Source organism: Lycium ferocissimum, chromosome 9 (assembly GCF_029784015.1).
Source record: "Lycium ferocissimum isolate CSIRO_LF1 chromosome 9, AGI_CSIRO_Lferr_CH_V1, whole genome shotgun sequence".
In the NCBI taxonomy this organism is placed as follows: Eukaryota; Viridiplantae; Streptophyta; class Magnoliopsida; order Solanales; family Solanaceae; genus Lycium; species Lycium ferocissimum.
Genome location: NC_081350.1, coordinates 11,761,217 through 11,833,305, shown reverse-complemented (window position 1 = coordinate 11,833,305; position 72,089 = coordinate 11,761,217). Strand labels below are relative to the sequence as shown.

Below are 72,089 nucleotides of genomic sequence, written 5' to 3'. Positions count from 1 at the left end.
GATAAAATAGGTTAGAGAACATGTTATATCTTAGACAGTGCAGAGACTCAGAGGCAGATGAACCAGGTGGATGAAATAGGTTCGTGAACATGTCCCAGGGCAAGTCCTACAACAGCTAGGATTTGCAGAAATATGGAAAGAACTTGGCAGTCAAGTATGAAAGATCCCTTTCAATATTTGTAGGTATTAGTAAGCCTTCTACACATATTAGAAGTGGACTCAACAAGGCAAGAATCCAAATACTACACAAATCCTACGTCCGTGTCATTGATTGACTAGGAAAGGATTTTGTGTTCACCGACCTGCGGAGCTTTAATATTATAAATACCAAGATCTTTCTAAGATGAATCTTGTGCACCCACAAAGAGAGAATTCATAATATTGATCTATCAAGAGATTTATCAAGAATATTTAAGAATCTAGGGTTGCGCCCTTAGTACAAGAAAAAGGATTGAAGGAACTGTTCTACTGTATAATGTTCTCTAGTTCACAAGTCTAGATATGTTGTATTAGGTTGGTTTATCAAGTTGTATCTTTATCATCGTATTGTAGAAGCATTAAAGTAGATACAAGCAATTGTAACTCCAAATGGGAAGTTTACTACTTGGAGATAGCTTGCTAGTCAAAGGTTGGGTAGCAAGGCTGAGGTAAGGGTTAGATTACTGATACACCCAAATTACACCTTTAAAATGGGAGTAAGTAGTCGTTGTCAAAAATAGAACCCAACAAGGTTGGGGTCGAATCCCACAGAAAATACAATGAAGAAATAAACTTATTAAGTGTAACGCTTGACTAATAGTCTATATTTCTAGAGACGGGAATGTACAAAAAGTTTGGTTTTAATATTTGTCATGATCATTTGTAAGAGAATGCTTGATTTGTGATTAACAATTTCTAAAGGCACTAAGGTTGTGGTTCCAATAGAAAGTAATGCAATTGAGTATTAATCCAACTCCTTCGTATGTGTATGTGTGATTAAATATGGGATACATAAGTTTATCAAGAGTTTCTCAACCAAGGTGATAAATGTTATCACTAAGCTTTCTCAAGCCTTAGGATGTGGAATATGAATGAACACCCATTTCATTTCAAGTAACTTTCCTATCTCTAGCTTAAGTCATCAGATGAGGTTTAGAAGCCTCAAATTCTTGCTATTTACTCTTTTCCTAACTTCCCCTTTCTTTCTTATGCAAAGAAAAAGTAAATAGGCACAAATAATGCTATTACACTATTAAAATGGAATTAAAGAACAAAGAGTAAATAGAAAAGCATCATAACACATAAATGGAGTTGAATGCAAAAACCCAATCACATAACTAACACATTTTGTCCCATAACCTACAAATGATTTAGCTACCATACTCATTAAATAAAGTATTAGCAAGAGAATATTCATGGAAGCTTACCATAATTTTAAAGAAGAAGATGACAAAAGGTGAAGAATCTTCTCTAAAAGCTTCACACAACAATAGTATCCAATGCTCTCTTTAGTGCTCAAAGACAATTAAAACTGAAAAGTCAGAAATATTCAATAATGTGCACAAAGCACTAGGTACAAGTATTTATAGAGGGAGGACAAAAAGTCAAATTTCGGACAAATATACGACTTGCGATCCAAGTTTGCGGTCTCAACTTGAGTTTGCGACCACATAATGCTCAACAACTCTTCCCAATCCTTCTAAAGATGCGTCCACAACTTGAGTTTGCGTTGCCACGTACGCCGTCAGTAACTTTAGGCAAGTAAAGATGGTCACCTGGGTGTTCAACCTACCACGCGACCACTCACGAGTTGCGGTGCCGCATTCTCGTCACAAATTGATGATCTTTTCTCAGCTTACTGTCATTTCTCTAGGCAAAAGATGCGGCCGTAAATCCACTTTGCGGTGCCGCATATTCGCCGCAACTTTATGCTCTTTTTGTTCCATTTTGTCCCTCTTTTGTCCTTGACTCACAAACCTGAAAACTCATGAAAATACACGAACCAACACTTGAAAAACCACTCAAAAAGTATAAGTAGTAGATGTAAAAAGCCCTAAAATCCATGACTTATAAGCACCCCCAACTTAACCTTTTGCTTGTCCTCAAGCAAGCGACTCGATACTCACGACTCACGACTTGCCAACTGGCCTATATGGGATGCACATGACTATCGGTTGATATCAATAATTAGAAAACACACATAATCCTTCTACCATATCCGCCCTTTCCTATTATTTCAAAAATGCACTAACAATGACCTTATGACACTCCAAAGCTTCACATGGTTTCTCGAGATTACTCAATTCGCATTCACATTCTATTGACTAGCTTGCATGGTCTCATTGCTCATCTAATATTACAATACATGCACCCTCACAAGAAAGAAAGTTCCTTTCACAAATATTAATCAATATAGAGGGACATAAGGAGAACACTCGCACTAAAAAAGAATCTAACGTGTCACAAGTATCAAACCATATGCTTTCCCTTACTTTCTTTCCATACTAATTCCAAAAACAATCGATTGTAGATCCAAAGGTCTTTAGGGTTATAATGATGGCTTTGGGTTGGGTAGGATACAAATTTCGGTACAAAAGTGACTATCCCTTCCTTGAGCACTACATTTGACTTGGTTGAGGCCTTTTCTTTGATTCACCACGATTTCATTTTATTTTCACCTTTTCTCTCGTTAGTTACATCTTTCTATTGCCTTCTTATTAACTGCCCCTTTTGCACTTATTAGAATCCTTTCTAGCAAACACAACAATGAACAAAATTTCTTTCTTTTTCTTTTATTTTCTTTCGTGCAAGGGCAACCTCTTCATTTCTAACAACCGCCATTCCACTTTCTATTTTTCGTCAACCTTACTCTTTAGCGGCCTTTCACCCACCAATTTAGGCTAACAACCTATGTTGGGATTTTAGAGTTCAAGGAAGGATGGGTTCAAAAAGAGATACATGAAGTGGTACGGCTTATAATATGGCAACAAGAAAAAGGCTAAAGGCTCAAAAGGGTTGACTAGTGATACATATATGTACAAGGTGCTTCATATGGAAATTCAGATTGCCTAAGATCCTTTCTTCAGCCGATCATTCAAGTTTGGCTTAGAAAGACAAGCGGGCAAGTTCCATTGACACGAACAATCACGAAGTCGATACAAAACGTCACCCCTCCTGGCACATGCATTGTTTAGAATGAGTCAATATCTATCAAAACAAGATCAATTAATGGTTTACCCAATTAAATAGTCAAGAGTAACAAAGTGAAGCCTAAGTTGTCATGAACCTCATTTCTCACTAAAGTTCAAAATTTTTGGAGGGGTATGCCATATTATGTAACATTCTAACTGTATTGATACCAAACAAGTCATGCTCACGTCCCGACCCTACAAGGCTTAGTTCCCTTAAGAAAGCACTTAAATATCTATCATTGAGACCAGCCGACTCAAAACTTTCTACAAATACCTGGTTCAAAAGACTATTAGCATCCTTAGGAAAAGAACCACGGCTAAGAAAATCCAAGGATATAGCTAATACCACAAAATGACACAAACAACATACGAGCAACAACACAACAACAACTATGCAATAATAAAAATAATACAATGTTTAAAACAACAATCAAAAGTACTATCCATCAAAACACAGGTCATACATATAATATTCCTGGTACATCATGCTAAAAAGACTCAAAAACTCCATCAAACGACACTAGGAGTACCAACCCCCCCCACTAAAAACATTGCATTGTCCCCAATGCAATAAACAAGTAGCAAATAAAAAAGAAGTAAGCACTCCCTGTGACGGCTCATGTGGCCTCTCGAACTGCCTCAGTGTTGTGCTCAGCGGTGGGCTCAGTAGCAGCAATAGTGGATGATGTGGGATCAGATAGTCTTTGAAGTGCTGCCAGCAGGTGGAATTCTGGAGGTGGCACTGGTACTCTTCCCCGCAGGGGGCATCATATCCATAAGGGAGTGTTCTCGTTCAAGCTCGGCATCTGTACAAGCGACACGGTGGCCATGCGGGGCGACTGCTGATACCGCCTGAAGCTGCTCCTCTGAAGGATTTGGCAGTGTCTCAATCTCATCCAGCTCCTCGTACTCATCATCACCAGATCTAATGGATCATCTCTGACAGGGGAGTGATGCGAAGAACTCTCTGCTGCCTCTGACTCATACTGGGCCCTGTGGACCTCCTCAGTATCTATACCAACCTCGGTACCCATAGCCTCAAATAGTGGGGTCCAGAAAGCTGTGAAATTAGCCTGCAACTGAGCAAGGTCGGTCTTCATCCCCTTCACACCCTCTGCCTCACCAGCCTCTATCTTTTCTACTCTATTCTTCAGACCAACCACATGCTCTTCCCACTGCCTGTTGGACTCCTCTACCGCATTTTTAATCATGTCAGGAAAAGTGCGGATGAAGCGGATTACTTTGGAATCCACAGTCCCCACAGTCCGAGCCATGTTCCAAAAATCGTCAACAGAGGGAGGGCGCGTGCTCAGAGATGGGGCCCCTGTAGCAGGTGGAGGGGTGTCACTAGTGGTGGACCCCGTAACAGTGCTAGTGAAGCACCAGCCAAAGCAGGACCCGAAGGTATCGGGATAGCCGAAGTGGCAGGCCTAGCAAGATCCTCTAATCCGGCTGTGAGGTCAATAGTCTGGGCCTGGGCCTTCTTTCTCTTCTTCTCGGGGTCATTATCATCTTTCGTCCGGAGAATATCTACGACCCCAACTGCTACACATTCTCGATCAACCCTTTTATACGCCCAAATTACACCTTTAAAATAGGGGTAAGCGGTCGTTGTCAAATATAGAACCCAACAAGGTTGGGGTCGAATCCTACAGAGAATACAATGAAGAAATAAACTCGTTAAGTGTAACGCTTGACTAATAGTCTATATTATCAGAGATGGAAATGTACAAAAAGTTTGGTTTTAATATTTGTCATGATCAATTGTAAGAGAATGCTTGATTTGTGATTAACAATTTCTAAAGCCACTAAGGTTGTGATTCCAATGGAAAGTAATGCAACTGAGTATTAATCCAACTCCTTCATATGTGTATGTGCGATTAAATATGGGATACATAAGTTTATCAAGAGTTTCTCAACCAAGGTGATAAATGTCATCACTAAGCTTTCTCAAGCCTTAGGATGTGAAATATGAATGAACACCCATTTCATTTCAAGTAACTTTCCTATCTCTAGCTCAAGTCATTAGATGAGGTTTAGAAGCCTTAAATTCTTGCTATTTACTCTTTTCCTAACTTCCCCTTTCTTTCTCAAGAAAAGGAAAAGTAAATAGGCACAAATAATATTGAACACCATTAAATGGCATTAAAAAACAAATAGTAAATAGAAAAGCATCATAACACATAAATGGGAGTTAAATGCAAAAACCCAATCACATAACTAGCACATTTGGTCCCACAACCTTAGCTAAATGATTTAGCTACTCATAATAATTAAATAAAAAGTAGTAGCAAAGAGAATATTCATGGAAGCTTACAATAATGTTAAAGAAGAAGATGACAAAAGGTAAGAATCTTCTCCAAAAGCTTCACACAACAATATTATTCTATGCTCTCTTTAATGCTAAAAGACAACTAAGACTGAAAAGTGAGGAATATTCAATAATGTGCACAGAGCACTAGGTATAAGTATTTATAGAGGGAGGACAAAAAGTCACATTTCTGACGAATATACGACTTGCGATCCAAGTTTTCCGTCGCAACTTGAGTTTGCGACCGCATAATGCTCAGCAACTCTTCCCTGTCCTTCTAAATATGGCTGCAACTTGAGTTTACGATGCCGCATCTGCTTTACAACTTTAGGAGAGTATCCTGGCTCACTGGGTGTTTGAACCTCCAACATGCGACCGCAACTCCTGAGGTTGTAATTTATAACACGCAGCTGGCTCATTGTTGTAGTGGAGTTGGGGAAATCCTACATGTATCTAGATTGTGGTGTTTATCACCTTTTGAGCCGGGTGATTTCCACGTAAATATCGTGTATCCTTTACTTATTATGTTAGATGAAGGCATAAGAGTCGACACACAGAAGATAGAGGTTGTGAATACTTGGCCTAGACCTACGACTCAGATAGAGGCTCGCAATTTCTTGAGTTTGGCAGGTTATTACAGGAGGTTCGTAGAGGGTTTCTCTTCCTTTTCAGCATCTTTGACAAAGCTCACTCAGAAAGTAGCTGAGTTTCAGTGGACAAATGCTTGCGAGCACTGTTTTTAAGAGCTGAAAATAGATTGGTGTCAGCACATGTTTTGATACTTCCTGAAGATTTAGAGGGCTATGAAATTTATTGTGACACTTCAAGCATTGAGTTGGGATGTGTTCTGAGGCAACACGAAAAGGTAATTGGCTGATGCTTCAAGGCAGTTGAGGAAGCACGAGAAGAACTATCTGACCCATGATCTAGAATTGGTTGCAGTTGTGCGCTTAAGATATTGAGGCATTATCTATATGGTGTTCATGTTGACATCTTTACAGATCATAAGAGCCTTCAGTATATCTTCAAGCAGAAGGAGTTGAATCTGCGACAGAGACGATGGCTTGAGTTCTTTGAAAGATTATGACGTTGATATCTTATACCATCTAGGAGCTAATATTGTAGCTAAAGCCTTCAGTCACACATCCATAGGCAGTTTAGCTTACTTGGGGGTAGAGAAAAGAGAGTTGGCCCGAGAGCTACATCAGCTAGCCAGCTTGAGGGTCTAATTATTGGACTCAGATGATGGCGGAATTGTGCTTTAGAATACAACAACATCATCCTTAGTAGTAGAAGTGAAAGAGCGGTAGAATAAAGATCCTATTCTATTACAGCTCAAGGAGAAAGTGCAACAAAATGAGGTAACATCCTTCAAGGTGAAGGAAGACGGGGTCTTGAAACATCGAGACCGAATATGCGTTCCAGATGTAGCAGGACTACTACACCAGATTATGTAAAGGTACATTATTCTCGTTGTTCTATTCATCAAGGGTCGACTAAGATGTACTATGACATTAAGGAAGACTATTGGTGGAACGGTATGAAGAAGAACATTGCCGAGTTTATGACTCAGTGCGCTAACTCTCAGCAAGTAAAGATAGAGCACCAGAAGCCCGGTGGGCTAGTTCAGAATATAGAGATCTCGATGTGGAAGTGGGAGATAATTAATATGGATTTCATTATAGGTTTTCAGCGTTCATATTGTAAATTTGACTCCATTTGTCTAATCGTTAATAGACTCACAAAGTCATCCCACTTCTTGCCAGTTAGAACAACTTATACGGCTGAGGATTATGCGAAGTTATATGTCTAAGAGATAGTGCAGATTCATAGTGTTACAATGTCTGTTATATCTGATAGAGGAGCTCAGTTTAAAGCTAACTTCTGGAGATCCTTCTAGAAAGGTTTGGGTATGCAAGTGAACCTCAGTACAGCTTTTTGTCCACAGACAGACAGTCAAGCAGAGCACACGATTCAAAGACTTGAGGATATGTTACGAGCATACGTGCTAGATTTCAAGGGAAGTTGGGATGACCATTTTCCATGTATCTAATTCTCTTATAACAATAGCTACCATTCTAGTATTAGGATGGCTCCATACGAGGCTCTGTATGAGCGAAAATGTACGTCACCTATTGGATGGTTCGAGGTAGGGGTGGGCGTTCAGTTCTTCGGTTCAATTTTTTTGAAGTTCGGTTCGGTTTTTCGATTTTGGTTTTTTGAAAGTGGATATCGAACACCGCACCGAATTAGTTCGGTTCGGTTCGATTTTTTGAAGTTCAGTTCGGTTCTGTTTTGATTTTTCAAATCCCGTTTTTTTCAACATGGGCCTAAAATGGGCTAATTTCTGCTTGTAAAATTAGGGGTGGCATTTTTATCAGTTAATAATTATTTTATCGAGCAATGTCAATTTAATTTGGTGGATTTGCGCAGACTGCAGAGTACTGATTATTGAATACTTATTGATTGTTTCAAAATGAGATGCTTCATATATATGCCGAAGTCCTATAGATAAGTAAACATCATCACCAAAATATTGACTTCTATGTTAACTTCCAATACCACATTGTTTTGTTACCTAACTTAAAACACATAAGAGGACATAGAAGTTGATATCATACAGAAAATAATATTAAGCAGCTAAGAAGCAACAAGAAAATGGATCATGAACAGAGACTATCAAAGGCCAACATGAAGAACAGTTACTAAATGTTTTGAACTTCTGGTATACATAAACCAAACAATTGAAGATGCACCAATATTAGCTATACTCGGGACAGACATCACATTTAAGAATCAATATTGGAAAATTTGAACTCGTGATGTAATCTTTTGTATTATGGATGTCAAGCTGATCATTGAACTGACTGCAATTCATCAGTTCATTAAACTGAGGACAGAGGAGAGGAACTGAGGAAGTGAGGAAATAAAGTTAGGGCTCAGGTTAAGTGAATGAAATTAGGGCGGGTCTATACTCTATAGGAATGGGCTTGGACACATTAATTTAGGCCTGAGAGAGTGGATTGAGTGTTGTAAAAAAAAATGTATTCATGTAGTAAATCATCAAAAAAAAACTTTGGTTAAACCGAAATACCAAAGAACCGTTGACTTGGAACCGAACACCGAACCAAAACACCGAATTTGTTATAATTAAAAAATCGAAACCGAACCGAAACACAGAAAAACTGAAACTGAAAAACCAAAATAATTTGGTTCTGTCCGATTTTTTGATTTTCGGTGTTTATGCCCAGCCCTAGTTCGAGGTAGGCGAGTCAGAGTTACTTGGACATAATTTGGTCCATCAAGCTATAGAGAATGTAAAGCTTATTCATGAGCGATTATTGACAGCCTAGAGTCTTCAAAAGTCATATTTAGATGTACGAAGACGAGACTTGGAGTTCTATGTTGATGATTGGGTATTCTTGAAGGTTTCGCCTATGAATGGCATTATGAGATTTGGCAGGAAAGGAAAACTTAGCCCGAGATACATTGGGCCTTATAGAATATTTGGAGAATAGGCCAAGTGGCCTACGAGCTAGAGTTGCCTTCGGAGTTAGAGTTCATTCATCTAGTCTTACATGTGTCTATGTTGTGGAAGTGCATTGGAGACTCTTCTTTGGTTATCCCAATTGATGATGTTCAGATTATAGAAGACTTATCCTATGAAGATGTTCCAGTTGCCATTCTAGATTGGCTGGTCCGCAGGTTGAGGACCAAGGATGTTCTTTCCGTGAAGGTATTGTGGAGAAATAAAAATGTCAAAGAGATGATGTGGGAATTCGAGGAAGAAATGAAATCTAAGCACCTTCATTTTTTCATACAGAAGGTTCTTGATGATTGTCACTCGATAAAATGTTTCATTAGCCCATGTTATGTGTTTTTAGACTACCCCTCATTCTACGATTATCTGATACTCTGAGTTGAGCTGTTACAGTATTGTCGGAGGCAGAGTCACTTGTACATGAGGTGATTTATAGCTTATGATGATTTTATTTGATGTTTGATGGTCGTGTGAGGTCCGATGAGATGTTATTACTTGTTTGTGGCCCTGTGAGGCATATAGTATGTTTTATAGCTATTTGACAGGTTTGGGATATTCCTGTTTACAAAAGAGACTCTATCAAAATTGTCATAAAGCCCTTAAGAGTTAGCTTCTTTTCTGCACGCCCTACATCTGAAGATGAATGTTCCTAGAGGGGAGGATGTTACATCCTGTATTTTCGTATGTTAAGTTGTGTTGTAAGTTAGTCAACCTAAGCTCAGAAAAGGGTTATCTTTAAGTTTATATGTGCTTAAACCATGTTTAACAAGTGTTAAGTAAGTGTCATGAAGATTAGAGGTTAAACAAATCAAAGGAAACGAGTTTCGATGAAGTTTGTGGAGTTGTAGAGGTGTTATGCGCCGCCTAGGAGAGAATGCCCCGCATTCATTAGAGGAATTTGAGTTGAGAAGTTTGGGAATTCTCTATCTCAGGATGCTTTAGGAAATGCGGACACATATGGTGATCTGCGTTGGTGATCCGTGTCGCATACCCAAACACAGATTCGAGGCGGTGGGAACTTATCCACTTATATATATATAAGAGGTGGCTTGTCATTTTCGCCTCATTTTCGACCCGTACAGCTCCTAAACACTCCTAAGACATCCTCCAAGGATTCATATATGACCAAGAGTAAACCAAAGGTAATCAACGTAAATCTTGCGTTAGAAATCCCGTGGTGCTAGTAAATCGTAGTTCATCCTTGTTGTTGTTTATTTGGAGATTGTTTGTGTCACGACCCAAAGCCGTGGGCCGTAACAATGTGCTCGACCACTCTTGGCCTGCGGTCCATGCTTGCATTCGCTCACCGACTATCCTAGGCCCATACACAAGCGAATCGAGCCGCACCTTGTCTCCCGAACGATCAATATAAAAGGCACCATACCGGGAACTCACGGCCAACGCATACATATAACATAAATACTGAGAGTAACAGCGCAAGCCGATTTGGCTGCTACATATATATTGTACAACAAAATAAACGCCAACGAGACTGCATAACATCACAACTACATATCACTGTCTACATACCTCTATAAGATACAGACTGTAAAAGAGACAGGACAAGGCCCTGCCATACCCAAATATGTATATATCGAAATAGCGTACCTAAGGGCTGTAGCTCTGATCCAAATGGAGCTCGTTGGCTGGAACTGGAAAGAGGCCCTACTGGTCTGGCTCACTCGGCTAGCTATCTGAACCTGCGGGCATGAACGCAGCCCCCCAAACAATAGGAGCCGTACGGATAATGTACCGAGTATGTAAGGCATAAGAGTAACATACACATAGGAGTCATGAAGACAATCTGAAAGTCATAAACCTAACTGACTGACTGAGTACATATGTATGTCTAACTGTCTGAACATATCCGTATGAATGCATCTGTATGTACGACTATCCGAACATATCTATATATCTACTTACCGAAAATGCCTCGAGGCGTATGATATGCAATGCATAGGTCATGAAGCCGAGGAATGTTCGGCTCGATCCCTATCCCATAATGGCCCCTTCGGGCATAATAGTATAATGGCCCCTTCGGGCATAATAGCATAATGGCCCCTTTGGGCAGCCCCTTCGGGCATAATAGTATAATGGCCCCTTCAGGCATAATAATCATTATCACAGTGCACCAACTGATCAGGTGGTAATGCGTATATAACGCCTCGCCCTTTCCCCATACTCCATATACATATAATATACGCGTATATAACGCTTTCTGTTCACAGGTCAATGTGCATATATGTAAATGAATGGAATGCATAAATATGAACTAACATTATCATAATACAAAACTCAAGACCCATGAACAGAAGGGACAATCATAACAAGGGGTATAGGATCATCAAGAACTGAGATACTCCTAGTACTTCTAAGAGTGGAGTAATATGGAGACTTGATTACTCGTTGTTAGCTCATGTCATAGGATCATGCCAAAATGAAAGAAAGGGAAATCCTTAACATACCTGTTCCACCTTTTATTAGCTACGCCTATTCGTCTGGGCTGGCAAGTCTACATTTAAGAGGATTTACGCTAACGTTAGCCTCTTTATCGCACACTTGTTTCAAATCATACTATTCTATATTCTGCCGAAAATCGGGCAGCATTTCCCCTGTTTATATGCCTAGCCCGAATTCTCAATTCAACAACCAACAACAACAATAACAATACCAATATCAATAGCATCATTTCCACCACCAAAGTATTCCATAAAATAGCCCACACGCTGTTTCCCAACTTTCATAACTAATCGACTCAGTATACAATTATTTAACCACACTTTCTTCGTAAATAAGCCGGTATTAACATAAATAGGATGAGATTCATACCTTTCTCTTGGTAATATTGCTATATATTCACTCCTCCACCTTGATCTTAAGCCATAACGCATCAATACACAATTTTATAGTTGCAACTATACGCCGTCTGGACCAGGATGTGGGAATTATACCTGGTTTTGGGCTAAAAAGTTGATGTTGGAAAGTTGGAGAATATTCTGGATGTTTTGGGGAGGTTTGGGTGTGTTTGGTGTGAAAATAGGGGGCCTCCCCCTTTTATAGAACGGTCCAGGTTCTGCCTGGACCGACATAAAATTAACTCAGCGCGATCGCGCCCCCTTTGGGCGCGTTCGCGCAGCCTTAATTTTTCTGACTGCGTGTTCGTTTAGTAAAAAGGCCGTAAATCTTGATGCCGATATCGTGTGAGGACCCATGACCTATGGTTGGAAATCAAATTCAATTATCTACAACTTTCAAGCTTGGCATTTTTCCAAATTCCAAACTTATAAGGACGTTTTGGCCCCTCCAAATCAGATCATCCGAAAATGTTTCCTTAAATCGTCCTTTTGGAGGGCTTATGCCCATATTTGGCTTAAGGGTCCTTCTTAAGACTTGCTCAAATTCCCATGTACTACTCATATATCTTTTCATATGTCCTTTATAATATTCTCGACGTGTGGGCTCCACTTAGCTTACAGTGACGAGGGCTTTTCGTCAAGTGATATATGAACCGATTCACCCCATATGGTCTCCACATATCATATATACATATTATTGCACTCTTATAATATAACCTTCCTCCTTAATACCTGTATAACTACTCTTGTTCGGGCTCACGCTAAAGTTCGGTCCGATCTAGGTAGCGCGAACTTTTCCGTGTGAATAAATTTTTATTTGGAAATTGTTTCAAGTTAAAGAAATATTGGGTTAAGGCTTGTTCTAAGTTGTTTGAGGTAATATTTCTCTTCTTCTACATGTATTTGAGTATATCTAAGTCTTGGTCAAGTTACTGAAGTAAGAATTTGCGAAGCGATGATCGAAAGTCGAATATAGATTGTTGTAACTTGGTGGGCTGATTTGAAGTTTTCTCTAAGATAGTTTATGGCAGGAAATTGATAGATAGGATGTGATTATAGTGTTGTTTTTGCTATTTGTTTGAAGGAAAAAAGGTACATCAAGAAGTGCAGGTTGTTAACTATAACACGAGTTTGTCCCTCAAGGTGTCGTATTCTAGTTTTCCCTTTGCTTGATGATAGTTCTATCGTTGTTTGTTGTAGATGAAGTCCTATACGGGCTGAATATGCCATGTTGTCAAATAGAACAAAGAAAGGTATGTAAAGGCTATTTCCTTATCTTTTGATGGCATGAATACTTATCTAAACGAGTTCCAAACGAAACGTACAAAAGGAGAGTCATTCATATAATCTCTTATTTGTGTTGGTCCATATCATCTATAGCCTAGCTATCCCCTGTCAGGAATTCATATTCAGATTATTTTTGTTCCATGATTAGTTGAGAAAGTAGAAAGTGTGCATACACAATTATACAATGTTGCTAGTAATACACCGAGCCAAGTACGGTTGGGTAGACACACACCGAGGCTTGTATGGCTGGGTAGATACGCATCGAGCCTAGTATGGTGGGTTAGATATACATTGATCCCTATATGGTTGGGTAGATATACACTGAGCCCTATATGTGGCCGGGTAGATTATTTCTGTATTACTTATATGGTATGAGTCAAAAGCAGGTAAGTACACCTTCAGATTATCCTTGACTCTCAGCATTTCATGGTCCTAACAGACAGATAGATAGGCCTCCTCAGTAGGCGTTGCCCGAGATCATCTTGATTGGTAAGCTCTACTTCATCTGGAGTTACCAGGTCTAGAGTTTTGGAGTTGTTTTGTATGTATAGACATGATGGGTAGGTCGAGGCACTGTCCCGACAACAGTACGATGCTTATTGTATCTTTTGAGGCTTGTACACACATCCTGTATGTTCAGATTGTATTATGGTGGCCTTTTCAGCCCTTGTATATGTTTCTTTTGGGTTTACTAGTTGTTGATACTTATGGTGGCCTTGTCGGCCCATATGTATAAACATATCTTTTGGGGCGATCCCATTTCAGTTGATATAGTTGTCATTTACAGATTATTCTAAGTACGGCCTTGTCGGCCTAAGATGTTAATGATTATTATACAGATTGGCCTTGTCGGCCTAACTTGCTTGCATGTGTTCAGGTTTCATAAGTTACACGTTGGTACGCTTAGTCAATTAAGGCACGGGGTGCAAGTCTCGCCTTTCGAGATTTGGGGCGTGCTGAGAACATGGAAAAAGAAAACAAATACACTGAACATGGGGAAACATTGGATGAGTTAGTGTCTAGGGGGTAAAAGGATTAAAGAAAGTTTTCAATCAAAAAAAAAATCAAACTGACTTCAAAAAAGTCAGTAGCGATGAAGAAAAAAGAGGATGAGGATGATTTTCACGCACTGAACCTAGGCCTGAGCAGACCGGCACCCAGTGCCTAAGCTACTGGACCGAGCGAACCAACATGACTGAACTTAACTCTGAAACATGACTATGCGGAACAATTTATGAACATGATGAGCTACTAAAATTCTGACTGAATTTTATAAATAAGGATACTGAAATATCTTAATATTGTCTTCAAATAGAACTACTGAAATAGTTTGAGAATATAAAATGTAGCCACCATGGCTAACGCAATATCTGAACAACACTGACTGCACCATTAATCTAGTATATAAAGTCTCTGACGTGAATAAGAAAACTAACTGTTTATTGGGACAAGGCTCCAGCATGCCTAACCTGCTTAATCAATAATTAAAACTCAAGATAATGCCCCGAATGGGATGGTGCTACAAGTAGGCTGATATGAGCAATGTCCTAACGAGAAGTCATGTCACTCTGAGTATCTGTATCTGCATCGTGAAATGAAGCGCCTTGAGCAAAAGGGATGTAAGTACTGTTGAATAGCACTCATATGTAAAACAAACAAAATGAATAAATAGTTGTGGGCTGCTTGGGGGAATGGGAAACCCAAATCAATAACATAAGTTATAACTGAATACTGAAACTGAACTGAAAACTAAAAATGTAGGAGTATATGAATACTAAAAATCAAAATCCTAAATACCCTTTACTGAATATGGGAAAGATCACATGTTTACATAAGTTCATAAATTGTGGCCCCTGGTCCAGTATAAGTGCACAATTATGTTACCTCGGGCCCAAGTATACGTATACATAATTGTGGCCTCAGGCCCAAGTACATGTGTTCATCATTTCATAATTCATATCCTGAACATGGGAATCATACTGTAGCTCTAACATAGGTACTGAGCATTACTATCATGAGACATGAAATCATGGACTCTAGAATATAAACTGTTCATAGACATTTTGCGGTTCATAACTGAGACTCACAATATATCAAACATAAGCATACATAGATTACTTACTGAGTTCATGACATTCAGAATGACATACTTAAATGAACTACGAAGTTATATCGTTTAAAGTATGGGCTGCTTATCGAGCTGATTGGGCGGATAACTACGCTTAACGGTTCAACTTAACGGTTCGGCTTAACGGTTATCGGCTTTTAAAAGTACTAATCTACTAGCCAACCGATAAGATATCGGTTTGTTCTGTATCAGGTTAGAAATTATCGGGCGGTTACCGGACGGTGTATCGGTTAATTATGTAACAACTATCTTTTTTACCTTGAAAGACGAACGTTTTATTCATAATTTAACAACTATGAAGCCAAAATCACATCGCCACAGACTTAACAGTTAATAATTCACAAGTTTAATCTCAACACTTCCGATGGTGATCTCTTCGCTACCTTTCTTTGGAACCACGATTCTTTATCGTAATAGTAACTTCATCTTGCAACACAAAAAACACCTATACATTGTGGTTGCCTTACAAAAAAAAAAAAAAAAGGACATCTTGGAATCCTAAAAATTGAAATAAGGATTGCTATGTGCTTAGTACTATTTAATCAGTTAAACTGTTGGAAAAATAAATCGATCACACAAGACCTAGATCATAAATCAAACCCAAGACTAACCTAACCCATAAATTCAAACAAATAAATTTCACCAAGTCATAAATAGAAACCCCAAATAAGTATGATTATAGAATTATAAAACAATAAGAATATACTCTAAAGGACAAAATTGAAGAAAATCACACGAATCAAAAACACCAATAAAATGCAAGGGGGGAAAAGGAGAATTCTAAAAACTGTAAAATAGAAGAAACCCCATTAATCAGAAGAAAAAAACCCATTACCATCATAAGCAAAAAAACACTCCAAATTTACGTTATAGAACGGTACATGCACGCAGTTGTTGTGCTTTAGGTAAACTAGGGTTATTTAACTAATTAAGTGAATAGTAATAGTTACTGTCGTATGACTTACTGAATGGGCCTGGCCAGATGGGGCTTAGCTTTAGGTTTACAAATTACAATTACAATACATATTATATATGTTTTTGGCTAAAATTATAAATATGATAAATTCTTAACGGTTTACGCAATAAGAAAATTGAGTAATTCGTCCCCCAACCGATAAGCCGTTAATTATGAAATTTTAATCCATTCCCCAACCACTAATCCGATAATCCAATACCAATAAGCCAATAAGCCAATTTTGCGGTTGGGTTATCAGTAACGGACGGTTTTGAACAGCCCTAGTTTAAAGTCTAGAAGTTCTAAAGCTTGTCATGAAACTAGGGCATAACTCTATGTCTAATATGAATTCGTAGTAATCATGAAGAAACGTGGCTTGGGGAAGAAAAATGATGTTCCCACACGTAGATTTATCTTTACATACCTTAATTGCTCAAAACACCCTAAGAAGAATCTGACTTTGAAAAAGAATCTCAAAAATCTGAATTTGAATCCTTGAAAAGGATTGTCTTGAAAACCCTAGGTTTGTAGCACAGCATTTCACTTGGAATCCATGTAAAATTGTTAAAATTCATGTAGGAATAAATAGGAGGGACTTACCTTGATGTATGATGATGAGGAAAAGAGAGAATGGTCGTTCTAGGGCTTGAGGATGTGAAGAATGAAGTGAAAAATCAAAAAAAAAAAAAGTTTTAAAGTTGTTGTCAGGCCTGCTTTACGATCACTTAGGATCCATTTACAGCCCGTAAATCAGATTAACGGCCCAAGGGTCAACCGTAAGTCTTAACAGTGAATTATGATTTCTTGGAGCTCTTTTTACGGCCAGAAATACGGCCCGTAAATGATTTTATGGCCAGAAATACAACTTGGTAATCCTGCATTAAGTCGGTAAAACACTGTTTAGTAAAACATACATAACTTTGTTGTACATATATCCATTTGAGCTAATCTTTAAATGGATGGAAGGATATTTCAAAGGCTTACAACTTTTAATAAGGAAGTGTTCTTAAATTTCCAACTAATAAGGGGGTTATACTCACTTGAAGTAAGGCCTTGTGCAATCTCGCTTGAAATCATATCCGTAGTGTAGCGTCCGACTTCAATTTTCCCAAGGAGTCTTGTTATACCTTTTATAGGTTTCAAAACACTTCCTACACCTCTCATATTGGTTCCATCATATCCCCATATTATGAGTCAAACATCAACCCGAAGGCATAAGGTGTTACATTTTCTCCCCCTTGGGACCATTCGTCCTCGAATGATAGTCATGGTTATAAATATGACTAACTCTAGAATTTTATTGAAATTTCGGCAGAGTTCCTCTATAAATAGGACTATCCCAATGTTTCTCAAATTCCTTCCAGCTTATCAGAGCATCAACACAAGTGTCATAGGGCATCATAATACATATAATATGGTAACTGAAACATAAACGTGACTAACGTGAACACAAGAATCTTTGGATTGACATGAACATATGAATACTGAACTGACATGACTACATGAATATTGAATTGACATAAATACAAGAATACTGAGGTAGTTACCATAGGTGTTTTCTACTTGTTCGCCAAACATGTTCGGATATATAGATTTGATGCCCTCGTTGACTCTCCATGTAGCCTCTTCGACCTTTTGATTCCTCCATAGCACTTTTAGTGAAGCAACTTCCTTAGTTCAACTTGCGAACTTGGTGAACTAGGATAGCCACTGGAATCTTTTCGTATGACAGGCTATCATCAACCCCTATGATTCTGTAGGGACAACAAGAGACGTATCCTCCATGAATTAAATTAGCATTGACACATGAAACACTGGGTGTACCACAACCAAATCCTGTGGTAACTCTAGCTCGTAAGCCACTTGAAAAATCCTTCGCAGGATCCTGTATAACCCAATATATCGGGGGCTAAACTTTCCTTTCTTCCCAAATCTCATAACACCTTTCATAGTTGAAACTTTCAGAAACAACATGAAACACTAAATCTCTACGCCGCACATCCGAATAAGACTTTTGGCTACTTTGAGTTGTTCTCAAATGCTCTTGAATCAACTTAACCTTTTCCATATCCTGATGGACCAAGTTCGGCCCTAACAACTCTGCTTCAGCAACTTCAAACCACCTAATAGGTGACCTATACCTTCACTTCTACAAGGCTTCAAATGGTGCTATCTTTATACTGGCATGATAGATATTATTACAAGAAAATTCAATGACGAGAAAGTGATAATCCCAGTTAAAATCTAGAACACATGCTCTAAATATATCCTCTAGTATCTAAATAGTGCGCTCTACCTGACCATCTGTCTGAGGGTGAAAAGCGATAGTAAGATTCACCTTGGTCCCCAATCCTTTCTAAAAACACCTCCAAAAGTTTGTTGAGAACTGGGCACCTTAATCTAATACATTGGATAGTGGAGTCCCATGCAGGCTTACAAAATCTTGGATATATAATGCGGCGTAGTCCTCTACTAAATCAGTGGTTTTCACTGGAAAAAGTGTGTTGACTTGGTAAGTCGGTCTACAATCACTCAAATTGAATCATGCGTCCGAAATGAGCGAGGTAAACATGTTATGAAGTCCATATTTATTATCTCCCATTTTAACACAGAAATATCTATATTCTTAGCTAAACCACCAGACCTTCGGTGCTCGGCTTTCACTTGCTAACAATTCAAACACTTAGCAACATAATCTGCCATATTCTTCTTCATGTCATTCCACCAATAAACCCCCTTAAGGTCATGGTACATTTCGCCTGGGATGAATAGAATATTGTGAACTGTGCGCCTCTGCCATAATTCTTTCTCTAAGTCCATCCACATCTGCAACATATAATATGCCTTGGTACCTCAAAATACCATTGTATCTCCCTTGTTCAAAAGTCATCGTCTTATGTTTGTGAATCCCTTCTTTTAACTGCGACAGATAGGGATCATTAAATTGTTTCTCCTTCACTTCAGCTACTAAGGAAGATTCAGCCCTTTTCTAAACAACACCACCACCATCTTCAGAGTCGAAGATTCCAACTCCTAGATTAGCTAAGCGGTGGACTTCCTTAACCATAGTTCTCTTGTCCTCTTCTATATGAGCTAAACTTCCCATGAATCGCTGACTAAGACCATCAGTTACCACATTCGCCTTTCCTGGATGATAGAAAATATCCATATCATAATCCTTTAGTAATTCGAGCCATCTTCTCTGCCTAAGGTTTAACTTTCTTAGCTTGAATAAGTACTGAAGGATCTTGTGGTTAATGAAAATATCTATATGCACTCTATACAAGTAGTGACGTCTTATCTTTAACGCGAACACCATGACTGCCAACTCCTAGTTATAAGTCAGATAATTCGTTTCATGAACATTAAGTTGTCTGGATGCATAAGGTACTACTTTGTCTTTGCATCAAAACGCATCCAAGACAATTCCTGAAGCATCATAATACACTACAGCTCGTCGGTTCCCTATGGTAATGTCAACACTGGGGCAGAAGTCAACATTATTTTCAACTCCTGAAAACTTTTCTAACATGTATCTGACCACTTGAACTTGTCCTTCTTCTACATCAACTTAGTCAACGAAGCTAAGATAGAGGAAAAACCCTCCACAAAACGTCTGTAGCAACTGGCCAAACCCAAGAAACTTTTATCTCTATTGTTTAATTAGGTTTGGTAAAATTCTTCACGGCATCAATTCACACTTTGAAAATTTAGCATAAAGTTTGCGATCCTGAAGGTTTTGCAACACTATGCTGAGATTCTATGCATGGTCAGTCTCACTATGAGAATAAACCAAGATGTCATCAATAAAAATAATGATGAATAAGTCGAGATAAGGCTTGAAGACTCTGTTCATCAGATCCGTGAAAGTTATTGGCACATTCGTAAAAAACAAAGTACATAACAAGGAATTCAAAATGACCATAACGGGTCCTGAAAGCAGTCTTCAGAATATCAATATCTATGACCTTCAACTGATGGTACCCTAATCTGAGGTCAATCTTGGAATAACATTGGGCACCCTGAAGCTGCTCGAACAAGTCATCAATTCTGGGAAGCGGATGCTTATTTTTAATGGTGACCTTGTTCAACTGACCGTATCCAATGCACATATGCATAGATCCATCCTTCTTTTAGACAAACAAAAATGGTGCGCCTCAAGGTGAGACACTTGGCCTAATGAATCCTTTGTTAAGAAGATCTTTCAACTGGGCCTTTAATTCTTTCAACTCTACTGGAGCCATTCTATATTGAGGAATAGATATCAGCTTGGTACAGAGAAGTAGATCAATTTCAAAGTCAATCTCTCTATAGGGAGGAACTCTGGGAAGATATTTGGGAAAAACTTTTGAAAACTCATTAATGACTGGCACAGACTAGAGAGTCAGGGCCTGAGCATCTGAATCCCTGACTCGAACTAGATGGTAAATACACCCCTTGGTAATCATCTTTTGTAGTCGTAAGATAGGAAATAAATTTACCCATAGGCTCTATCACATCGCCTTTCCACTTTAGAATTGGTTCGTTGGGAAACTGAAAGCTGACTATTTTGATTTTAGAACATATCATGGCATAACAGGATTACAACCAATCTATGCCCATGATTACATCAAAATCTACCATCTCCAACTCAACTAAATTGGCTATGGTACTGCGATGATATACATTAACTAGACAACCACTATATACATATCTAGTTACAACTAACTCTCCAACTAAAGTGGATACGTAAAAGGATTCATGCAAATTTTCTAGCTCTACCCCAAATTTCTTAGCAATAAATAGGGTAACATACAATTATTTGGATCCTGGATCCATAAGAGCATATACATCAAATGTGAAAATTGTCAATATACATGTGACAATATTTGTAGATGCCTCGAAATCTTAACGACCCGCTAAGGCGTACAATCGGTTCTGACCTCTGCCTACATTATCAGACCTTGCTGCATTACGCCCTGCTTGGGCTTGAGAATTCGGAGAGCTGTTGAATTTATGGACTGAGCTGTATTGCCTCCGGTGCCCCTATCTCGCTAATGGACAGCCCCTCAGATAGTGACCGCCTGGCCACACCCAATACAATCATCCATGCCCAAACAACATTCCCCTTGGTGTCTCTTACCACACTTATTGCACATAGGATTCTAAAAACCTCTGTGGCCCACACTAGTCTGTAACAAATAGCATAGTGCTCTGAATCTCTATTTTTGCTGAGCTGATCCTTTTGATCATACTTGAACTTCTAAGTTTGTGCACTGGCGGTAGATGGAGCAGGCCCTGAACGGTCTGCCTCCACCTATCTGATTAAAGTTACATGCAAACTTGGCTCTTTTGCTTACCCCCAATCCTTCTGTGCCTGCAGCATTGCGTTTTTCTTCCTTTCCTCTAACGCTTGAGTAAAAGGTACCATTTTAGTGACGATCATATCCTTATTTAAAGAAGAAATATTTGTTTCACCATACAAGTGGGGTTCAAGACCCAACAGAAAACACCTAACTCTAGCCCTCATGCTGGAAACCATGTCCGGAGCATACTTGGCTACTGAGACAAACTTGAGGTAGTAATCATTCATCCTCATGTAATTTTGTTTGAGAAGCTCAGACTCTAGGGCCTTACCTTCCCTAATATATATCGCAGAAAGTGATCAATAAATGCCTCTGAAAATTTACTCCAAGTTGCAGAAGATGCATCCTCCCCTCGAGACTCTTCCCACGACTCATACCATATAGCAGCGGCATCTGTCAACTGGTAAGCAGTAAACTCTGCCTCTATCTTAGTTGCATGTATAACACGAAGAGTCCCTCTAAACCTCATCGATGAAGTTTTATGGATCTTCAATCTTATTGGATCCTGTGAACACTGGAGGGTTCATATGAAGGAACTCTCTGATCATGAAACTGGACGACCCTTCATGAACATCGTTAGTTGGAGTCGTTCCCTGACACTGAGCTTGCATAGAAATAATCTGGGTGAGCAACTGGATAGCTCCCCTAACATCCATATCAGCAACACTGGGCAGCGGGCTGGCTGTAGTATGGACCTTCGCAGGCCTTTCCTTGGAAGGCGGGGATGAAGTCAGGGGTATTGAACCTGATGCAAGTCCCTGAGGCTTAGTGTGAACTCGCTGAGCTTAAGATTCCACCTCATAGGCAGCAGTAGCTCTTTTGCTTGCAATTGACTTACTCCTTGCAGGCATTTTCTGAAAGAAACGCAATACACACGAGTTGTTTCCTGAAGGTATAGCTCTAACTGCACGTTCTAGAGTATGAAAGAACTACGACAAATTCTGAATGTCTTTGGTAATCAACCACTTAAATGTGTGGTGCACATACACAGAAAAAGGAAACTCCACTAGATACAGCTTCATGATAGACTCCGTAGGATATTGGAACCTAGTGATCTGATACCAAGCTTGTCATGCCCCGAACCTAGGCCTGGATGGACCAGCACCCGGTGCTTGAGCTGCTGGACCGAGAGAACCAACATGACTGAACTTAACTCTGAAACACGACTGTGTGGAATATAATTTATGAACATGCTCAGATACTGAAAGTCTGACTGAATTTTATAAATAAGGATAATAAAATATCTTAATATTGTCTTTAAATAGAAATATTGAAATAGTCTGAGAATATAAAATTTAGCCATTATGGCTAACTCAATATCTGAACAACACTGACTGAACTAATAATCTATTCTATGAAGCCTTTAACCTGAATAAGAAAACTAATTTTTTACCGGGACAAGGCCCTAGCATACCTCAAAAAACTAATCAATAACTGAAAGTAAAGATAATTCCTCGAATGAGATGGGGCTCACCAATAAGCTGATACGAGCAATGTCCTAACGAGAAGTCTTATCGCCCTGAGTCTCTGTACACCGCCCCTGTAGAAAGGGACGTAAATACATTGGAATAGCACGTGTATGTAAAACTAGCTGAATGAATAAATAGCATTGGGATGCTCGGGGGAATGGGCAACCCAAATCAATAATATAAGTCAACTGAATACTGAAATTGAACTGAAAACTAAAAAATAGGAGTATAGGAATAATGAAAATCAAAATCTTAAATACCCCTTACTGAATATAGAGAAGATCACATGTTTACATAAGTTCATAAACTGTGGCCTCTGGTCCAACTATAAGTGCACAATTCTGCGACCTCGGGCTCAAGTATACGGATATATACAATGTGGCCTTAGGCCCAAATACATATGTTCATCATTTCATAATTCATATCCTGAACATGGAAATCATACTACAGTTCTAACATAGGTACCAAGCATTACTATCATAAGACATTGAATCATGAAATTAGAGTATTAACTGTTCATAGACATTTTTTGGTTCATAATTGAGACTCGTGGAATATGAAAACATGATCACACATAGATTACATACCGAGTACACGACATTCAGAATGAAATACATGAACAAACTATGAAGCTATATCGTTTAAAGTCTAGAAGTTCTAAAGCTTTTCATGAAACTAAGGCATAACTCTACTTCTGATGTGAATTCATAGTAATCATGAAAGAACGTGGCGTGGGGAAGAACAACGATGTTTCCATACGTACAGAGTTAGCCTTACATAACTTAATCGCTCCAAAACACCCAAAGAAGAATCCTACTTTAAAGAAGAATCTAAAAAATGTGAACTTGAATCCTTGAAAACCCAAGGTTTGTAGCATAGGATTTCACTTAGAGTCTATGTATAATCATTAAATTCATACATAGGAAGACTTACCTTGATGTATGAGTATGAGAAGAAGAGAGAATAGTCGTTCTAGAGCTTGAGGATGTGAAGAATGACGTGAAAAAGTCAAAAAATGAAGTTTTAGAGTTGTTGTCGTTCTTGTTTTACGCCCACTTAGGTCCCATTTATGGCTCGTAAATCATATTTATGGCCCAGGGGTCAACCTGATAGTGGATTATGATTTTTGGGGGCTCTTTTTACGGCCTGTAAATTCTACAGTAAGTCGGCAAAATACTTCATAGTAAAATGTACATAACTTTTTGTACAATGATCCGTTTGAGATAATATTCAAATTGATCGAAAATTATTTCAAAGGGATACAACTTTCATTGAGGAAGTTTTCCCAAATTCGCAGCTTATAAGGGGGTTATACTTGCTCGAAGTGAGGCCTTGTGCAAACTCGCTTGAAAACATGGTTCGTAGTGTAGCTTCCAACTTTAATTTTCCCAAGGACTCTTCTTATACTTTTTATAGGTTTCAAAAAAATTCCTACGCCTTCCATCTTAGTTCCATCTTATCCCCATATTACAGATCAAACCTCAGCTGGAAGGCACGAGGTGTTACAATGGTTGAGAGAGGGGAACTAAACTGAATAAAGGAGTACCAAAAGCGCGGGCGCGCGTGTATATATATATATATATATATATACACACACACTCCAAGTGTCCCCTTACAATTTATACCAAGGCCAAATCCTTCCAAATACTGACTTGACATTCATATCTTTCCTGACAGTGTAGAATGATATGTAACAATCTTTTGGTTTGAGTCTTATGAATTAAAGTGGTGCATATGAATATTCCCTTAAGGTTTTAACCAGACTACATTGTTAGAGCTCTTGCATACTCTCATTATTTTTTATGATTTCAAAGGGAGAAGATTCAGTTTATATACAGCTCATATGCCAACAATATCAAATATATCAGACACAGACAATACATGACCATAGAATATTGAAGATGGTTCAAGATGAAACATATACCCAATTGTCACTTAGGAAGTCTTTGTAAAGGAATTTTTTCTTATTTATAAAAGAACTGTCCTATTAGAAGGCATTATATGGGCAGTTATAAGAGTTATAAGAGAGGAAAATGATGGAGTGATAAGGTTGGATGAGAAGTTATAAGGAAAGAAAAGAAATGGATAGATAAGGTTGGAAAATATGTCCTTATAAGCTGAAAAACCTGGTCCTTAACACATTTGGGGACACATATCATCTTCACAGGTTCTATATAACCTAGCGGCTTATAGGGCTGCAATGAGTGGAAGGTTAGCCCCTACAAGAAGATTAAGTAAACGCTCTTACTTAGTCTTATCGACTCAGCGAGCTTACAAACCTTGTTGAACTCAAGGGTGAACTACTGCAAGCATATAAACCTCTTGTAGTGAGCAATAGTTATATCAACACGAATTCGTAGTGTTAGAACAACATGGAGTTGGTTCTAAGGGGGAAGATTGTCAACATAAGAGCAATGCCAAAAGGAAAGGTTTTTATCTAGATCAGAAGATGAATGAGTAAGCCGGATAGAATGCACATGAAGAATATGAGGTTGTTATGTGTTTGTTATCCTCAAAAGGGAAAATTGTTGAGTAGATCTTTGGTTGAATGATCATAGGCTTTAAAATTTTGATGATTTCACAAACAATGTACCCAATGACAATCAAAGGAGATATAAGTAGGAATACATTTTGAAGAACTAGACATCCAAGCATATCTACAAAAGACTCAGTGAAGCAGTCACAACATTCAGAGGAACTGATCCTTACGCAACTGGAGACTGGAAGTTGTTTCATGCCGACTTTAGAGAAAAAGGAATATTAACTGATTCCTATTCGATGAAGAGTTGGAATTCAAGTTATCGTAATATTCCACAAATACCATAAGTTGATCAACATGAAAATTAACATTGAAGTTGGACAAGAAAGTCGACGCGCATACAAGGAAAGAAAGGAAGATCCAAGTCAAACAAGGTTTGATTTTTGGGTACAATTAATGAAACCAAAACCTTATTGAATTCAATCATTGAAGGTGATAACTACTTCTATATAAACACAACATGAAGAAGCTTTGGAGTTTAACCACAAAACTACAAATCACAACATTCCAATGAGAGACTTAAGTGAGCGCAGCCAACACTTAGTCTTAGAAGAGCCAATTGCACGACAACAAAGAACCTGAGCTTATCAAGATTTATCCATCTAGTTCTTTAGTTTGTCTAGGTTAGGTTCTGATGTGGTTGCATCTATTTACCTTTGCAAGTATTTTGTAAAAAATGTTTGTTGGTTAAATTTGTTAGATTGTTATTTAGACGAATTGTTCGGGGAACAGGTTCTTAGGTTATTGTAACCCATCTAAGCGCTCCTGTTTTAGTGAAGAAATTTGGGTAAATTCTATAGGAAGATAGGTCGTGGCTTTTGACTCCATTGGCCAAGGAGTTTTCCACATGAAAATTGTTGTGAAGAATGATTTGCCTCATTTATCATAGGGAGTTATTTTTCATCACAACTATCTCATCTTAACTTCATATCATTATTTCAAAAGCAATTTATATTATTATCAATCTTTAATAGTACTCAAAATAAGACAAATTATTCCAATTTACTAGAATTATTATCATTTTAATATTCTTCAGAAGAAAAGTTTTCAAAAAATGACTAACCAAAGATGCTAAAAGTTTGGTGAGTGGACCAAGGCTGCCACTCTCGACTCCCCTTCTCATAGTATAGCAAGTGAGCAATCCAGGAAATTTCATAATTAAATGGATAGAGTCATCTCAATCCTCTCTCTCTTTTTCATTTTTCATTAATGGATGTCGTCACATTAAAACGGAAGAAAAATGTAGAAAAAACCAAACTGGAGACAAGATCTGTTGATTCTTATTATTCATTAGGTTTTCGTAATTGGTAAGCCCTGTACTTTTGTTCTCCCTTTTTACAAGGTGGATTATTGTTGGTATTGATAGAGTTATAGCAAGTTTGAGGGATATTCTTGAGCTGAACATAAAGTTTGAATGTATTTTTATATCAAAAGGTAGAAGGAGGGATATTCTTAAGTCAAAACAAAGGTTGGGGGTATTTTTAGACCACAAGGTGGAAAGATTCATTTTCTAAACGTTATGGGTATTTTTGGCACTTTTCTATTGTATAAATAGTCATTTTCATAGGAAGTAAATTCATCAAGAAATATTCTTCTTGAAATCTTCATTTTTGAATGTTTCTAGTTCTAAAAAAAATTAATTGATATTACTATATATGTAACTTCTGATTATCTAACTCTTATGCGAAAAAGACTAAAATTATAAATGTCCGATTGATACAAAAGGGTTGAAGATCGAACCCTCGTACTCCCAACTCCTTTCATTTTCTTTTTTGAAATATGAGTGTAATAGTACTCTATGATGCTTTGTCTCTTGCATAGAGTAAAATTCAGAAGAAGTTGAATAGTAGTAACAATTGAATTTTCTGATCAAAATATGATCATTTCAGATTGCTAACGTAGTGTTGATTTAGTGGTTAACGAGTTAAGATGTAAGAACCAAGATCACAGTTTCCATTTTGAAAGTTATCAGAGTATGAGTTTGGAGTTCTTACTGATAGTTTGTACTTGTGAAGAATCTCCAAAAGTTAATAGTTCGTAAGTATTACACATTCTACCGCTTGACTAGCAGAAAAAGAAAAAAAGAGCACTCCCTAATATTTGAGTTAAAATTTCCAGTTTCAGAATTCCATCCGTAACAGATGATTCCAACAAGTAAAATAGAATTAACACTTGCCATTTTGAATTTACAATTACTCGTTCTTAGGGGCTGAACTACACGGTTCAAAGGGGGTTCAATTATCATCTAAAATTATGCTATACAAAAAGGGTAAGCACAATTGCTTTTAACATAGTATAAATTATTGAATAAAAAAACTTCTAATATAGCAATAACGACAACAACATACCAATTGTAATCCCACAAGTGAGATCTGGGGAAGGTAAAATGTATGCAGAACTTACCCCTACTGTTGTAGAATATAAAGGTTTTTTTCGATAGACGCTCGACTAAAAAAGAAGTGCAATCAAAGCAGGATAGAAAGAAAATTATTTTAGGTTGTAGTTTTGAGTTCCAAGTGTAGCTTGCTCATGTTTCTTTTTATTAATTCCTTGTTAGAATTCCTTTCAGCGCCACTGCTAGTAGTCATCTTGGCCACATAGGTAAGAGAAGGTAAGCTTGTTCCAAAAGCATTTAAACAATCACAAACAGGCCAAAATAAAACAGTTCACCCGCAAAAGTAGTATGGGCCTTTTAATAACCTTTTTAGCAATGGGTTGAATCCGTAGGGACATATGCTCCTTACTCAAGTTGGTGGTTATACGACTAGCAAATAAGTTTAGCACTGTACTGTACAGGTATTACTACTATACACAAAACTGTCTTCACCATATAAGCACAACAAAGAGAATGAAGATGGTCATGCAGGAAACTTTCCTCATTTCCATTTATTCTTCAGTTGGTACAACCTGCAGAGGCCGACTGTTTACAATTGCTTCCTTCGACGACCTTCACAGAATTGGAGACTCTTCCTCTGCTGCTCCTTTTCGGAACTCATTACATATCTCAATGGGAGTACATTAATCAGCCTAAAAACTAAAACTAAAAAGGATCTTATTTTCTTCTTCTTTTTTTTTTTTTTTTTTTTTTTCCTTTTCCTTTTACAGAATTCAAGACAGCAATACAATGATAGCTATGACCTACTTTTCAACTACTGCACTTCGTGCAGCCATTGACTTGGAGATATCTGCATGTTTCTGAATTGGTTGCGTTGAGTCCCCACTTCGAATGAACCAACAGCTTCCAATCCAGGGTTTTCTTGTGTGCTTCTTTGAATCTACAAGACTTTGAATCAATTCTCAGTTGCTCTGACCCTTTTGAGCCCAGCAACAAGCTTCTGTTATTATTACAACAATGCCTAACCCGTCAACCTTATTGCTGATCTGTACAAGTTTCAAATCCCTGGACATTAAGGCGCTGAAGACGCTTGAGACGAGTTATGATCTGTGCAAAAGAGGGGCGCACTTGGGGGTTTCTGCAGAGAAGAAGAGCATAAGTCATTTAAATGAAAATACACTCTTCTGGACATGAGCAAGTTTGAAAATCATTTACACGTGATATTATATCAAAGTTCTCAACAGATACGTACTGAGTCCAACAGTCGCTTATAATCTCTGCAACTACAGGATCAACACTTCGAGGAATATCAAGGCGTCTACCCTGAAAACCAACAGCTCCAACAACCTGCATTGAGTTCATCCCTGACCATGGCACTTTGAGAGTTGTTAACTCCCAGAGTATTACACCAAAACTGTACACATCAGATCTGCAAACCAGACAAACCAAACACATTTAAGATAATCCAAAACTAATAACCATAACAAAGTTCAGCCTCATGAAGGATATGAATAAAGAGTAAACTCACTTTTCATTGGATGGTTCATTCCTTAAAACTTCTGGTGCCATCCATTCAGCCTGCAATTAATGGAATGCCATTAGCAAATTTGAAGGTTTAAGACCTTATCCCTTTCTCACCCTATTACACCATAATCTTTGTTAGTTTGTGTTTTTGTTCTCAATGGGTAGAGGACAGTAGGAAAGGGGCCTGGAAAGATGGCATAAACCGAGTCACTAAAGTGAGCATGCAATCACCGTTCCGGCAGTTGACTTTGAAGAGAGAAATGTATGGTGCTTCAGGCGAGACATCCCAAAATCACAAACCTTCAAGCATGGAAGAAGCATGGATTATTGGGTGATAAACAAAAACTTACATCTTACAAATTTATAGTCTATTATTTACAAGATTCAGGTCAGACGCACCTTAACAACCCAGTTTTTATCAACCAGAAGATTCGGAGTCTTCAAATCTCGATGCACAATCATAGGGTTGCTTGTGTGCAAGTAATTCATTCCTTTGGCCTACAAGAAGTTGAGACATTAGCAAACAGGAAACTAAAACTGATAACCAACCCAGGGATTCAGCGTCCAATAAAATACCACATCAAGTGCCATCCGCATACGCTTTTTCTCATCAATTTGAATATTTGCACGATGCAGTAGCCTATATAAACTTCCCCTGCACCAAAACTACAGCTATCAGATACCCTTAAGAAGAGGAAACAATATTGATATATTACTCAATAACAAACATGTTATACTGTCAAGTATCTAGGCATCAATGTGTGTTATACTGTTAAGTATCTTCACATCAATGGCAATAGAGCTAGGAGGTCCTTCAGATGAGATAAGAGTTTCTCGTACATTTTGAACTGTATAACCGTTTGCTCTCCCAAAAGCAAAGAAATAAGCCAGTGCATCATTTCACAAACACAGTACAAAGACTTGAGAGAAGACAAAGTAAAGAGGTACAAGCCACTACTAAACCGACAACAGTGTCCAGTCATACGAATGGTGTGAAATAGCCCATGAGCCAAGATTAGAAAGACAAGAGTAAGCATTTAAGAAACCCACAAACTTCAAATATTAGTATTGTCACTAGATGTGCGAGTAGCAAAGAGTTCTCAACCTGGGCAGGAACTCAGTCAGTATAGAGAGGTTTGGAGGACGAGTTACAGCTCCCATGAAGAGAACAACATTAGGATGTCTCAACCTCAACATAATTTCAATCTGCAAAATGCAATGCACACAAAGAGTTCTTAAATTTCAGGAGAACTTAAAGTACAGACATCATATCATTGTCTAGTTACAACTTACTTCACATTTAAACTGTGCAAGGGCATCACTTGTTATATCCTGATTCATGAATTTCTTCACAGCAACTTCCTGCAATGCAGTAAGATCATTACATTCAATTAAAATTACAGAAAAAAGAGTGTTAGATAACTATACAATCATTACAGTCGACATTCCAGACCACTCTCATGCTATGCACAGAGGTGTGGGATGCTAGTCTGTTTCTTTCATTACTTTTATCAGTTCAAAGTAATGGATGGACAGTGAGTGACCACCACATTTCAACTTTCAAGGATACTTCTAACGACTAACCAGAACAAAGATTTGACATGATACCAGCGAACACAGAGACTAGAAAGAAATAAAAATCTCAGATCGGGCTATAAATAAAAATATAGAAAGTACCAGAGTTATCTATATTTCTATTGGCATAAAAATCTGAGATAGGGCTAAAAGAATGCTAAAAATACATTGTCAAAAAAAAGAATGCTCACATGACCAAAGCATCTCCCCAACTAATTGAATCACCTATATAAATCTATTTCTTCCTTTGTGCCCTATCTTTCACTAAGTATGCTTGAATAGCAACGAAATTGTAGGTCATCTAGACAACTTCCTTTCACGTGATTTTAGGTCTTACCTCACCCCCTTTTAACACCTTCACTCACATTGGTATTACATATACGAACCGGTGCATCTGGAGGTTGACATGACCAAACTATCAAAGCAACCTTCTTTTATTTATCTTGAGCGTGTGCTACTTCCACTTTCTGCCGAATGTGGCATATTTTAATTCTTGTATGAGCATACGCATCTCCACAACACTTATCTTATGGATGTGTTGGACTTCAACGGCACAACATTCACTCCCATGTACATTGTTGGTCTTATAGCTGTTCCATAGAACTTATTTTTCAGATAGGTAGGCATCCTTCTATCACATAACACCCCGGTAGCACTTCTGGATTTCAACCATCCGATTTGATTATGTGTAACATTTTCATATATCATTCCATTCTCCTGGAACGAACCTAGATATCTGAATGTTTGCAATTTAGCCACAACAATCCCGTCTAATCTCACCTTAACTTCTCTTTTCTTATACTGACAAAACTTGCAGTGCTTATATACTTCCACTTATCCTAAAATTCAATACGTTGGGACGTGCTCCTAAGACACGTCCAAACAGAATGAAATGGATGGTAAGGATATGTTTAACTGGCCCCAGCTAGCTTAGGATTTGAAGAATAGTTGTATTAAGCGAGTTCTCTATTAGATGGACAATCTACTTCTAAATGCTATGTCATGATCAGAGAAAATCTAATTTCTTTGAAGAGTGAAAACCAAGATGTCACCAGATTTCGTACAAAAGCAGAATAGCGAGGTATGATCCATGCGACCATATATTTATCTAGTAAAACCAATATGTCACTATCCATTGTCCTTCTTATTGCCTCAAGTCCAGTTTTTTCATGAAAGAATAGGACGTAGAGGTGGATTGCTTTTTAGTAACGAAAAATTGAATCCGGATGAATTGCTTCTAGCTTCAAAACTTAAATGACAAACAACCGGATGTTCTTACAAAATTCCTATAACAAAAATGCTTCAACTTGAGGAGAGTGTTGAGATTATCACACGATTCATAATTTCATATCGATTTGAATAATATACATTGATTAGGTTTAATTTGATTGCTATAAATATGCCAGCCTTTTCCCATAATTTGCATTTCATCTATTCCCCCTAATTCTGCATTATTCTCTTCGATTCTTCATCTTCTAATGAATTTAGTTTGAGGGCATAGTCAATTTGATTTGATTAAGTTTAATTGTTGGTTGTGTGTGTGTGGCCTTGCATTCATTTCTCTTCCATTTCATGGTTTGTAAACATAGTGTTTCATATGTCAGTTCCAGGGTGAATTAATTAAATGACCCTTTATAAAATATAAGAGATCGCCTCTGTGTTATGTCAGAATCGCCCATGTACACAGAAGGTCATATGAGGGTCATTCACCTCTATTCATTTTTGTAAAGACCCATTTTAACTAATTTCCTCATTATTTCCATTTTTTGTTATAAACTACTTTACAATCTCTTCAATTTAAGGAGAATCAAAATAGCTCATAAAATTAACAGTGAATTGGAATCTGTGGTTTGTGATTCTAAGATCAATGGAGAATGAAAGAAGATGGCTAAAACATCAAGCTAGGGATTGATTGATTTGGTAGGAACAAACCATCACAACTACATGTATTAATATTTCTCATCATGTGTGTGTGTGTGTGTGCGCGCGTGTGTGTATATATATATATATATATATATATATATATATATATATTGACGAAATACATGACACCTCGTTAAACTCGCCGAAGAAATTTCATTTAGACACTCAAACTACAAAGATGTTCCGAGCATACAACACATGATAAAATATTTCTATTAGACACTTGCGGCTCAAATTTTGTAAAAGCACGCACGTGTTCTCAACCGCCCATCATGTAGATAAGTTAACCAGTTGAAATATGTCACCTCTGATTATTCGCATTATCCCCAATAGGTCGTAAAACCTTACGCATGTTCCAACTAAGGCTGATGTGTTATAACTAAAGGAGGTTACATATTTTATATGGTTAACTTATCAACATTACACGCGCCGAAGCTTTTACAAAATTTGAGCCGCAAGTGTCTAATAGAAATATTTTATCATGTGTTCAGGTGCTCAATTGAAACATGCTGTAGTTCGAGTGTCTAAATGAAATTTACTGGCGAGTTTAACGGGTTGTCAATATATTTCGCCACGCCTATATGTATTCGATCAGGAGCAAAAGGATCAACTAGAATCTGGCATCACCAATTTTAGATTTTGTGAGGTGCTTTAGTAAGGAGAGAAGTAGGAAAGAGGAAGTAATGAAGTTCATGGGTGAGAATTCATTCGCAACTATAGTGACTATGGGAAGAAAGGAACTCGTGAAGGAAATATCATCTTATCTATTAAGCTACATATAGAGATCAAAGAGGAAAATCTTGTCGATACTCTCCATACTATTATATGAAATAAGTTGCTTTCAGTCTACTTGAAGTCCAATCGCTTCTGAATTACCTTTATCATCCTTACTCCAAACAAATTACTAGGAAAACAAATGCTCCCTCTATTCCAATTTATGTGAAATCATTCACTTATTACTTTAAACTTCACATTTTACTCTTACTAAGAAATGAGCTCTTTCTTACTCCGTCAAGGAGTATGCAACCTTTTTCCAAAACTCTCTTATAGGCACATAATTGTTATGGCATGTGTAAACCACAAATTTCAAAAGTCTTATAGCTACACAAATGTTATGGTATGTTGAAGACCTTTTCTTTCAAACTTCATGACGCATCAGACTACGTCACATAAATTGGAATCGAGGGAGAAATTTATATACAAAGGTGCCGCTAAAAGTAAAGTAGAGTGGAAACTCTTACTATCCTTCCACTTAGAATCATGAGAACCACATATGATCCAATGATGTGTTAATTTTTCTCTCTCTTCTCTTTTTGTCACTGTCCTTTACAAATGACATCGTTTGAAACAACTTTGATGAAAAGTATAAGGTGCCTAAATATTTGGTCACGTCATTTAATATACAGTGTGCACACACGCCTCTTATGATAAGAGAGTGTGCATGCATCCAGTAGTGTTAGTAGCTCCTATTATTTCAGAATTCATGGAAAAGATTGACACATATAAGAATTTTACAATACTCTCCAATTCGAAAGAACCTTAAGAAAATTAGAAAAATGATCAATGAAAAACACAAATGCATTCTGCTTTCTCAGGAAAATGGAACATAGAGAAAATTGGGGACTTATCAAACTTTAGAGCTAATGTGCTATGGTTCTTATTTCTACTCAGGGTAGACGAATAAATATTCAAATCAGAAATGAGACTTACTGTGCCATTCCATTCTGCACGGTATACCTCGCCATATGACCCTGCAAAATCACATCAGTGTTATTATGTTGAGCATCCAATCTTTAATGATATTCTGCTTTTTATGTTCACTTATGCCAGAAAGAAATGACTAATTTACATGTTAAACTGTATTCATAAGGTACAAATAATATGCTTCCAAAAAGTAAGAAAAAAGGACCCCAGGGGAAAGGTGTAGCAAAGTGCAGAGAGTCCCTACTCAAACAACACTACGGGAGCCACTCACACAAAATTTTGCCCCTGTGAATTAATGAAGTCTTGTGGTAGTTAGTGTCCAGTGAAGACAAAGTATACCTCCTCTAGAATTGGAGTATTTATAATATTTTTCAAAATAGCAGGTACCATGATAACGTTTGGTAATTTGATATTGAAATGGCATTGACATTTTTTAATAAGATAATGGTATTTTAATAAAGCCAGCACCAGGGAGATACTGCAAAGTACCTAAAGGGATATTGCATCTTCAACAAAATAGCATGCAGCTCATAGTTTCTATGAAAATTCAACAAGCTGTCAGACCTCTCCAACAATCTGTTCCTTACACCAAAAAAATAACGATTCTGTTTCCGGAAAATGGTCAAACAACTGCATTTGGGATGGCAGGAGTACGGTATTGTTCATGTGAAGAAAGGTAACACATTCAGCCCTTTCCAATAAGATGGAGGAGCTCCAACTTTCCAATAGTTGGCACAGTAATTAATAGCACATCCATAAAATAAAATAAAATAAAATAAAGGGTCATATCATCTGCCAGTCCACTTAACCCAATGTACACGCTACAGTTTGCCAAATGAATAATAGCAGTTAAACTAACACAAATGACCTAGTTTTGACAAGGAAAGATTCAAAGAAAATAATCAGAAAAATTATAAGTAAGACCACATTATTCATATGAATTCACGCATGAACTATTTACAGGAATATTCTCAACTTGGAGAATCTAAAATGAATAAGCCTGAAACACACAAAAACTAGGAATAAAAAATGATTGATTTTATTTTTTATTTTTATTTTTTGGCTTATGACCAAATGTAACAACATAAACAGAAGTGGCCTTTTTACAGAGCATAAAAGTATGATTATGCTCTATATAACCGTGCACATATTTATATGTAAACACCTTTATTTTTATTGAAAGTCAATGAAGAATAATTGTATACCTTGCATCATTTGGTAATAACTGCATATGAACTGCGAACTACATAGTTTATGAATAACATACAGAACGATTCAGTCTGCCATTTCTTCAATCATTTTAAAACAATATAGCAACACAAATACCATATGTTCACTACAGAAAGGCAACAAGTGAAAGCTTAAATTTGATTTCAGATAAAGCAACACAAACTTTTCTCCGAGGTTGCATCACCATCCATGTCTAATCACAAAAAATGAACTCAAGGCACCGAGTCTTACCAATACCAATACGTTCACCAACATGGAGATCTTCCCATGGAATTTCCCACTCTGCCACTCCACGTAGCATCGGAAGCTGTTCTTTCTGCACCGCGTAAGACTTGGACTGTATGCAAGTTAACATTTCCCTTGCTTTTGTAGCTGAATCTTTGTCTTTGTAAGTACAATTGGTATCTGAAATATTTCCAAACTTCTTCCTATAGAATTTATCACCTTCATCAAGCAAAACAACTTTCAGATTGTTCTGTTATAACATTCAAGAAAATGGATAAATTAGAAACCCACAAATGTTCCATGACCAGTTTGGATTGTTTCATCCGTTCTACATCTAACATGAGTAGAATTCTCACCTGAAGTATCATTTAATGTATTGTCTCCCGGTGCAGCAACAGTATACTCCTGTTTGTGCTGCAAAATGTTGCTTTTATAGGAGATACTGTAAGGGAACTGCATCCCGGTGAAGGCTATAAGAGACTGCTCATTATTTTCTGAACTTTGTCTAGTATCAACAACCCTGTTCTCTGGTAATTGATTTTTTCCAGCAACAACCCCTAAAACCAGATCTGATTGCAAATACATTTGACTCTCCGGAAAAACACCTTCAAGTTTAACTTCTGAGTTGTCCACAAGACTGTTCACATTCTCGTAAGCTTCTCTAGCTTGTGTTATTTGTGCAATGGATGTGTTATCATCGGAAACTGCTGAAGCGTCACATAATCCAGCCGATAATGGAAGGAGATTTGCACAGTCATGCTCAAACTGCGTGCTTCCAGTTCTAACTGAACTATTTCCACAATCCCCCTTTGCTCCAATGCGGTAGAAAGCTGGTTCTTCCCTTGAAATCCATGTATTGGCAGTTCTACGGGCAGCAGTAACTGAACCTGATCCTGTCCCAGTTTGTGTGTCAAATACAGGAAATGAAATGATAGTACCACCAGAAGGAAGTGGTTTAACACTGTCTACTGCATAACTTTGTAATTGACCACTTGGTGCCTCGGTAGGAATCAGGGCACCTGGTGCACCCATTAAATCAATAATATATTCACTGCACATTAAAATAATAATGAGTTAGGTCACTAGTCGAAAATTAAACCTTACCTTACTAAAAAAAAAGGTCACTAGTCGAAAATTTCCTAAAATTTTCACGGTTGTAATTCTACAGAAAGAAGGTTAAAGGACTAAAATAGAAGATAAAGGCAAAAGAACCGATAAACATCAAATATCCTACATGAAACATCAAGATTCAGACACAAACTTTTGACTACTTGGCAAGAGAAAAAAGAGAGTACAGAGGGAAATAAACAGTACTTTTGTTATCAAGTATAAACAGTACTATATTTTACAAAGACGAATAACCATGCCTTAACTTCAATTTACTTGATAACCGAAGCACAACAACAACAACAACAACAACAACAACATACCCAGTGAAATCCCACAAAGTGGGGTCTGGGGTGGGTGGAGTGATAACCGAAGCACAAAAAAAGAAAAAAATATAATGGTTATTCTCACAAAATAATACAAATCTGTTAGTAAATATAGCAGCATTCTCTGTGCAGAAAGCTCAACAAATATGTATTAAAATCAAAAGCATATCTGCTAAGATGCTCAAGCAGCTCTATATCTAGAATGAGAACAGACAAAGGAGTGCTGGCATTTACCCATCCAAAACCCTCAAACCTCACCCCAGCTGTGCATGATTTTTGACAAATAGGGTGGAAAAATTTAAAAGAGAGAGAGAGAGAGAAGCACCATAAAAAACTCGACAGCCACTATCAAAGATTTTATTAGAATTTAGAGATACAAATTTTGAGAAAGCAGAACGAGATTCACCTATCTTTTTTTTTTTTTTTTTTTTTGCAATTGAAATTACAACAACAACCCAGTGTGATCCCACAAATAGGGTCTGGGGAAGGTAGAATGTACACAGACCTACCTTACCCCTACCTCGAGAAGGTAGAGAGGCTGTTTCTGATAGACTTGCAATTGAAATTCACCTCTTGAAAAGATTTAATACACAAACCGATATTTTCAGCAAACACTATAAACATCCAAGAAAACGTGCCACCAAAAGATTCCTTACCTTCCATTGTCAAATTTGATCAAATTAACTGCTCCCTCATCAGTGCCAGTATAGTAACTTCCCTTAACTAGCTTGCATGGCAGGTTGATTCTATCAGCAAGTACCTATACAGAAATGGTCCACATATGGTTAGAAACATGAGTCTGGGAAGGACTCTTAGCAGAAATCAGAGAAAATGTTGTAGTTTCAGAAAAGAAATCAACTCAACAATAAACAAGTGCAGAAGAAAAAGTCAATCATTCACTCTTGGAAGTCAGAGATTTTCCATATTTTCCAGTTGATCAGAAAAGGAGCAAATATATTGAAAATGATAGAATTAGCACTTCCTTTTCATTTTGATTAAGATGCCAGATGCCCTTACACTAAAGCATGAATTTCACCACTGAACCTAGAAAGACAGGCAAAAATCTATCTGAAGTAAATAGTGGGTGTTACTTGTTGGATACAGATGATAAAAATGCCGTAGTTAACCCGGAAATACATCACTACTGAATACTTAAATGATAATGAGTACCAATCATTTGATACTAGAACCCAAGAAAAGAATAGTATGTTTTATCCTAAAGCAAGTTAATTATCCATATCAATATAGTAAAGAAATGTAAGGAGAGATTGAGGCTCTTATCACCTTAAAGAGTAAGGCCCTATGTCGTGAATGTCCAATATCAAGACAGCCAAGGGGAAGAATAATAGAGTTTAATGAAATTCTTAGCTCAGAACTCCTTGCAGTCCACCTCTTCGACATTTCTTCTGCATCATTAACAGGACCTCCCATCCTATTAACAACAAGGTCAGCAATTTTCTCAACTAAAAAGCTTGTAACCGGGACCTTCTTTAATGCTCGGCATTCCCGGGACATGAAGTACACTCTCTCCTCAAGCTGCCTCAGTTCCATATCAGCTGCACGGTTTACTAAGATAACTTCATAACCAACATTATCCAAAACCGAAACTGCTTTTAGATCCCCTAATAACGGCATCTTCCCCTGAACCGCCACACTGGAATTAATTCCATAAACATCATAGAATCCATCCATCACTTTCTCATCGTAATTTACGACATTATAGTTCTGCATTAACACCAGGTAGAAGGTTTAGAACCAATTCAAACTTCAGATGAAAAAAATTAAGCAAAGAATAGAGGAAACAAAGCACTAAATAGAGACAAGCCTAAATCTGCAGAATGCTAAAAGTTGAACCTGCAAGAACAGCATGATATCTTGGCATTGTTTTCAGCATTGAATAGGCGGCAGAAAGTTGTTACTAATAATTATAAGGATCTAAGTGTGTCTCTGTCAAAAAATAAACTCTACCTCGAATACAAGGACATAATCATGTGGAAACTACCCTTTGTGACAGTATGCAGGACACAACATGGCAAGTTGGCAATGATAGGTGAAAATATATTTCTCTGGTGCTACAAACCTAACCTTAATTCAAACTAGTAACAGTAACTGCTTATCACACTCTGCGATAATGTATATTATTACTTGTATACTACAGCCTTTGTCAATTTTCAGTAGGACTTAGGATCAAGGTAAGAACTACATTTTTAAGTGCACATGGATCCAATAGTTAAGAATTTTAATTTCTTGGAGCATTTTAATTCATAATAATGCCACTAACATAATAGAACACTTTATAGCATAGTGCATGAGAAAACTTTCCATTCTAAGAAGGTGGAGAAACACTTTTGCTATGGGATGTTTCAAGTGGGGATAGAAAGTTTCACCTGATAAACTAGGAGACTGTCACGACATCAAAATGTCAGGGCAAACTTGGGATTAAAAATGGCATAATACATAGATAGGCCCTCAAACTTGGCCTCAGCTGGCAAGTATGCGGTCCAACTTTGGGTGTGCACAAGTAGGCACCTCAACTTGTACAAAGTTGAACACGTAAACATAAATGCTAACGTGGCACCTAAATTTTGGAGGTGTCTAAATGTGCCACGTCAGCATTTGTATTTATGTGTTCAACTATATACAAGTTGAAGTGCCTACTTGTGCACACCCAAAGTTGGAGGGCATACTTGCCAGCTGAGGCTAAGTTTGAGGGCCTATTTATGTATATGCCATTAAAGATTTAAAGGTCTTTAACAAGGCGCTACCGGGGGAGTGGTTATGGAGATTTGGAGTAGAGGAGAATACTTTATAGAGGGAGGTGATTGAGGAGAAATATAGAGTACTGGAAGGGCGGTGGAAGACTACAAATGCAACACTTACTTATTTATCCTAAAAATGCAACACTTAGTGTCGGCTTTAGAGAAATATCTTGAAGGGGGAGAAGAGTTTAGTGGGAATGTATCACCTAGGGTAGGTGATAGGAGTAGGGTAAAATTTGAGGTCAAAGGTTGTGCGGGAACAACAATTTAGTATCATATTTCCAAATATGAGAATACAACAGATACAAAGGCTACAAGATCGATAAGTTCATTGGATTTGAGGAATATGAGGAACTTGCAAGATTGGGAGGTTGCAGAATTTCAAAGTCGGATCATATTACTTCACAAAGAAAGTATTACACAAGTTAATCATGATGCGTGGAGATGGAGGACGGAGAATAGTGAGATTTTTTTCTGTTAAGTCCAATTATGAGAAGCTTTTGGGCAGGGAGAGTTAGTATAAAGGGTACTTTTTTACTTGGCTACCTGCGAGGAGTTGATCTTGAAACTTCTAATTTTATCTTTTGGCTTAATTAATATAAACATTATATGATGATTCTAATTTTTAGATGATTTGGTATGCTAACAGATTACATTTTAAAATAAATACATAAAATACATGACGATACACATCTAACTTGAGGTCAAATCCATTTTAACGAAATAGAACCTAAAATTCCTGGCCTGAAGCCAAGGAACCTTATTTATCTTCTTTGAACTTACAGTGATTGTCGATGAGATTAGCCAAAGTTTCAAGCGAAATTGACTCATTAATAATTACTCCCACCGTCCCAATTTATTTGGCACCATTTGATTAGGCACGAAGTTTAGGAAAGAAAGGAGGACTTTCAAAATTTGTGGTTCAAAACAAGCCTTAGATATTTGTGTGACTGTAAATCATCTCATAAAGTCAAATTCTAAATATACAAAGATGACATTATTTTTGGGACAGACTAAAAAGGAAAGTGTGCCACATAAATTGGGACAGAGGGAGTATTAAATGCTAACGAATTTACATATAGCTAAAATACTATTTCTACCGACGTCATCGCTCTAAAAATATTGAAAATTAAGAGGACAAATAACATCAGAGGGATAAAAAGGTAAAATGATTAAAATCATATGCAATTAAGAATTCATCTGAAAAAGAAAAAGAGCAAAGGTATAGCTTAAATAAATAACAAAAGATGGGGTTGTATCGGACAAAGATAGAGGGATACAAAGATAATGTATCGGACAAAGATAGAGGGATACAAAGATAGAGAAAGTAAAAGAAACTAAGAAAAGAAGAAAAAAGAAAAGAAAAGGGGAAATGGGAAACAGGAAATACGGAAGGGCGGGGGCCGAATGGGTTGTAAAATTGAGAAGTTAAAAGGTAAGACAACTTTGCTTTCACCGAGTCTTGAACTCTCAGCTTGCACCAGGGAAACTCTCGCTTAACCACTGCACCCATAGTCCTATATCGACTTTGGGTGATACTCATTTAACATAAATTATTTCCCAGTGAAATACCTCTACATATATGAAATTTTAGCCTACCACCTGGGTGTTGGTGCACCCCCACCCTCCTACATAGATCCGCAGTTGGTTATGTCCCTGATGTTTTTAATCTTCCTTCCTTTTTCTCCGTCAGAACCAACTCCATGAAGACTCTATTTTTTTTGATTAAGCACCGGGTGTCCGAGTCTCTTTGAGCCCCGACTAATCCCGGGGGTGCACAGGCCCTCGGCAAGGAGTTTCCCGCAAGTGCACCACGGGTAATTCAGGGTTTCCCCAGTCCGATGGCCCTCAGAGATTGTTTGCACCCAGCGGGTTTCGAACTTGAGACCTTGAAAGGGAGCACCCCAAGGCTCAAGTCAATTGCCACCAGGCCAAAGACTCTATTTCTGATAGTGGTAAAAGATCTAAACTTTACACAACAAAGACATGCATTCCCACTAGAAAAATGACAAAAGCCGAATTGAAAACAATGGGAAGTGCTTTAATACATGTCTCCTGAGTTTCCCAACATTACATTTGAACTCCTTTTGAAGTCTTCATCTTCTTAAGTGAATAGTTTTTTTTTTTGTCACCGAGAAAGTAGGGTCTTGGATGAGGAAGAACTGTGGTAAGGGCTACTGTATTGGCGGAATTAGAGGAGCTAGCAAAAAAAAGAGGAATCCAGTTGGAGGCAGAAATCCAAAGAGCTCTATTGTTACAACAAGGGGACAGAAACACAAGATTTTTTCAAAGGATAGCAACTGCTCATAAGAGGTATAACACAATTGACAGGTTGATGATTAGAGGAGAAGAAATAAAAGAACCTGAAGATATCAAAGAGGCTATGGTTGATTTTTTGAGAAGCTACACTCAGAGTCTGAAGCATGGAGGCCATTTGTTGAATATACTGACTGACCAAAGATAACACAGGAAGAACAAGAGCGGATCCAAAGACAATTTACAGAGTCTGAAGTGTTGCAAGTAGTGACTCAGTGTGCAGTCGACAAAGCACCAGGTCCTGATGGTTTATCCATGGGTTTTTATAAGAGTTGATGGGAAATACTAAAAGGTGACATTATGCAAACCATCAACAACTTTCATCAAAATGAGATATTTTGAGAAATCCTTTAATGCTACCTTCATAGCTTTAATTCCTAAGAAGTTTGGAGCTGAAGAATTAAAGGATTTCAGACCTATAAGTTTGATGGGGGGCATTTACAAGATCATATCCAAGTTGCTCACAGAGAGAATGAAGATTGTCATGGAAAAGCTAGTGGATGTTCATAATGGCTTTTTTAAAGGAAGACAAATTATGGATGCAGCTTTACTTGCAAATGAGCTGGTGGATTCTAGAGTAAAACAGAACAGACCTGGAATTTTTTTTTTTTTTTTTGGGAACAGTTATAATAGACCTGGGATTTTGTGCAAGCTTGATATTGAAAAGGCCTATGATCATGTCAACTGGGCTTATCTGCTAAACATTCTAAAGACTATGGGTTTTGGAGACAAATGGATTAACGGGATCAAATGCTGCATATCCAATGTGAAGTTTTCTGTCCTAATCAATGGAAGTCCAGGGGTTTTTTTTCATTCTAGCAGGGGTTTGAGACAGTGGAATCCACTTTCTCCTTTCTTATTCCTACTGCCTATGGAGGGGTTAAATTACATGATCAAAAAAGCCAAAACAAATGGATAGACAAGGGGCATTGGGGCACAAAACAACAGGGGAGAAGACATAGAAAAAACACATTTACTGTATGCTGATGATTCCTTGGTGTTCCATGAGGCAGAGGTTGACAAATTTAGACATTTAGGGCTACTTTGAAGCCATTTTTGGGCTTCATGTCAACTGGAATAAAAGTTGTTTACATCCAGTGAATCGGGTGAATGATTTACAACTGTTGGCAGGTAATCTGGGGTGTCAAACTGAGTCACTACACACAACTTATTTGAGAATGCCATTGGTTACTAATTATAAGGCACATGAGATATGGAATGATGTGCTTGAAAGATGTGAAAAGAAATTATCAAGATGGAAAAGCCCAATACCTTTCACTTGGGGACAGACTGACATTGATAAATTTAGTCTTGGATACTTTGCCTACTTACATGATGTCTTATTCCCTATCCCTAGGAGTATAGAGAAGAAGTTGAACAGAATTAGAAGGGAATTTTTGTGGCAAGGTAACAAAGAAAAACAGGGTTACAACTTGGTGGAATGGGAGACTGCGACCCTTAACAAGTAACATGGGGGCTTGGGGATTAAGAATCTCAGTTTACACAACCAGAGTTTGCTATAGAAGTGGTTGTGGAGGTTTTGCAAGGAAGACAGGTCTCTTTGGAAGAATTACATAGCTCATAAATATGGATTGATGAACCAATGGGCAACAAATGAAGTGAATGCTACCTATGGATGCAGTGTTTGGAAGACCATTAGAAGAATGTGGAATGAATGTAGAGAGAATTTGAGAATAAAGGCTGGGGATGGGACAAAAACTTTTTTCTAGGAAGATCAATGGATTGTTCATTGTAATCTCAGAACTTTGTTCCAAGATTTACACATCATCAGTCTCCAAAAGAATGAAAAAATATCTCAAATGTGGACTGAACAGGGATGGAATCTGGTGTTTAGAAGGGCATTGAATGACTGGGAAATAGGGAGTGTCAGATCTACTTTTGATGCTTAATTCCTTCACTGGTACCACAAATACCCGACAACCCATTCTGGAAACTATGTAACAAAGGGAGCTTCATTGTCAAGTCACTTTACTCGGACAAAAACAAGGTTGTGAACCCATCACTGATTTGGCCCTGGAAATTTTCTGGAAAGTCAAAATTCCATATTAGGTTTCTGCTTTTGTTTGGTTAGTTTTGAAGAGGACTTGTCTTACACAAGAAGCCTTACAAAGAAGAGGTCTACATATATGCTCAAGATGCCTATTTTGTGGGGAAAATGCAGAAACAAATGAGCATTTATTCATTCATTGTCAGACAGCACATTTGTTGCACATGATCTTTTGTATACTTGGGGTGAATTGGTTATTACCAAGATCGACTTTAGAACTCCTACGCAATTGGAAAGCAATTGGAAGAAGAATTGCACAAGAAGACTGGTGGCAAGGCATTCCAGCTTGTATTTGGTGTACAATATTGAAGGAGAGAAACTCAAAGACAATTGATGACAAAGCAAATGCTATTCGGATGGTAAAATGAAATGTCTTAGTCTCTTATATTTTTGGTGTAAATAAGATATAGTGGGGGAGGTAGGAGATTTGGTAGGTTTTCTAGGCAATATGTAAATTGTAATTTGACTTTTACCCCAGGCCACTGCTTGTGGTTTTACTTGTAAAGTACCTTCAACAGCAGTTCATATGCTGATATTTTTGGATGAAATACAAATGTTACCTTATTAAAAAAAATCATGGAGGCAGACATCTCAAGATCATAGGTTTCAGCCAATGCACAACCATCCATTTTTCTATTAGCCCTATTGTTTTTTTGGTGTAAAGGAGGGGGTTGTACTACTGGTGGGTTAATGTACAAGTAGAGGGACCGGTGTATGGAGTAAGTAAGATGGTACAAGTACTTCAAATGATATGAGTTCGCCAAATGTAACATAACACAACTTTAGAACTACAAATTAAGTTTATAGTTGACTTTCTGCAGACTGATTCTTCGGCTAACAAGTTTTAGGTTTACCAGATACGTCATTTATAATGAGGTAATCTAAAACTCAAATGTCACAATTGATGCATTAAGGGGATATCTAATATTTGCACAGTGTAGTCACTTGAAATAGCAAGTTTGGCCTAAGACTTGGGAGGAAATAGATTAATAGAACCTAGTGAGACCCACAGTTCTTCAACTATATGAGTGGCGCTATCCCATTTAAATGTGGAATTGCACTTCTTAAAAAAAAAAAAAAAAAAAAAAAAACTGGTAAGTTGTATTCCTCAGCATTAAGAGCTAGAGACCTCCAAAAAGTTATCAAGAGAGAACTATGACTCAAAAGCTAATTACAGAGATCCTAGAAGGTCTACCAATTGATCTGCATCCTCTACATTTGCTTCTTCATACCAGATATACGATATTATTATATTGCATTTGATATGAGAGATCAGGTGAGTATTTCAGGGAATTCTTTGGCCTCCAGATTGTTATATTTTTCAGTTCAGTTTCAGTTATCCTATTGCCTTACATACTCGGTACATTGTTTCGTACTGACGTCCCTTTTGTCGGGGGCGTTGCATTCATGCCTGCAGGTGTTGACAGGTGTTGACAGACAGATAGATAGACCTCTCCAGTAGGCGGGACCAGACATCAGCTGATTGGTGAGCTCCACTTATCCGGAGTTGTCAAGTCTAGTTTTGGGGTCTATTTTGTGTATACAGATATGATAGGTAGGTCGGGGCCCTATCCCGGCCATGATACAGTTGTTTACTCTTTAGAGGCTTGTAGACGAGTCCTGTGTATAGTATGTCAGTGTTGTGGCCTTGCCGGCCCTTTGTATATATATATATATATATGCTTTGGGTGTGTGAGCCTTGTTGGTATTGTCTGTTTGCAGGTAGGCCTCGTTGGCCTAAGTTGAGGGTTGCCCCTCCAGAGTTTTAGGTTCATAGTGATTCGCTCAGGCCGAGTGTGGCACCGGGTACCAAATTTGGGGCGTGACAAACTTGATATCAGAGCAGGTCTGTCCTAGGGAGTCTACAAGCCGTGTCTAGTAGAGTCTTGTTTATAGATGTGTTGTGCACCACATTATATAAACAGGGAGCTACAGGGCATTTAGGAGTTGGTTACCCTTCTTTCAAATCTAAATCGTGTTGTAGAGCCGAGTCGTAGGAGTTTGTGGTTTACTCTTACACGTTGGTGTTTGTATACAGATATGCCTGTGACATGCCTGTGACAGGAGAAGCTTCAGCTAGCCAGAGGGCTAAGACGACAATAGGATTAGATGTGAGTTACTCCATTGAGGAGGACCCGTCTGAGATTATGCCCTCTACCGAGGAAGATCCATCCGAGACCCAAGATGAGTTATCCTTTCGAGTGTTATGCCCTCTATCTAGGAAGATCCATCCGAGACCCAGGATGAGTTATCCTTTCGAGTGTCCCCGACTCCAGTGACATTAGGAGAGCTGAGAGGAGCTCCAGTATCACCAGGACCACCAGTTCCACCACTGGCCCCTATTAGCCAGGTGGTGAAGAGAGCAGTACAGGTATTGACACAGTTGGGGCCTCCCAAACTCAGCACCTTATCAGGACACCAAATAGTAATAGATCTTCTGAGGGATCGAGGAGTCCGCAGTCTTGGGAGTCCTTTAACCAGGGCTCGCCGATTTTTACAGAACATGACCTAGATGAGGAAGGTAAACCGGCCAAGAGGGCCAGAGTAGTGGTCAATCACAGGGAATCCCCGAGCGGCAGCAGGCCGCAAGGTTATGGGCAACAAGACAGGTTACCCCCACAGTTGGTGCTAGATCAGGTCTCTCAGGTAGGGCCATGGCAGGGGTTGCGAGCATCAGAATCCCAGAGCAAGAGTAATTCAGTTCAGATGAGACCTCGTTGCAGCCAGTGTGGTCGGGCACATGCCGTACTATGTCGTATGAATACTGGAGGTTGTTTCTGGTGCGGGAGTTAGTGGCACTAGATTCGGAGATGTCCGAGACTTGATCGAGGAAACCAAAGTGGAGACAGAGCTTCTGGATTAGGCGGTGTTCAGAACCGCATTTATACCTTAGCAGATCGTCAGGGCTTAGAGTCCTCGCCAGATGTTGTGTCAGGTACATTGACACTTTGTTCATATACTGTTTATGCATTGGTAGATCCGGGGTCCAATTTGTCGGGTGTTACTTCGTTTATTGTGGGGAAGCTTGGTATAGTACCGAGATAATTGAGTGAGCCATTTTCTATATCTACACCGGTTGGTGAGCCTGTTATTGCTAGGAAGATTTATTGAGGTTGTTCAGTAGTTATTTGTGATCATCAGACTCTAGCGCGGTATCTTATTGAATTACAGATGGTCGATTTCGACATCATTATGGGTATGGATTGGTTACCGTCTGTTTATGCTAACGTTGGGTCTTTGGACAAAGGTTGTCACATTCCACTTTCTAGGAGAACCAGTTTTGGAATGGAAAGGCAACACAACTTCATCGAGAGGTAGGTTTATTTCCTATCTTAAGGCGAGGAAGATGATTTCAAAGGTTGTATCTATCATATTTTCGAGTTCAGAATGCTGAGGTGGAACCACTGACTCGTTAGTCTGTCCCAGTGGTTAATGAATTCCTAGATATATTTCCAGATGAGCTGTCAGGCATTCCACCAGAGCGGGAGATTGACTTTGCTATAGATGTGTTACCAGACAGTCAACCGATAACTATTCCTCCTTATAGGATAGCTCCTGCTGAGTTAAAGGAACTGAAAGGGCAGCTGAAAGAATTGCTCGAGAAAGGCAACATCCGGCCTAGTACTTCGCCGTGGGGAGCACCGGTATTGTTCGTAGGAAAGAGAGATGGCTCGCTGCGGATGTGTGTGGATTGTGTAGCTGAATAAGGTGACGATATGGAACAGCTACCCACTCCGAAGGATCGATGACTTATTTGATCAGTTACAGGATGTCAGACGTTTCTCGAAGACTGATTTGAGATAGAGTTATCATCAGGTTAGGATCAACGAGAAGGATATTTCGAAGACAGCTTTTAGGACTAGACATGGTCATTTTCCTCGTAATGTCTTTCAGGTTGACTAATGCGCTAGCGGTATTTATGAATTTGATGAACAGCATATTCAGACCCTTCCTAAACCTTTCTAGACCTGGTCGTGATTGTGTTTATCGATGACATTCTAGTCTATTCTCGATCAGTAGCTGAGCAAGCGGATCATTTTTTGTGCAGTACTTAGAATTCTCCAGGATCAGAAGCTATACGCGAAGTTCTCTAAATATGAGTTTTGGTTAAACTCCGTGGAATTCCTGGGGCACATTGTATCAGACGAGGGCATCAGGGTTGATACGCTGAAGATTGAGGCCGTGAAGACTTGGCCTAGACCCACGACACCAATAGAGGTTCGTAGTTTTCTGGGTTTGGCAGGATATTACCGGAGATTCGAAGAGGGCTTTTCTTCCCTTTCAGTACCACTGACGAAGCTGACTAAGAAAGCAGCTAAGTTCCGGTGACTCCGACGGTGAGCGGAGTTTCCTGAGCCGGAAAGGACGATTGACTTCAAAGACCAGCTTTGACACTCGATGGATCAAGGGCCATGCTGTTATCGTGAAGCCCCAAGCGTCGGTTGGGTTGTGTTGATGCAGCACGGTAAAGTAATTGCTATGCTTTGTGGCAGCTGAGGGGACATGAGAATAATTATCCGACCCACGACTTGGAGTTAGCAGCAGTGATTTATGCACTTTAAAATCTGGAGACATTACCTATATGATGTTTACGTTGATGTCTATACAGATCATAAGAGTCTCCAGTATATCTTCAAGCCGGAAGAGTTGAACTTACAGCAGAGATGGGGATTAGAGTTGCTGAAAGACTATGATGTTGATATTCTGTACCATCCAAGGAAGGCGAATGTAGTAGCCGATGCCCTTAGCCGCAGATCTATGGGTAACTTGCCATATTTGCAGGCCGAGAAGAGAGAGTTAGCTCATGAGCTTCATCAATTAGCTGGCTTAGGAGTCCCGATTGCTAGACTCAGGTGATACAGGAGTTACTGTTCAGGACACAGCGACATCATCCTTGATAGTCGAAGTGAAAGAGCGCTAGTATGAAGATCCTTTATTGACACAATATAGGGATACAGCCCCACAGAAAAAGAAGTGACCATTTGAGGTCACTGGAGACGAAGTCCTCAGGTACCGAGGCAGATTGTGTGTTCCTGATGTTGCAGGATTACACCAGTAGATTATGGCGGAGGCTCACTATTCCCGCTATTCTATTCATCGCGGGTCGACGAGGATGTACCATGACATCAGAGAGGTTTACCGGTGGAATGGCATGAATAAGGATATAGTCGAGTTCGTAGCCCAATGTCCCAATTGTCAGCAAGTGAAAGTTGAGCACCAGAAGCCTTATGGGTTGTTGCAGGATATAGACATTCCAACTTGGAAGTGGGAAGCGATTAATATGGATTTCATTACGAGTTTACCCCAATCTCAGCGTAAGTTCGACTCTATTTGGGTAATTGTTGATAGGCTTACAAGGCCGGCACATTTCTACCAGTCAAGACTACTTATTCAGTAGAGGATTACGCGAGAATATATATCAAGGAGATAGTACGACTTCAAGGTGTTCCAGTGTCTATTATTTCAAACAGAGGCGTGCAGTTCACAGCTAACTTCTGGAAGTCTTTCCAGAAGGGATTGGGGACGCAGGTGAATCTCGGTCTTTTCCATCCCAGATCGTGTGACAAGCCGAGCGCACTATCCAGATGCTCGAGGATATGTTACGGGCTTGTGTGTTGGACTTCATAGGTAGCTGGGATGATCACTTGCCGCTTATTGAATTCGCGTATAATAACAGCTACCATTCTAGCATTCAGATGGCCCCGTATAAGGCCCTATATGGGCGGAAGTGTAGATCTCCGATGGGATGGTTCGAGGTCGGAGAATCCAGATTATTAGGACTTGACTTGGTCCAACAGTAAAAGAGAGAAAGTTAAGCTTATTCAGGAGAGGTTGTTAGCAGCTCAAAGTCGCCAAAAGTCTAATGCAGACAATCGACGGCAAGACTTGGAGTTCCAGGTTGATGACTGGGTATCGTTGAAGGTATCACCGATGCAAGGCATTATGAGGTTCGATAAGAAGAGCAAGCTTAGCCCTAGATACATCGGACCTTATAGGGTTGTTCGTAGAGTAGGTCAGGTTGCCTACGAGTTAGACTTGCCTTCAGACTTGGAGTCAGTGCATCCGGTCTTCCATGTATGCATGCTTCGTAAGTGTATTGGAGATCCTTCCCGAGTCGTGCCAGTTGATGATTTCCAGGTCACAGAACAGTTATCATATGAGGAAGTCCCTATTGCTATTCTAGACCGCCAGGTTCGTAGGTTGCGGACCAAGGATATAGCCTCAGTAAAGGTGTTGTCTTATCAAGTTGATCATCATCCCATTTCACCAAATGGATACCCTTGCCCTCCTTATTCCCATTCTAAAGAAAACCCCTTCTGAGCTTGTCAAGTTTATCCACCACCCCAATTGGAATAGGAAACATAGACATCATATTAGTAGGTAAGGAATCTAACACTGCATTTATCAGGATCGGTCTACCACCTAGGGATAGGTATTGTGAATTCCATTTTGAAAGCTTCATTTCTGTCTACTCTATAATCCCATCCCAAATGACCAACTCCTTATTCTTGTTGCCCAAAGGCATGCCTAAGTAGGTTGTTGGAAGCAGGTTGTTGGAAGCAGGTTGTTGTTACACCTCGTACGTTCAGTTTCGCAGTGAGTTAGTCGTCGTAGACTTGGAGAGCGAGACTATCTTCGGGGTTATACGAGATTAGACATGTCCATCTTGATTATATGAGAGTTTAAGTTCATGATTAGTAAGTATTGGAAGGAGGATTAGAGGCTAAACGAATCGACGAGAATACGTTTCGACGAAAAATGAACTTGGAGGGTGATTATACGGACCTTATAATATTATACAGCCCGTAAAAGTGTTGTACCCCCACCGTATAATGATAACAACAGGGGGAGTATTCTATGACCATTATATGGACCGTATAATGGAGTCGGTGGAAATGTTTAATTTTGTATAAATTCGACCCTCTTCTCTTTCACTTCATTTCTTCGTATTTTCAGACCCAATATACTCCCAAAAACCCTCTCCATCATATTCAAGCTCTTCCAAAGTGAAATCAAGGATTAAAAGTGAGATTCAAGTGCTAAAGTTTCCGGATTGCTTGTTGGATGCTAGTCTCCATTCTTGTGGTGGATTTAGAAGATGCTTCATGGTGAAGTAACCTCTGTGTTGGAGTATTCTTGAACTCTTGAGGTAAGGTTTCATATTATTTCCATGTTCAAAAATTTATTTAGCCTTTAAACAACTTGTTGAAGGTGGAAATTGTGGAAGAAAGACTCAAATTGTGCCAAGACTTATGCTAGATTTGTGAACTGTTTTGGAGCATGTTGTTGTGATATTAAGTTAGTTTTCTTGTATATGGACAGTAGTTGATGTTGTTGTTGTGTAGTTGTTGATATACTTCATGAATTTGGAAGAAAGAAGTGTATAAGGTATCGTATACGAAGCGTATATTGGGTTGTTTGGTGTATATTCTTAGGTGTTGATGTTTTGAGTTGAAAAAGGATTAAAAGAGGTTGTAGTTGTTGTTGGCTTTGTTCATTGAGTTGTGGTTGTTGAAGAATAGGGGAAATGTTGTTCGTTTCATTTTCGAACCGAATTATCATTTGATATACATGATATACTAGTGTCGTCTAAGTTCATATATGTATTCCTTTGTTATAGGATTGGCGTACTAGTTACGACGAGTTCGTTGTTGGATCATATTGACGACTTGAGGTATGTAATGGTTGTCCTTTCTTTCCTTGGCATGATTCCATATATAGCAAAGGCTTAGCGAGTCTTGTCACTAGAAACTTGTCGATTAGAGCTTGTCTTAGTGATATACAGCTTCCGAGTGTTGTGTTGTACTTTCCGAGGGATTCTTATCCCCTCCTTATGTTCTTGAAGATAGTAGAGATAGAAAGACATGTCAGAGTCTTATACCGTTCAGCATATACATGATATACATATATTTTCTTTAGCCTGGCCGCTTGGTCAGTGAGACATTATTGCCTGGCTGACGGGTCAATGAGACAGTAGTGCCTGGCCTAATGGTCAGTGAGATTTTACAGTTGCCTGACCACTTGGTCAGTGAGATATACGATATTATTATATTGCATTTGATACTTTACAAGTAAAACCACAAGCAGTGGCCTGGGGGTAAAAGTCAAATTACAATTTACATATTGCTTAGAAAACCTATCAAATCTCCTATCTCCCCCACTATATCTTGTTTACACCAAAAATACAAGAGACTAAGACATTTTGTTTTAACTATCTCAATAGAATTTTCTTTGTCTTCAAATAGTCTTGAGTTCCTCTTCTTCCATATTGCCCACCAAATACAAGCTAGAATGTCTTGCCACCAGTCTTCTTGTGCGCTTCTTCTCCCAATTGCTTTCCAATTGCACAAGAGTTCTAAAGTTGATCTTGGTAATACCCAATGCACTCCAAGTATACAAAAGAACATGTGCCACAGATGTGCAGTTGTCTCACAATGAAGAAATAAATGCTCATTTGTTTCTGCATTTTTCCCACAAAATAGACATCTTGAGCATATCTGTAGACCTCTTCTTTGTAAGGCCTCTTGTGTAAGACATACCCTCTTCAAAACTAACCAAACAAAAGTTAAAACCTTATATGGAATTTTGACTTTCCAAACATAAATTTCCAGGGCCAAATCAGTGATGGGTACATAACCTTGTTTTTCTCCTAGTATAGTGACTTGACAGTGAAGCTCCCTTTGCTGCATAGTTTTCAAACTGGGATGTCTGGGGTATTTAGGGTACCAGTGAAGGAATTAAGCAAAAAAAGCAAATCTGACACCCCCCCTATTTCCCAGTCAATCAATGCCCTTCTAAACACCAGATTCCATCCCTGTTCTATCCACATTTGAGAGATTTTTTCATTCTTTTGGAGACTGATGATGTGCAAATCTTGGAACAAAGTTCTGAGATTACAATGACCAATCCACGGTATTCCCGTAAAGAAGTTTTTGTCCCATCCCCACCTTTATGCTCAAATTCTCCCTACATTCATTCCACAATCTTCTAATAGTCTTCCAAACACTGCATCCATAGGTAGCATTCACTTCATTTGTTGCCCATTGGTTCATCAACCCATATTTATGAGCTATGTAATTCTTCCAAAGAGACCTATCTTCCTTGCAAAACCTCCACAACCACTTCTGTAACAAACTCTGGTTGTGTAAACTGAGGTTCTTAATCCCCAAGCCCCCATGTTGCTTATTAAGGGTCACAGTCTCCCATTCCACCAAGTTGTAACCTATTTTTGCTTTGTTACCTTGCCACAAAAATTCCCTTCTAATTCTGTTCAACTTCATCTCTATACCCCTAGGGATAGGGAATACAGACACCATGTAAGTAGGCAAAGCATCCAAGATTGAATTTATCAATATCAGTCTACCCCCAAGTGAAAGGTATTAACTTTTCCATCTTGATAATTTCTTTTCACATCTTTCGAGCACATCATTCCATATCTCCTGTGCCTTATGATTAGCAATATTTTGTGGGCAGTGACTCAATTTGACACCCCAGATTACCTGCCAACACTTGTAAATCATTCACCTAATTCACTGGATGTAAACAGCTTTTATTCCAGTCGACATGAAGCCTAGAAATGGCTTCAAAGATTGTCAAAATAGCCCTTAAATGTCTGATTTGGTCAACCTATGCCTCACAGAACACCAAAGAATCATCAGCATACAATAAATGTTTTATTTCCATGTCTTCTCCCCTGTTGTTTTGAGCCCCAAAGCCCCTTTATCCATCCATTTGTTTTGGCTTTTCTGATCATGTAATTTAACCCCTCCATAGACAGTAGGAATAAGAAAGGAGAAAGTGGATCCCCTTGTCTCAAACCCCTGCTAGAATGAAAAAAACCCTCTGGACTTCCATTGATTAGGACAGAAAACTTCACATTGGATATGCAACATTTGATCCAATTAATCCATTTGACTCCAAAACCCATATTCTTTAGAATGTTCAGCAGATAAGCCCAGTTGACATGATCATAGGCCTTTTCAATATCAAGCTTGCACAAAATCCCAGGTTTCTTCTGTTTTACTCTAGAATCCACCAACTCATTTGCAAGTAAAGTTGCATCCATAATTTGTCTTCCCCTTAAAAAAGTCATTTGATGAACATCCACTAGCTTTTCCATGACAGTCTTCATACTTTCTGTGAGTAACTTGGATATGATCTTGTAAATGCCCCCTATCAAACTTATAGGTCTGAAATCCTTTAATTCTTCACCTCCAAACTTCTTAGGGATTAAAGCTATAAAAGTAGCATTAAAGGATTTCTCAAATATCTCATTTTGGTGAAAATTGTTGATGGTTTGCATAATGTCACCTTTTTAGTATTTCCCAGCAACTCTTACAAAAAACCATCAGGACCTGGTGCTTTGTCAACTACACACTGATTCACTGCTTGCAACACTTCAGTTTCTGTAAATGATCTTTGGATCCATTCTTGTTCTTCATGTGTTATCTTTGGACAGTCAAGATATTCAAAAGATGGCCTCCATGCTTCAGACTCTGAGTATAGCTTCTCATAAAAATCAACCATAGCCTCTTTGATCCCTTCAGGTTCTTTTATTTCTTCCCCTCTAATCATCAACCTGTCAATTGTGTTATACCTCTTATGGGTAGTTGCTATCCTTTGAAAAAATCTAGTGCTTCTGTCCCCTTGTTGTAACCATAGAGCTCTGCATTGCCTCCAGCTGGATTCCTCTTTTTTTGCCAGCTCCTCTAATTCCACCAATACATTAGCCCTTACCATCAATTCTTCCTCATCTAGGACTCTATTTTCTTGTACTAAATCCAGATCTGCCAGTTCATTTAACAGACTACTCTTTTTGTTGGCTAGCTCTCCAAACTTCTCTTTGCTCCAGACTTTGATTTTGTTTTTCAACATTTTGAGCTTGATGCTCAACTTGTAATCTGGCCATCCTTCAACTTCAAATTCATTCCACCATTTGTTTATCAGATCAAGAAAACCTTCTTCCTCAAACCACCAGTTCTCAAATTTGAAGTAAGAATTTTTCCTCTCCCAATTGCCACACTCCAGAATTATTGGACTATGGTCAGATCTTGTCCTTGGAAGGATTGGAAGGATTTTCTGCCTAATATTCTTGAAAGCTTCATCCCATTCCATAGAGTATACAAATCTATCCAATCTAGCAGCACTAACATGATTTAAGCCTCTGAAACAAGTCCATTAAGATGTGGATCATGTAATTCCATCTCTTCAATCCACCTGGAAAAATCAGACATTATGTTTGTGATCCTATTGCATCCCCTTCTTTCCACCATAGTTCTGTTAGTGTTAAAATCTCCACAAGTGATCCAGGGGCCCCCACATAAACCTCTCATTGCAGCAATTTCCTCCCAGCAATCCAATTTTTCAATTCTTGTGTGGGGAGCATACACATCTGTAAGATACCAACTGAAGGTATGATGAGCAGAATCAAATCTATAGGTAATGGAATATTTCCCTATATCCACCTGGGGACTGTCCCACATAATCAGAATACCACCTTTGGTTCCTTCAGCCGGAAGAAAACCACTCCTCATCCCTCTACAAGACCACAATTGTTTAGCATGTGCTTCCACTCCTTTTTCCAGTTTTGTCTCTTGCAAACAAACAACCTCAGCCCTCCACTTTAGCATAAGACTCTTAACAAGCTTCCTTTTAGAGAATTTGTTAAGCCCCCTCACATTCCATGATATCAAATTGACTTTCATTGATAAGTCAAACTTTGAGTTTTCCCCCTGCTTCTGACCCCTTCAACCTCTTCATTTAAATCTGACGACAAATTTTTCAATTCATTCTTCCCGATACCTCTGCTTTTTGGGGCTTCACCTTATCCAACTGGTTTTGTTTCTCCAAGAATTCTGGCTTCCTCCTCGTGGCCTTCAAACGCTGCTCCATATATGTTGCCCAATTCCAAGATATTAGAGTTAACCCCGTTAGAAGCTGCAGTCTCAATCGCCTGACCACTCTGGCTCTGAACAGCTACAGGTTCCACTTCATGAATTTGTTGTATCTGCATGTCTTGGTCGATAGGTGTTGATTGGCTTTCTCTGTTGCAAAGATTTATCATCAGTACATGACAAATATTATTAGCATCCTCTTTCGCTCTCATTGCCCCGCTTGATTGTATGGAAGTCCTACTTGGTTTCACCCTAGTCGTGTTGACTGTATCTTGTGAGGTTTCTGATCTTTCCTCCCACTGTTTAAAAGACTCGAGAAATTTGATTGCCATGTCTTTTAGAGCTTTAAGTGATTCATCCACTTCTGGCCTCATATGCTTCTCACGTGCCTCATTCAATGAAAAGGCTGAAAGCTTAGCTGTTTCAATTGAGAATTGGCCCATATTAGTTTGGCCCAAACCACTTCCGTCTCATTCAAATAAATTGTCTAAGCCCATATTGCTTTTGAAATGGCCCAAGCTTTATTCAGATTGTGGATCACGTGGAGACTCACGTGCTGGGACCACACAATCTTTAAAAGCCAGACTGTTATGATCTGGTTCTTTACCCTTCTTTACCCTTTGTGGATTTCATCGATATCTGCTGGACAAAGACTTGGTCCCTTTTTTCTTCTCCGATACGAAATCTTACCGGCGATTCTGACCATATCTGGACTTTGAAGAAAAGCCCTCCATTCTCAATAGTCACTTCCTTCGGGATATATGATCCGTCTCCACGAATTTTGATTCTGGCCCATTTCTAAGTTGCGTTTCTTCTTCTGTTTCTAACCATCAACCGCAAAAATCTCCGATGGCCTTGAAATTCTTTTGTAACCAAAGATGCAGAGGAAGACCAACAATTCTAGCCCATGTTGAGTTAAGATTTGCTTTTTCTTCGATGGCTCCAACTGTAGGGCTCCACCACTGGAACCTGATGCGTAGGTGCTTCCATAACCATTCTCCATTCATCACTTGTTCAGCCGCAGCTTTAGAGGCAAACTCAAAAAGGAAGAGGCTATTTCCCATTTCATATATATTCAGCCCAAAGATTTTCCTAGAAGACCATCTTCTAATCTTTGAGAGAGTTGGAGTTTCAACAGCCTTGAAGTTGCCGACCAGACTCCTATTAATAACTTCATTTTGGTTGTTGGGGTTGTCTTTAATGCAAATTACTCCTCCCTTCACTGAAACATCTGTATTAAATGAGGTTTCCCCTCTGTTGGACCATTTCATACTTCGAAAGGCTTCAGAATAGGGAATGTTCTTGCCCGCCAACCTTGGTTCCATTTTATCTTTTTCATTCTTGTAGGAGTTAACAAACCTTTCCAATTTTTCTGCAATGAAGCTCCAGCCTGAGTTGAAAGATAACTCAGGAATTATCAACACCGATCTCCTTCTGCCTTTCAGATTAATGATGCTAATGTATCTGCCAAACTTGTTGAAATTCCTTGCACAATAAGTTTCAGAGAAACTTTCTCTCCTCTTCCACCTTCTCACCAATCTTCCTTTTGATAAAGAAGCTTCTTTCAATCTTTGGATCAACCATATCATCGTCCTTCTAGTAAACTGAGTTCTTGTGATGGAGTTCCTACTCCTTGCATCTGAATCTCGTGAAACATCAAAAGATTTGAAGCCCCCAGCAAAATAAATGGTATCATCTGCCATCAAAACTGGAAGAAGTGGGTGTCAAAAGAAAGAGGGGAGAGAGAAAGAGAAGAGAAGGGAAGAGACGGGGAAGGAACGATAAGAAGAGAGGTTGAATCCGGTGATCAGAAGGATCACCGGAAGGGGAGCAAGTATCAAGAAAGGAACTAGGTCATATTCTTGGGGAATGTGCCTAGGAGAGTTTGAAGTCACAAAATCAATATTCCCTATGTTTATTTTTTGCTTTGACTTACATCTATGACCACGATGTATAGATTGATTGGATATTTTATATATATATATGTATATATGTATGTATGTACGTACGTACGTACATAGGTATGTATGTATTTATTTATGTATGTACGTACGTACATATATATACAGTCAAACCTCTCTCTAATTGCCATTCGTTATAACGGCATTTCACTATAACGGCCTAATTTTCTCCGGAACCGATTTTTCATGTAATATTTAACTTCTCTATAACAGCATTCCACCTATAAAAGCAGCGGCGTTCATTATAGCGGTACACTCTTTGTAAAATTACCTCTCTATAACAACTATACTCAAATATTGTGTAATACTCCCTCCGATTCAAAAAGAATGTCCACTTAGCCTTTATTTTTTGGTTCAAAAAGATTGTCAAGAAAGAATTAACATTATTTTTTCAGATTTGCCCTTATTAGGTATTAAATGACCAAATCCCAATACTTATTTAATTTGGGATAGTTTAGTCAAACTACCTATTTTTGCTTGGGAGTTAGTATTTTCTTAAGAGGTGTGCAAATGGCTAAGTGGACAATCTTTTTGAACTGGGGGAAGTAATCTTTTGTAAGAAATATATTATGTATAAAAATAAAATATTAAAATATTTATGGTAATCATCAAGAGAAAGCTATTGAATTCCTTTTTGCTGAAAGTTTGGACAAAAATCTTCGTTAATTAAAGCGCTATATTATCACTACGAGACTGGAATTTACGAAACAACCTACAATTGTAGAATTCTTACGTCAAACTTGAAATATTTAAATTTTCAATTAATTTAAAATGCATATGCTCCTTAGTACGGTATGACTAGTTATGAATTTATCAGTCACTTCAATTTTTATTAATGAAACATAAAAATCAATCGAGATTTTAAAATTAACAAGTATTTTATTTTCGTTTTTAACATATATAAAAAAAAGTATAGAAAAATAAATTTATGCGTACTTTTGTTTATAACAGCTAAATGAGATTCAAACATCAAATGCCAATATACATACATAACAGCACCTCACTATAGCAGCTATGAAATTTTCGGACAAGCGCTGCCACTATAGAGAGGTTTGACTTATATATATAACTATTAGTGATACTAATTTTTCTGTATTTATTACTTCTAGAAATGCACTCAAAGCTTTTTCTATTTTCTTTAGCTCTCGTCTACGTTCTATATCTCTATATAAATACCAATAATTAATAGCTATTTGTTTTGTTAAAGGGTGTCTCTTCATACAATGATTATTTAATATGGCTTAAAGCGTTTTGGTACTTGCTTTCGAGAGGATTTGCTAGATTTTATACATTCTAATAGTCTATATTCTAAACCTAATATGATATCTATTAATTCTTGTAGCCTTTGCTGATTATGTTTAGAGTTACTTAATCTAATATATTCTGGGTATATCCTATTTAATTAGTCTTTTACTTCTAGATAATGATCATGCATGTATTATCCTAATGGAATAAAACGTACTTTCCTTTTTATACATCTAATATATTCTTCTCCTCTAAATATTTCGTCTGTTGTAAACTGTATTTCCCAAAGAATATATATATATATATATATATACACATACATATATATTGTGTTTTGGGTGTAGGCCAAAGAAGGCCTGGGGAGAGGTGATTCGGCAGGACATGACGCTACTTCAGCTTACCGAGGACATGACCGGTGATAGGAGGGGGTGGAGGTCGAGTATCAGGGTGGAGGGCTAGTGGGGGGCCGCGAGGTTTCCTTTCTCGTATTAGGAGTATTTTTACCTTGCTTTTATGTGTTGGGTCTTGTCTATCTTTGCTGTTTTATCATGACTTTCTTGCTCTTGCTATTTCTCATTTTCGCGTTGTTTTGATTTGCTTGTCCGTATCTGACTCTTTTCCCTTGTTTTCCTTGTTTTCTTTTCGAGGCGGAGGATCTTTTGAAAGCTCCTCCCACTTCCAAGGTGGGGGTAAGGTCCGAAGCGTACACTTTACCCTCTCGGACCCCACGTCGCGTGGGATTATTCAACCGGTATGTTGTTGTTGTTGTTGTTGTTGTTGTTGTGTTTTGGGTGTGTGAGCCCTTTTAGATATGATAGCTAGTATTTACAGATGTTTCAGAATGCAACCTTGTTGGTATTGTCTATTTGCAGGTAGGCCTCGTCGGCCTAAGTTGAGGGTTGCCTCTCCAGAGTTACAGGTTCAGAGTGGTTCGCTCAGGCCTAGTGTGGCACCGCGTACCGGCCACGCCTCTCCAGATTTGGGGCGTGACACTTGGGGCGTGACACTGGTCAATCCTGCATCCCAAAATCCCAGCTAGTCCCTCTATTTGAGCCACTTCTTGAATAGGAAAAATTCCACTCTTCCTCCAGTTGACACTTAGCCCAGAAATAGCCCCAAAGATTATAACAATCATTCTTATAAAACTGACTTGGCCTGTTTTTGGATCACAGAAGATGATTGTGTCATTTGCATAAAGTAGATGACAAATTTCCACATTTGGCCCTGTTTGTTGCTTAACTGAAACCCCTTAAACCATCTTTTTTACATAGCTAGTCTTACCATACTGTTGAGTCCTTTCGTGGCAATGATGACTAGGAAAGGTGAAAGAGGGTCACCTTGTCTGAGTCCTCTTTCAGAAGGAAAAAAACCCCAGGTTCTGCATTCACTAGTATAGAGAACCTGACAGTTTTGACACAGAAACTCGTCCAATTCAGCCATCTTGCTCCAAACCCCATCTGCTTCAGTATATCCAGAAGATATTCCCAATTTACATGATCATATGCCTTTTCAATGTCTAGTTTACACATGATGCCAGGTTCTTCACTTCTCATTCTTAAATCCACAGATTCACTAGCTATGAGTGTTGCATCCATGGTTTGCCTCCATTTAATAAATGCCATTTGGTGTATGTTGACCAGTTTATGCACCACCCTTTCAGCCTTTCTACTAACGCCTTGGCAATAATTTTGTACACACCACTTATGAGACTTATTGGTCTGAAGTCTCTGACTTCAGCAGCACCATTCTTCTTGGGAATTAGAGCCACACAGGTAGCATTGAAACTCTTTTCAAGCACCTGATGTTGATGGAAATGTTGCAAAGTACCTATGATGTCAACATTAAGCATTTCCAGAAATTTTGGTAGAAGCTCATTGGGAATCCATCAGATCCAGGAGCCTTGTCACTAGCACATAATTTAATACACCAGAGAACCTCTTCCTCTTCAAATCGGCTTTGCAGCCATTCCTGTTCCTCATTGTCAATGACAGCATCTCCAGGAAGATTGAAAGCTGGTCTCCAGTCTTCTGTTTCACTATACAGCTTTTGATGAAAACTCTTAATGGTGCCTTTAATCTGTTCAGGGTCAGTGACTGTAGCTCCTTCTATTTCTAGAGACTCAATAGATTTGAACCTCTAGTGAGCTGTAGCAATTCTATGGAAGAATTTAGTATTTTTGTCCCACCACTTATGAGACTTATTGGTCTGAAGTCTCTGACTTCAGCAGCACCATTCTTCTTGGGAATTAGAGCCACACAGGTAGCATTGAAACTCTTTTCAAGCACCTGATGTTGATGGAAATGTTGCAAAGTACCTATGATGTCAACATTAAGCATTTCCAGAAATTTTGGTAGAAGCTCATTGGGAATCCATCAGATCCAGGAGCCTTGTCACTAGCACATAATTTAATACAACTGAGAACCTCTTCCTCTTCAAATTGGCTTTGCAGCCATTCCTGTTCCTCATTGTCAATGACAGCATCTCCAGGAAGATTGAAAGCTGGTCTCCAGTCTTCTGTTTCACTATACAGCTTTTGATGAAAACTCTTAATGGTGCCTTTAATCTGTTCAGGGTCAGTGACTGTAGCTCCTTCTATTTCTAGAGACTCAATAGAGTTGAACCTCTTGTGAGCTGTAGCAATTCTATGGAAGAATTTAGTATTTTTGTCCCCACTTTCTAACCACTGGATTCTTGACCTCTGTCTCCATGGAATTGCACTTATTAATTTCGAAAGCTCAAAAATAGTACCCCTACGAAACTCCTAGAAGCACAAGACCCACTATGAAAAAGGTCATACATAGACATATTTATTTTAATTTCTAGTGCTCACATATGATGACCCACTCTTTTACCTGAAAGCACCAACGTTTACTATATCCATGTATCGTAAACTTAAGTGAATAGGAGGATCAAGTACGTCGACATGCACCAAACCGGACACTCGCATCTATGTAGATATTACAAGTTAGTGTCCTAATGATTTGATTGAAGATCTTTGAGATTATTTTAGATTATTACTGCCTAAACCGATCCCAAATACTGAGTAGTCAACCAGTCTTAGGGTTGGGCAATATGTTTTAACATTCACAAATCTGAGTTTCAATCAAATTGAACCATATAAACCTCCATTACAAAATTCATTGGTCCTGATAGTACAAGCCAAAACGACGAAGGTAGAAAACACCAATTTCTTAAGATAACTAAGTCAAAACCACTTTAAGTAACTAGTACTAGCTAAACATAGCTCCCTTTCTCTAGTACAGTAGAGATGGGATATCTTTAGATTGTTCTACAGGTTTTTGCTAAGTCTGCTTCATGTTTTGGTTGAAGCAGCTTTTTGCCCATCTGTAACCTTGCATCTTCTTGATGCTTTTTACTAATGAAATTTTATTACTTTACCCAAAAAAAAAAAAAAAAAAAAAAAAAATACCTACTAAAAATTCTATTATCTAATAAACACCGCAGAGAGAGAGCCGCTATTTTGTTCCACGCACTGATGGCGTTCTTACTACAGATGAAGAAGAGTGTAATTTAAAATGACCTCAAGCTTATATTGTTATAATTGTTATAAGGAGCTATTTGATAAAACTAAAATTTGAAATCTAACCTTTGAAAGGTGATATCTATTTAATTTTTCAAGAAAAGGTTGATAATTATTTAACTGAATTAGTCAGCTGAAACATGAAGATGCATTGTCTGAATGTCACTTTTGAATGTAAAGCTTAAGTGTCTCCTTCTATGTACAGAAGGACACTTGAAACCCAAATGTTAAATTTTGTTGATTTCTAATTATCTGACACACCTATAGGCTATAACCTTTTACATAGTTGTATGCATTCAAACAATATTTTTGTATTTAACAATCTATCATTTTACTTGGTAAAGACATGTTATATTGTTAGATTGGTTTTTTTTTTTTTTTTTTTTATGAATCAAATCGTTTTCACTTCAAATTATAAAGCATTTTAAGTGGGAATGCAATACATCCAACTTTGAGTTTCGAATAGGGTTAAAAAACACCACCTGTGATTATCAAATAGCTACAAATTAGATTTTGTTGCTTTATTAAGGAAGTTTATACTTTATCGATGCAGTATCTAAGTCCCGCCAAAAAGAGTAAGAGACGTGGACGGATGGGGGTTCTCATTAATGGCTCAATAAAATACAAATGTAGGTGGCTGGATAACGGTTCGATTAACACGACAACCACTAAAGATAGAGCATTTATAATGAGGTAATCTAAAACTTAAATGTAACAAGATCCCAATTGTTTGACGCATTAAAAGATATCTGACTTTTGGAGAGTGGAGTCACTTGAAACAGGTAGTTTTGCCTAAAGGCATTGGAGAAAGCGATTAATAGCAACTACTACGACCCCATAGTTCACAGTTGGAACCTCCACTCATTGTCGTCATATAAAGGATATTAAATGATTTTATACGTATAGGCGATTATTAGAGGATAGTAGAATGAATTAAAAAGTTTTTAGGTAAAGACACGTATACAAACAAAAAATTAGATGTCGCTACAATAAGGTCAAAACCCGTTCAAGATGCATTTCCCGGGGATCGGTGGCATTGATGCTTACATCATACATCTAAGTAATCACATAGAACATGTGTAAGGTGGAGATGAGGAGTATGTATACTTACAAATCTACAATCTACAATGAACAGAATAGATGCCTAATTTCCTATTTTTAAGTAAATTTAATTGAATCTCAAGTTCTAATTTCTTGAGCTTATAGCTTGATCCCGTACCAAAGGCACCAAACAACAACAACAACAACAACATACCCAATGTCCCACAGGTGAGGTCTGGGGAGGGTAGGATGTACGTAGATCTTAGACCTTACCCCTTCCTTTATGGGGTGGAGAGGTTGTTCCCGATAGACCATCAGCTCAAAAGAAAAGAAGAATTCGAAGCAGGGTTGCAAGAAAATAAGACGGCAAAATAACAGGACACAAACCAAATGAAGTAACAGATAATAATAAACATAAACACTGAAGAACGAAGAAACTACGTGGTTACTAAATACTACTACCAATAAAGAGTACCAAAGGCCTATGATTTCAATATGGAAGTACACTTATTCAGAGGCTATCTACAAGACTAAAACCGTAATCACATAGAAGCACAAGTTCAAGCAGTCCAACTTTAGATAATTTATGTGGCGAATTAGGATCATTTGAAACATATTTTCGGTATTTTCCATGTAAAGTATCAGAACAAGCAAATTCCTCAAATGCACACAATTTAACATCCATAAGCAAAAAAAAAAAAAAATGAAACTAAACCTAAATTGAGAATTTGCAAAAACAATAAAAAAGGGGAGATTCAATTCATACCCAATAACGAAGTGAAAGGAACTCAACAGGATTTTCCAAAGGTGAACATCCCAAACTTATCTCTTGTGCAGCTTTGATCTGAGCCGTTTCCGGATCTTCACGTGAATCCGGGTCAGAGACACTGATCGCTAAAGCCAATTGGACTTGAAACTCCTCTTCAAAGTAATTAAAATCAGCCGAACCTGGACCCGAACCCGAACCCGGACCCGAATCATTTCCTCTGGGCAATAATGCTGATGAATTAGATGGCGTTGTTTGAGGAGACAAAGATGAAGTTGACCCGGATTGTTGTTCAAACCGGGTCGGATCAAGAACGGGTGGGGGTGGTGGAGGAGAGGTGTTATGAGGAGGGGGGTGGGGGTGATGAGGTGGATGATCGGCAACACCACTACCGATATGAAGTTTACGGAGTAAATGCTTCATTTTGGACATGGTGAACAAGTATCATGAAAGAGAATTATAAATGATGACTATTTTTTTGTGAGAGAATTTGGGGATATAAAGGGGGGAGATGTTAGATTCGGTTAAATTTGTACAGTTTCTTGGTTTGCTAGTACTACTAACTCCTTTAACTCTTGTTGTTTAAGCTATGGAGAGAGACGGAGGGGAAATTAAAGGGGCATGGTGGTGGAATTAAATTAACTGCTCCATAGTATTATTTTCTTTTCCTCTTCCCTCCAGTAAGAGTTACGAAGTTCATGTTAAAATTGAAGTCAATACACCGGTTGGGGTTTTGGAGGTTGTGAAGGTGAAGGGAAAGTGTCTGGATAAGGACAAAAGGGAGTTTATTTGTCTGGTTGAATCTAAGAAATGGTTAAAATAAAACTAAAATTTTGAATCTAATACTATAAAATTCAAGTTACATTTTTAATTAATGAAGTTAAACAGGTTTATTTTTGTGATATCATAGGTTTAATTTCTTTGATTTTTTTCCTTAGGCCGAATTAGAATGACATAGGTTCTTTCAATAATATTCACAACAATAAAAAATTTGACCTTATATTACAAGGCAATAATTAATCTAAACATATATCATTTGATTCTCTCTTTGTTTATAATTCTTTTACCTTCTTTAGAAGAGTTGACCACGGAGAAATAGTTGACTAAACGAGTTTGGATTCAAAGTCCCAACATGTTTGTATGATACTTTTGGACTTGTTCGCAAGTTTTGGTTAGATTTTGATGAGTTTCGGACGGATTTTGATCGTGTTCGGTTCATACTTGATTTTAGACGTGGTTTTGAGCATAAACAGTACCATTATGAGAAAATGAGCTCTAAGTTGAACCATTAGATCACCATCGTGATTTCAAAACCATAGCAACAAGAATCATCGAATTTTGAGATCGTATGAGAGAGTTATGGTTATTTTAGCTTGAAAATCTGTTACTGAGTTTGGCTGATCTGGTGTGGCCGCAAGTGCTAAGTTTAGTCCGCAAATGCGAAAATGCTTCGTAAGCGCTAAAAAAGACTGCAAATACGAGGGTGGGTCGCTAGTGCGAAAACCCCTGGGGTATAAAAGTTGGAAGATTTCGGAATTTTGATATTTCAACATTTTGAGAGCTAGAAAGCTCGAATTTAGGCAATTTTTGAAGTGATTTTCTCGTATAAATGTTGGGTACATGATTCTACCCTGGTTTTGTTCATTCTTAGAGAATACCCATCTTTTCATGCTTAGCTTCATGGATTGAATGGGAAAGTACAGATTTTAACCCTAAGACGAAGAAAATGAAATTTAAGGTTTTGAAGGCCGATTAGAAGTCATTTTGGGTTGAAGTTTTAGATATGGGACCCTTGGGGTATAGGTAAACCAATTTTATATTACAATATGGGTATCTTAGACACATTTAATCCTGTAGAGTAATCTTTTGAATAGATTGGACTCTTCTAAAAATTTCGGAGGCGGTGGAGCTTTCGGAAGGCTTGAAGCTTTGCTTGGATCAAGGTATGTTGAGACTGAACTCTAATTGAAGGAATATTTTCGTAAGTAAATGATTAATAAGGGTTAAGGGGTACCGCATAAGTGCGGTTACAAGCACCTATGCGGGTACAAGGTTCCATGATTGGATGCTTAATCGATTATGTGATGACTTATGTAGTTATTTGACATTGTTTGTGAATTCTAAAGCACCTTGACTGAGTTAAGATGATTATTATGTTAATTGACTTGCATGTTTTGAATCATTCCAAATGTCTTGTACACTTGATAATAATAATATTGCATGGATTCCTTTCGTACACTGCCTTTATGCTTAGTGTGGGCATATGAAATTCATAAAAAATTAAGAAAATGTCCATGTTTATTCATTGTGGATTCATTTTGATATAGGTCCAATAGGATCTACGCAATGATGGTATTTTTGCCCCGACGGACAGTTATTGAGATTGATAGCACGACGAGATATGGTCTCGTGCTAGTATATAGACAACGTAGTTGTCTCTCATGGCTCACGCTCCCATGGGAGTTAGTGTGTGTACCGGATTCTGAGTAGATAGGGTCACTGAATTGCATTTCATCTTTATCTGATCATGTTTGAAATTGTTTAAGCTTATTATCAAATTCTTAAGGTGGAATGTTCTTATTTGCTCTATCTGTTGATTTTGAGATTCTACTTGGTTTTGTTGAGTTAATCCCCTCTTATTCTTCGATGATTTAACTGTTGAGAATTATATCTGTTAAAGTGTAGATCTAAGTGTTTTCTGAGACTAACCCTCGCCACTACTTCCTTGCGGTCAGTCATGATACTTGTTGAGCACACGTTGATCCTATACTCATCAACACTTTCTGCACTCTTATGTGCTGGATTGGATGTGTGTACTAGCGGAACACGCGGAGATGATTCGAGTACTGCTATTTGGAGTTACGGGTGAGCTACCGGCCGATTCGCAGCACCGGACTCTGACTCTGCTTCTTTTATTTACCTATCTTTCTATTCCTAGACAATGTGTGTCAAACTTTTTTATTTACTTTCAGTTTAGGTGCTCTTAACTCATATCACCAGGTCTTTGGGGTATTTCGATTATATAATTCTGCACTTACGTTATTTAGAGACACTTCTACGACTAATCACTTATCATGCTTACTTGAGACATGTTAATAACAAAAAGGGATTAAAATATGAAAATGGTTCGCCTATCGGGTTGGGCATAAGTGTCATCACGGCTTAGGAGATTTTGGGTCGTGACATATAGACTAGGAGGAAACTTTTGCTCTCATAGCGATGTTAGAATCCATTGGTATCCTTTTAGCTCTTGTCACTTTTAAATATTTTGAACTATTTCAAATGGATGTTAAAAGTACGTTTCTAAATGATTTTATCAACGAAGAAATTTATTGTTAAACAACCTCCCAGTTTTGAAAACGAGGAATTTTCAAATTATATTTTCATGTTGATTAAAGCCCTATATGGACTTATACAAGCATCTAGGACTTCGTATGAACGTCTTAGTCCCTTTCTAATCAAGAATGATTTTTTCTAGAGAAAAATAGATTCCACCTTATTCATCAAAAGGATGTTTAACAATCTTCTTGGTCAAATATATGTCGTTGATGATATTATATCTGGTAATACTAACAATTCTCTGTACAAGAAAATTGAATCTCTTATGAAAAGAGATTTTGAGATGAGTATGATGGGAGAAGAAAATTTCTTCATGGGTTTATGAATAAGACAACTGACGGATGAAATTTTCATTTGTAAATCCAAGTTCATTAAAGAGTCGATAAAGAACTTGGGACTGCAAGGTGCTAAAGCTGTAGGAACTCCTATGAGTCTTGCTATGTCACTTGACTGTTACAGAGAAGGAAACACAGACGACCAGAATTTTACCACGAAATAATTGGTTTATTTTTATATCTCACTATAGTCGACCAGATATAATGTTAGTGTGTGCAAGTGTGTAGGATTTTAATCAGATCCAAAGAAATCTCATTTAATAGTTATCAAAAGAATCATCAAATACCTCATCTAAACCACTAAATTTGGGTTAAGGTATCACAAAAATTGTAAGTTTACTCTAACAGGTTACTCAAATGCAGACTTTGCGGGTCATAAGTCTGAAAGAAAAGCACATGTATTAGTTCTTGGGAAGGTCCATCATCTCCTGGCGCAGCAAAAGGCAAAGTTCAGTGTTATTATCAACCACTAAAGCAGAGTATATATCTATGGGAAGTTGTTGCATGCAACTTCTATGGATGTCGCATAAATTAGAAGATTATGACTTTTGGTTTTAAATATGTTCCAATTTATTGTGATAATACCAGTGCAATTAGCTTCACTAAAAGACCAGTTCACCTTTTAAGGGCAAAGTATATTGAAGTGAGGCATTATTTCATCAGAGATCAGATCATGTTCAAAGTGGTAATGTTTCCCTTGAATTTATTGGCACTAATTTTCAATTAGCAGACATATTTACAAAACCACTTTTAAAAGAAAAGTTCCACACTCTTAGAGTTTAAATGATATTATTTCTATATCAGTATTTCTTGGAAATGTTTGCAAATATTTTTTTATTTTTGTAGAATAATTATTACTTGTTAGTTTTGATGCGACCTATGTACTGAAAGAACTAGGTTCTTTCAACAACTATGCAAGAAGATAAAGTGCGAAACTGTAAACTAATACAAGTATTTTCACCTGAAAAACTTCTTGATTAGGGAGGAAAAACCATGACCTACCTCTTGTAGGATTTTCCCAAACGCTCCACTAAAACACAAGCAACTTTTAAGGTTACAACGACTTGTAACCTAAGGAACTGACTCTACAGCCCCTACCACATAGGAATTGACTCTACAGCCCCTACCACATTCCTCGATAATTCTCTTAATTGTTGGTGCTCTCTCCAACTTGTTCGGTGACTCTGACCAGTCAATGAAGTCCCTTTACCATACAAAACAACACCTACTGCAATTCACTATGAATGTAATCAAGACTCGTTTTAGATTACAGGAATCCAATTATTACAACAAGTAGAGGGTCTATTAGAAACATCCTCTCTACCTCTCATGGTGGGGTAAGGTCTGCGTACACTCTACCCTCCTCAGACCCTACTTTGTGAGCTAACAATAGGTATGTTGTTGTTGTGAATCGAGCTATTACAGCTGAAGAACAATATCGATAAATCTTGATAGGAACAGGTTCTTTGATGTTGTTATATTCTCTGATAGACTCTCGTACAGATCTTACTCTACCTCTCAAGTCTCTCTCTTTATGATGAATCTCCAAAACATCAACGCAATGTTTTATATAGGAATAGAATATCCGCTTGTAGTTCTTCTAATCCAATCAAGACTTGTTTCAATTAATTACTCGAAATCAATACCTATAAGACTAAGATTTGTACTTCACACTTATACTGCCAACTTCTCCTTCTTCCAATCTAAATCCATATGTTCAACTAAGATAATGTTTCCACGTCTTGAACTCATATTCTGTCACGACCCAATTTGACTAGTCGTGAAGGCACTAACTCCCTCGAGTTAGTAATTCATCTGATAATTCATTTTAAAAGATTAGGGAATAACAATAAAGCGAGATAAGCATACAAGTCATTTTTAAGTCTTGAAATCTTTATAAATCATAAGTGTGTAATTAAAAGTACATCAAACTCCCAAATGTGGTGTCACAGTACAGGAAACCACTAAGATAGAATAATACAAGTCTGAAATGTAATTGAAATGTCTAGAAACGAGTAGACAGATAAACAGGACAGAAGAGAATCCGGTGACACAAATCCTATGGTGGCTCACCCTGAACTCTCGATGGTAATCTCGTCAGCGTCGAGCAAATTCTCTAACAACACTGGTTCCCGGGGCAGAATTTGCACACAAAAAGGTGCAGCAAGTGTAGTGTGAGTACAAAAACAACGGGTATTGTAACACTCTGTAAATCCGAGTTAGGTGTGAAAGTGATAAATGTGTATTAAAGGGACATTTTAGACATATGAAGACCTATCGAGATGATTTTGGGTGAAAATAGTTGTTGTAAGATCAACACGAATAATGGGGTGCGTAAGATTCGATAGAATCGACTAAGTTTTCGGTTGACTTCCAGCCTATTTAAGTAAAATTCCATTAGGAATATGAGAAAACTTAAAAATGAAAGTTGTAGATCTTTAAAATTCCTTTCCATCCATATAAGGTGGAGCTCAAGCGGAGCTCTGTGTCAGGAGTTATGCCTATTTTACTGAACACTATCGACACAGTCAAAAATCGTAAAATTTTGGCTAAGTGTGAAATGGTCTGAGCGAGCTCCAAAGAGAGACATGAGCTCTCCATAGGCCTCGCTCAACGAGGTATAAGGTCCAAAATGTCCAGGCCTATAAATACGACCCCTGGGCGATTTTATGTCATTTTTCACATTCCAAACTTCGTTCTAAATCGTCTTTTGGAGAGAAAACAACCCTAAGGCCTCCCCAAAGCTCTAAAGTATGTTTTGGATCAATTCCTATCACTACTAGATCAATCTAACATCAAATCAACACTAGTTCATCCTTCAAAATCATAGATTCTTGAAAACCGAAGAACGAGAAATGGAAGGAGACTTTGGGAATCCTCTTGAAGGTATGTTCTTTGATCGTTACTGATGTTATTGAAGGAATTTAGACTAGTCTAGAGTATTAGAAGCAATGAGAACCCATGGGTGATTCTTAAAGGTTTCAAGAACACGTTTATTTTGGCTTAAAAACCTTAGTTTTTTAAAAGGGTGGGAATTCAAGAGAAAAGTATAAAGGTCTAATATTTATCATTAATAATCATTGTTGAATGATTTGTTGAACTTGGAGGAATACGTTTGACCGGGAATTGAGGTATGTCTAGACTTCAAAAATCTTCCTTGAAGTATGTATAATTTTATTGAAACGTTTTGGAGTATGAATACGTTTGAAAACCCTTGTTTTGGTGGATGTTCTTGTTAAACCTATTTTTGATGTGGAGATGATTTTTGAACGAAG

The 72,089-nt window shown here is 38.1% G+C and overlaps 1 protein-coding gene across 1 annotated transcript; it reads right to left on the bottom strand.

Moving 5' to 3' along the window:
- Positions 1 to 28,257: 28,257 nt before the first annotated feature.
- On the bottom strand, positions 28,258 to 65,887 carry LOC132029638 (serine/threonine-protein kinase EDR1). Its single transcript, XM_059418929.1, has 14 exons — positions 65,141 to 65,887; positions 38,834 to 39,274; positions 38,206 to 38,309; positions 36,473 to 37,167; positions 36,123 to 36,335; positions 34,668 to 34,708; positions 30,753 to 30,821; positions 30,565 to 30,665; positions 30,036 to 30,114; positions 29,859 to 29,957; positions 29,691 to 29,759; positions 29,464 to 29,513; positions 29,188 to 29,364; positions 28,258 to 29,073 (listed from the first exon to the last, which is right to left on the bottom strand). Exons 1-14 carry the CDS (start codon positions 65,570 to 65,572, stop codon positions 28,971 to 28,973), a joined length of 2,673 nt encoding a protein of 890 aa, XP_059274912.1. The 5' UTR covers positions 65,573 to 65,887; the 3' UTR covers positions 28,258 to 28,970.
- Between the last annotated feature and the right edge of the window lie 6,202 nt (positions 65,888 to 72,089).

Excerpts from the sequence above, each read along its gene's own strand:
- LOC132029638 (XM_059418929.1), bottom strand. The coding sequence starts at position 65,572 with ATGTCCAAAATGAAGCATTTACTCCGTAAACTTCATATCGGTAGTGGT. Across the intron at positions 36,336-36,472 it reads TACATTAAATGATACTTCAG|GTGATAAATTCTATAGGAAG; the intron begins GTGAGAATTCTA and ends TGCTTGATGAAG. Across the intron at positions 29,365-29,463 it reads AATGAACCATCCAATGAAAA|ATCTGATGTGTACAGTTTTG; the intron begins GTGAGTTTACTC and ends TCTGGTTTGCAG.